Here is a 63646-nt window from a genome sequence, read left to right as displayed (position 1 = left end):
GACCAGGTCCTGATCCTGACAGAGGGAAATCATTAGTTTTCTCACATTTACTGTGATTTTACTGTACATACTATGACATTTACACATTCAATACAAAGAGGGTTGGATTGCACGTTCATATCACCAATATGAGGCTTAAAATGTAAGGAAGGGGCTTGTGAAGCCATCTTCTGCAACATTTCATATAAATCTTTTAACATATACTGTTTTCTTTGGTTCAGACATGGCAGGAGAGGGAATAAACATTAATCAAATTGTGCAGGAGCTCCAATTTGAAGAAACTCTGAATACCTGCGCTGGTGGGGGAAAAAACACATGGCCAAATTATATTATCTTCATAATGTTACTGAGATTTATGCGAATGGATTTTATGACCGTGATTCCTTTAGATCTCAGGGGCAATGAGTAACAAGTTTCATTGCATTATATAACTTTTTGCCATCACAACAACTGGTTTACTTAGAGTTGCAGAGCTGGAGGAAAGTATAGTTACAAATGTAATTCACATAATTTTATTTGACTGAATAAACTATAAAATTACATTTTTTTCACCAGCTCTAATATTCAAAGCCTTTATACCAGAGGGTATATTTTAACAGGCAATGAACCTGCAATTGTTTTTTTCTGCCTATTTTTGAAGGTGAAAAAGAATCTCTCCTCCTTACATGTGTATGCTTGTGTGTTTATACAAAAAAATGTAAAATTCTGTTGTCCAACTACCTAGTAAAATTCACAATTTCACCTTTTCTTGAATTCCAAGAAATCTCTAATACTCTTCCAAAAACAGTTGATATTAGGAGGTGTTCTATTTATTTTTTAATAATTATGTATAAATAACTTTTTAAAAAATTAATACATTATGATTCCAGATAAGTTTGAGAGCTATTTTTTCTTGTATATCATCTTAAAACAAATGTTGGTAGTAAAGCATTCATTATCAAATCAACTGATTTAACTCCTGGGGTGACAAGAATATAGTAAATTAGAAACGAACTGGAAGATGACTTTTTAATTTGTTGACAGTTAGCTGATGTTGCTTTAATGTTGCCATAGCTATTGGTAATATAAATCTAATGTATCTTTAGAACCATTTTTTTTTATCAGCAGTATTGAAAATTATCATTTAATGACTTACTGGGGAATCTAAGTCAAGGGTCATTGACTAGGTTTCCTAGAATGAGAAAAGTAGCATTCATGGTTAATTATAAATTTCTGGCATAACGCCTTTCTAAAATGTTTGGAAAAAAGAATTATCTTACTGACGTGAAAACATAATATAATATAGTAGCCTAGAAAAAAATTAATGCATCCCTTGATTTCTAATGACAAAGTGCTTCAGACTTACTAAAATCAAATCCCATTTTTGCCACTTTTTGCAAGAAACACCATCAATGAAATTTCTAATATGAAATATTTCATTTACTTACTGTTAGTACCCTATCTGGGCTTTGAACTGTCTACTTATAATTAGGAAGCTTTCTAATAGGATTAGACACTGGAAGAGAGACACTGGAAACATGGAGACTGCTTGGAAAGATGGTTTAATGGTGGACAGGACCACATGGTTTGAAATCCTGGGCAAAAGAAAAAGAGAGAGGGAGATAGATTTATACCCCCTCTGGGCCCTGCCTTGGAGCTTCCTGTTTTTGTGTAAGAAAGGTATCCTGATTGATTGCCAGACTCCCGTGGAGCCATGTAGGGGTAACCTTTTGATTTGCTGGGTGACGTAATCTTCCCAGGTGCCATGTGGTGAAATGGGTAGAGGGCTAATCCTATCATGTCCTGAGGGTCATGTCTTAATCCCATCACCCGGGAGCTGAAAGGGGGTGGGTGGGCAGGGAGCTGCTTTGTCTTTAAAAACATGTTTCTCCTTTTCTTATCCAGGGAAGTATAATATTCTGCCTTTTTAATATTTCCTAGGATAGTTCATTCTTCTGGAATGGCAATAGGTGCTAATTTCCTACAGTCCTATAGTTTCTAATTCTGAACAAGTCTTCAAAGTTCCAAATTAATTTTGATAATTAACAAAGAAACATGGAGTACTTACACACGTTAACCAAAATGAAATACTAAATGAAATGCCACAGAAAAGGGTTCATAGGAACCAAACAAAATAATTTCTGGGCTGAATGTTGTACTAACCAGCTCTTTCACTTTCACATATGTAAGGGAAAGATCAGAAAAAGGTAACCTCAACATCCAGAGCAAATGTTTTTTTAGAATTAAATGTATATTAAAATACTCTAAAGAACCTTCAGAAATGCAATTGACTGGTACTTGATGAACAACTAGTAGTTAGTGGTCATCTTAAAATACAAGTGCTGTTAATATTTTACAAACACATAGCTGAAATAAAACTTCCCTGATGAGAATTCTGGTATTTTCAAAATTAGCAAAACTTTTTGAATGGCAAAATATTCAAAATATATTGTTTTCTTGATGGAATTTTAAACCTACTCACATTAATTGTTTTTTATCCTCAGTACCCGTGAGCTAAACATTCATTTCTGAAATAAGAAAAAATGTTTATGAAGTTTTTGAAGTGTCTGCATAACTCTAATTACTTTGTTCTGCTGCGTACCTGATTTCTTTAACAGCCACTTAAATAAAATGGAAAATCCCTCAAGACTCTTTAATCTGCTACTGGGTTTATTTCTTGAAAACTCATAACCAGTCTGCAAAATAATTATTATCAGTAAATCGGGAAATTGCCATTTTGTTAAAACGGGAGAGTTATACTTTCCTTTTGTCTGTTGAATCAGCTTGCAAACAAACATATCTATCGGAAGTTGGAGAGAAAAACAGTTTATTTACACATATACACTCATCAATTTTGCACAGATAAGAAATGCTCTAAAAGCTTGCTTCAGAACTGGTGTTCCCAAGGAATCTAAGCCCTTTTAGTTAAATTCTTCCCTATTTTCTCTTCAGTATTAATACATACAACATGTATTTGTATAGTCTTCCCTAAAGAGAAATATTTGTTAGTTTTATAAATTCTCAAGGTTACTGAATATCACTTTATTAGCTTCCCTTTACAAACTGTAGAATTTCGTCATTCTCCAGTTAGTAATGTTTCCTGTCAGCTAGGTATAAGGGGAAGATGATTGCTTTTATTCACTTTATACTTTTCTGATTTATATCTAGATCATTCAATTGGATTTCTAAGCAGGTGGATATTTGTAAAATATTGTGTGATTACTTCTCTTTTCCTATTCGTGTTAAGAACATTTGATTAAATTCTCATCAGTTCAACTTTTACATTTTATTTTTCTATAATATCTCCAAAATTCCTGAATCTAGCTGCAAAAAAGTAAACACAGATTCTTAATACTCAGTGATATGGATAGATGTAGTCTATCAGTTAATGCATTTCTACTCAAAATCAAAAGGGAACCTCAACATTGATAAGGATGAATGAAGTATGGAAAAGGAAGGAAAACAGCCTGGCAATTATATACAGATTAGTCCATGTTTCCCATAGCTACCTAGGTTGCAAAAGTTGAACCAGAAAAAAATAGGAGGAAAATCAATTTGTTTGAGCTATGATGTTGGAGAAGGTTTTTGCATATTCCTTGGACAGCTAAGGTGACAAACAAGGAAGTACTGATTTGCTTTCAATCTTCATTTGCCTTCAATCTTTCCTTGGAGGATTAAGTGAAGTATGGCGTATTTTTCCGGGTGTCGCATCACATGTCCGTGAGCATAATTTTCGTGAGCATCTTAGATCAAGCCATGTTCCAAAACCACAGAGAATTCCTGGAGACTTGACATTCAGACAAATCAGCCATCCACAGGCACACAGAGATAAACAACGTCTACAGACCATTCAAAAGAGCCAATCAAGGAACCACCAAGAACAGTCCCACCAACACTAAAAGGGCAAGCCATTAGTTAGTATATAAAAATAAGATCCAACCCCTCTCTCTTATGGCAATGATGATATTATCTACTTTGGTAACGAAACATCTGCAAGAAAACCATCAAGCATATTCCTTGGACAGCTAAGGTGACAAACAAGGAAGTACTGGAGCATATAAAACCAGACATATCATAGAGAAGCAAATTCACAAAATTCGGACTTATTTTGGTTATGCCATGTGATCAAACTCACCCGAAAAGGCAGCTGTGCTTGGAATTGTCAGCAGTAAAAGGAAATAAGGCCACCAAAAGCAAGAGTCGCTAGACACCATCGAAGGCAACACCAGCCAGAGCATAAAGCAACTGAAAGAAGCCGTACAAGATCAGAAAATGTAGAGATAGCTGGTTATAGAATACCTTAGAACTGGACTTGATTAAATGGGTAGCATTCTCATCACCCAAAAACAATTTCCTCGAGGTCAAAGGGACTCAGCTTCAGGGATGATGAGAAATCATTTTACTGATTTCACGCCAGAAAAGGACCAATTTCTCCTTCTATGGTGTGAGCATCCCCTTTTCTGCAAGAAATAATATTGGGCTGCAACCCCCAGCTGTGCCCTCCCAAGTTCAATTTTTGGCAGATTTATTGATCAACCTGTAGATGACCAGGCTAAGCTCAAGGGAGGGATCAAGCATATCATTAGTCATGAGTCCCTTCATGCCCACAAGAGATCTGAGTCCAGCCCAGCTTGAATTCCATTGGCTCTTATCTACTGCCAATTTGCTTTGACCATTAATAATTCAGATGAATATCAAGCACCAGGGAAATCAGTAGATTCAGGCAGTTCAAATGTGTATAAGGTTTTGTTGCCAACTTAAGTTCTCTACAAGAATCTGACCTAATAACGGTCAAGGGAAAATAGTAGGAGTTAAGAATACAAAGGAATTCAAGGTGGGATAGACTTATATCTGTTGTGAGGGCAAAGGGATTCATGATTGATGAGACATTTGACCCCTCTCTAAGACTCAGCCTGGTTATCTCCTACACTACCTTCCAGAATCACCAGCAACACAACAGCCTGTAGAAAACACCATGTTGTGGAATATTGATTGGAAAGAACCCAGAAAATTGTAAGTCATTCGGCCAAGGTTAGCTGGGAACTGCCACTTAGCAAGATAGAATAAATTGCAAAATCTGAAGGGCGGGCTAATTCATCAATTTCACTTTCTTATTTGAAAGAGAGAACTGCCTTAACTTAGATTGTGATCAATTTGTACTTCTTTAAGTGCTCAGAACATCCCTAAGCATGTTTATGAACAGACCTCCTGATGCATAGATTTGTATTCAATTTTTAATTCTTAAAAAGACAGTTCAGTGAGTTATGGTTTCTTTGTTCGTTCTCCAGAAGAAAATACTTTCTTTTTTCCTCCCCCAAAGGTAACTCTGCGAGGACCATTTTTTTCAAATGGCAACTTTTCAAATCCTATATTGCAGTTTTTGATGGGATTTTAAATATATCCAATTAAAAGTCCAGTTTTTTCAGCAAGTAAAAACATACGTCAACTTTGAGAAGCATGTTTACATGAATTATTTACTCTACACTTGAACAAAAAAACAAGAACTTTCTCAAGACTCTTTAAGCTCTTGTTCTGCTGAGGTCTGCACTTGTTGAAAAAAGCTTGAGACAAAAATAAACCAGTCTGCAGAACTTTATCTGTAACAAGAGAAGGAACCATTCTGTCCAAGTATGGGAATTCTACTTAACTTTCCCACCCACCCCCGTGATTCATTTTGAAAATAAACATGTCTAATGGAAATGTGTGAGCATGTGCACATCCACTCCCTCACTCACTTACACACACACACACACACACACACACTCACACACTTACTTTACAGGTAGTCTTTGACTTATGACCACAATTGAGCCCAAAATTTCTGTTGCTAACCAAAACATTAAACAAACTTTGGTACTTTGAGGACTACCTGTATTAATTCAAGCTGTATGGCTATCCCCTTGACCTACAACTCTGGGTGGAGACTAATAAATTGATAAAATCAACAAGAAACGAAAACCAATTTCACCTGGAGTAACATCCACATTTTATTTTATTTTTGTTTATTTATTTATTAATCAAATTTATATAGCTTACCAACTCCGCAAAAGTGATTCTGGGCGATGTACAACAGTCAAATAAAATCACAACAAAAACATTCATAAGACACTTGTTATAAAAATATAAAGAATTGTTAGTAAAATTGCATACGTATCCGTGTGTGTGTATGGGTGTGTTGCTTCTAAATAAGAAACCTTAGTGAGTTTATTTCATTCAATTTTGAGGCTAATTAATTACTCTGGATGGCTTGCAATTAATTTCAATTTCAATTTAATAATATTTGTATGCCGCCCACTTCCTTGGGACTTACAATTAAATCCCTCCTGCCTCCAAAACACAGCCCACTATACAGATTTGATCATCCCAAGATTTGGGAGAGCGATTTTTTTTAAAGTTTACAGATAGTCAATAAAGAAGGAGAGATAGAACCTCTGGCAGAGGATGTCATCCCAGAGGGCGGGAGCTGATACTAAACTCTTGGCTACCAGAAGGCAGTGTTTGATTAATGGGACAGAAAGTGTGTCCACTCTGACCTCACTGATGAGTGGCAATCTAGAGACAAGTGGTCCCTCAAAGTCATATCAGATGCTGCAAAGAATTTATGGATGATTAGCAGCACCTTTGATTGCACCCAGACGTTGATATTGAGTACATCTCATAAAGTTGTGTTCTGGGTGCAATCCAACATCTCACTGTTCTCATTACTGTATTCTAGACCACATAACTTCTGAGTGGACTTCAAGGGAAGCCCCATGTAGACCACATCACAGTAATCCAATCACGAGATGACAAAAGCATATGCAATTGCTTGAGGGACAAATTAATTTTAGCTAATTAATCTGCCAATTCACCTTCTGATGAGTGCGCCTATGGAAAACTAAGGAATGCACCAAGGTCCTCCAAGGTGGTCAGATGTATTAAACCTGTCCTTTATTCCCACCTTTCTGCAGGACTGACTAAATATTTGCAGATAGCTTATCAAGAACAGAATGAAGTGCAGTTCCTTTATCTCCAGGTAGCCTTACCAAGATTTGAATTGAATGCTTCTAGGCTATTGGAGAAGAAGTTAGGACATGGAAGACAGCATGTGAATTAGGATTATAAACAAAACGTGATAGTGAAAGAAGTTAGAAAAACTGAAAATGTTCAGTATGGAGCCAGTGGGGGGGGGGGAACTATGTTGTGAAGATACTTAGTATGTGATAGTATTCATATTTACTGAATTCAGGCAGGGTACACAATATCTCTTCCCAGGGAACTTAGCAGCACACAAAAAAGTTAAAATATATTGGTACTGTCCAGATTGGACATTGTAAGAATTAAAGGATTGCTTCCCATCACAGAAATCCTTCACTGTTAAATTCTTTAATTCCATAACACATGGACAGACTCAACCATATTTTCAATTGGGAAACTTCTTCTGCCGTATCTGTCATCGGACGTTGGCGATCATGTTGGAAATCCCACTTTTGTCAACAGCTGCACAAAAAGTGCTGCTGAGTTTTGTCCATACCAGTCCCTTAAATTTTGAAGCCACAATGTTCTCCTTCTGCTTGGACCTCATTTGCCTTCAATCTTTCCTTGGAGGATTAAGTGAAGTATGGCATATTTTTCCGGGTGTCACATCATATTCTAACTTTCGTGACCATCTTAGATCAAGCCACGTTCCAAAACCACAGAGAATTCCTGGAGACTTGACATTCAGACAAATCAGCCATCCCCAGGCACACAGAGATAAACAACGTCTACAGACCATTCAAAAGAGCCAATCAAGGAACCACCAAGAACAGTCCCACCAACACTAAAAGGGCAAGCCATTAGTTAGTATATAAAAATAAGATCCAACCCCTCTCTCTTATGGCAATGATGATATTATCTACTTTGGTAACGAAACATCTGCAAGAAAACCATCAAGCTCAGAGAGCATCAAAGACCCCACATCACAGAAATCTCCGTATTTCAGTAGAAACTCACTTATGGAGAAAAGAAGCAGAGAAGTCATTGTCACCAATACATTTCCTACTCCTTCAGCGCCCATATTATCTCGCAGGCTTCTCTCAAGGGTCCTTTAGGATTCCAGAGCAATTTTTTCAAAGGGCTATGGGGCTACCACAGAAACCACAAAAGTGACCCCTTCCTGTAGCATGAATGGCACTAGTGCTGAGTTGGTCCCACCCTGTTTCTCCAAATTAAAAAAAAATGCAACGACATAATTAAACAAAAAAAATGACTTGCATGAATGACTGGAATGGTCTGGATGAATCAAATGGCTTCTGCTAGGGCTGAAATCAAACCCCATCTGGGGTTCTTTGGAGAGGGCCTTTCATGGCCAGGCTGGGGCAGGGAGAGGAAAGATTCCTCACAGCAATCAATCAACCCCTACTTTGCAGAGAAATTTACAACTGGTCTTCTAACAAAGGTCTCAATGTTCAAGTTGGCAACCATCCAGATAGTTTTTCAAGTAGGTCTGGGAATGAGGAACTGACATCTAGAGAGATGGAATCCTATGTCTGTTAGAGCAAAAGGACATTGAAAGACCCTCTACTATATCATCCACTAATATATTATAAAAGTATGAACACTAGGCCTGAGCATGAGATGGTGCAAAATTACTTTGAATAAAGGTGTCTGATAGTATCAAAATGAGAAGAAAATGTGGTCTCTTATGAACTGGATAAAAAGGTTTACTGGAAGCTCTTGGAATTATGTTGATTTATGTGTTAAATGAGAGGGTTTATTGATTAGGGAACTGGAGACAAAAACATATGAAGAACGGTTGCAGGAACTGGGTATGTCTAGTTTAATAGAAAGAAGGACTAGCGGAGACATGATAGCAGTGTTCCAATATCTCAGGGGCTGCCACAAAGAAGAGGGAGTCAAACTATTCTCCAAGGCACCTGAGGGTAGAACAAGAAGCAATGGATGGAAACTAATCAAGGAGAGAAGCAACTTAGAACTGAGGAGAAATTTCCTGACAGTTAGAACAGTTAATCAGTGGAACAGCTTGCCTCCAGAAATGGTGAATGCCCCAACACTGGAAGACTTTAAGATGATGTTGGATAGTCAACATTGTCTGAAACAGTATAGGGTTTCCTGCCTAGGCAGGGGGTTGAACTAGAAGACCTCCAAGGCCCTTCCAACTCTGCTATTGTATTGTATTGTATTGTATTATATTGTATTTTTTAAAAAAGACTAATGGTTTATAAAAAAGAAAGATGAATGGGTGGGAAGTTTATTTTTCTTAAAATCATTGTTCTTTTACATAGATACTCTGGTGGTGTGTGTCCAGCTTTGTGTCCATCAGATGTGGAGTTGCAGTACCGGAATTCCCATATAGCAATAGCACTTAAGACTTACCGTATATAGTGCTTTACAGCCCTCTCTGAGTGGTTTATAGAATCAGCCTATTGCCCCCAACAATCTGGGTCCTCATTTTACCCACCTCAGAAGGATAGAAGGCTGAGTCAATCTTGATCCTGGTGAGATTTGAACTGCCAAATTGCAGGCAACTGGCAGGCAGCAGAAGTAGCCTGCAGTACTGCACTCTAACCACTGCACCCCCATGGCTCAATTTGATTGACATTTTGGGTGTTCTAATTTCACCACATCAGAAGACAACAAGTAGAAGCGAAAGCTACCCTACCAAGTAAGGGGGGGGAGGGGAAATTGTTTTTAAATTGCCATCCAGATTTGCGTGTGTGTATGTGAAATGTACAAATAGTTAATTATTTCTTTTGTGATACAATCTCAGGGGGGGGGGGCGAGTGATTAAAATTCCATTTAAATACAAAAATCAGGTCCTCAAAGAAAGCTGATGCAATTATTCATTACTTACATTTTGTTCTGTTCTTTTATTTTAGAAGATGAAAAGAGGCAGGGAAAATCCAGATATCTATAAATGTTGGTTGTTGTTTTTTTAAAAAATTCTGCCTTTTCTAAATCCTATCAAATGAATAAAATTTACCATGGGCACTGAATTCCATGCTCTTCCTTTCCATTCTGTCCTACCCAAAAAAACATCATTTTTCCATTTAGATTCTATTTTAGCTTCTGTTGCTGGAAATATTAATCATGTGCTTATTATTCTCCTCTCTCATAAGGTCCTTGATATACTTTGAAACAGAAATTAAAGGATTAAGGAGAAAAATGGCATACCATTTTCTCTATTATCTTAACTTACATTTTGTCCTAAAACTAGCCCTTTAGGTTAATTAAAGAGGTAATATTGAAACAGTAGCATGAATACTTGAATAATTCTAACAGAAAATAAGTTGTGAGACAGTTTTCAGTTTTTGCTGAACTCATCCTGTAGATTAGTGTTTTCATGCCAAATCTATGCCACAAATCCAACAGGCCTGGGATTTTATTCTGAGCACTGGAAGCCTTGAGCAACATTCTTTGGACGATAAAGAAATAAATAAAAAAAATTAACAGAAACAGCCTGAAAGTGCATTTCCATCAGAGGGATGTGGGTACATATGCAGACGATGTCAACAGTGGGGTTGATGGTTAAGGAAACCATCACTATAATCCACCTGTGTTAGTTTCTGATACATGTAGCCCTTAAGTTACAACCGCAATGGAACCCATTTTTTTTGTTGCTAAGTGAAACATTTGTTTAAGTGAATTTTGCAAGCTTCCTTACCATAAAGGTGCTTTTTCAAGAGGCAACTGGACATTCTGGTTTTTCCTTGAAGATGTTTTGCTTCTCATCCAAGAAGCTTCTTCAGCTCTGAGCTTCTCATCCACAAAGAACCTTCTTGGATGAGGAGCGAAATGTCTTCAAAGAAAAACCCAGAAAATCCAGTTGCCTCTTGAAAAAGCACCTCGACCTGGACGACTCCACTTTCTTGCCACATTTGTTAAGTGAATCACTGTAGTCGTTAACGTGAATCGGGCTTCCCCATTGACTTTGCTTGTGGGAAAGTCGCAAAAGGGGATCACAGGACGCCAGGACACTGCAACCGTCATAAATATGAGTCAGTTGCCAAGCATCCAAATTCTGATCATGGGACCATGGGGAATGCTGCAACAGTCATAAGTTGCAAGGTGGTGCAGTGGGTAGAGTGCAGTACTGCAGGCCACTTCAGCTGACTGCTAGATCAGCAGTTCAGCAGTTCAAATCTCACCGGCTCAGGGTTGACTCATCCTTCCATCCTTCCGAGGTGGGTAAAATGAGGACCCAGATTGTGGGGGCAATATGCTGACTCTGTAAACCGCTTAGAGAGGGCTGAAAGCCCTATGAAGCGGTATATAAGTCTAACTGCTAACTGCTAAGTGTGAAAAACGGTCATGAGTCATTTTTTTTTTCATCTTTTTTCATTGGGTCACTAAATGAATTGTTGTAAGTCACTAAATGAATTGTTGTAAGTAGAGGACTCCATGTACAATCCAAAAGAGCCAATGTGATGTAATGGTCAGGATGCTGGAATAGGGGTGGAAAGACCCAGGCTCCAATCTACCCCTCAACTGAGGAAGTCATGGGATGACTTTGCCTCCCCCCTTCAAGATCTCTACACCCAATTACCTCCAATTGGTTGGGAGATAAAATCATTGGCTTGTAAAGTAACTTTGATAGACCTTTTCTTTCCTTTGATTTGCCCCCCTTGCAATCCTGCCTCAAAGTGGCGACTCAACGGCCCAGATGATGACTTAAGAAACGATCGTTGATGCACTTTTTTTCATTGGCTTTAGGAGCTGGTTCCCCTGGGCTCCGTGGTGCGGGAGCAAGAAAAGTCCCCCGGTGACCCCACCTTCCAAAGCTTTGCTCAACCCAGGGGTTGCTGGCGCCCACACAGACCCAAACGGCACCAGGCTCCGCGGGCAGAAGGCGACGGCTTCTCCCCTCCTTGGTTTTGAACCGGGCGAGGTCGATACCACGGAAGCCCCACGCCAGGGGACTTTGGCGGCGCCCGGGCTGCCCATCTGGAAGCGTGACTCGGGCAGGGGAGGGGCCGGGAGGGGCGGCCCCAAGCGGGCAGCTCCCCTTCTCGCCCTGCCCGCGCCGGGGCGGGGAGGCGGCCTTGAATCACCGGCGGGTGCCCGTCGCCTGGCCTCCAGCGGGGCATTTAAATGCCACCCGGGATTCAAGCCGAAGGAGCGCCAGCCGCCGCCGCCAACAACACCGCCCGCGCCCCAAGAGCCGGCCCGATCGCGCCCCTCCCGCACCGTCAGCCAACCCAACACCCGACCGGCCGGCAGCTCTTGCGGCGCCTCTTCCTCCGCCTCTCGCTCAGCAGCCATGCGGGCCATCCCTGCGCCAGGCGTCCGCTTCCTTCGCTCCTTCTCCAGGGACAGCTGGTAAGAACGGCCAACTGGGCGCCGCGCCGCCTGCAGCGGCTTGGGGGTCCTCGGCGGCAACGGCGCCGGCTTTCGCGGGGCGGGGAGGGCAGGTGGGTGGCGGGGCAAGTGGCGACCGGCTGGCCGGCGCGCTTGAAGGTTGGGTGGGGGGAGACCGGGGGAGGCTGCCTCGCTGCCTAGTGCTGTGCTAGGCCTGGCCCGATCGCCCCCGGGCCTCAACCGCTCCTCGGTCCCCGCCTGGCTCGAACAAAGAGCCGCTGGCTGGGACGCAGCCCAAGCTATCCGCGGGGCGAGGCGCGCGCGAGAAGAGCGGCGGACGGGCAATGTGCGAAGCAGCAGCGCGGCACGTGCCGGGGACGCGACTGGCCTTTTCTGCGGCTGAAGGCCGGCAGAGAAGCGGGGCGTGTAAAGGCGGGGGGCCTCCGAACCCGCTTTCCCTTCCCTTCGGGAGGCTCCTGCGATCCAGAACCTCCGCGTTAAGGATCTGCTCGGGCCCTTCAGATGAAAAGATCTGAGGTCCAGCTGGGCGCCTCCGAAACTCGGGCAGCTTACAGTCTCTCTCTAAGGCAGTGTTTCTCAATCTTGGCCACTTGAAGATGTCTGGACTTCAACTCCCAGAATTCCCCAGCCAGCATTCGCTGGCTGGGGAATTCTGGGAGTTGAAGTCCAGACATTGAAGTCCAGACATCTTCAAGTGGCCAAGGTTGAGAAACACTGCTCTAAGGAGAGACTTCCATTCCTTAGTCTTTGCTCTGGGATCTATTCAATGGATGCAGGCGGGAGTGGATTGCCTGGGATGCCTTCTTGTGGTTCTGTGGAAAGAGGCTAAGGCAGTGTTTCTCAACCTTGGCAACTTGAAGATGTCTGGACTTCAACTCCCAGAATTCCCCAGCCGCGCTGGCTGGGGAATTCTGGGAGTTGAAGTCCAGACATCTTCAAGTTGCCAAGGTTGAGAAACACTGCTCTAAGGAGAGACTTCCATTCCTGGGTACCCCCTGCTTTCACTTTTGGGGCACAAGGCAGAGAAAATCAGACATCCTTAGTCTTTGCTCCGGGATCTATTCAATGGATGCAGGCGGGAGTGGATCGCCTGGGATGCGCCTTGTGGTTCTGTGGAAAGAGGCTAAGGCAGTGTTTCTCAACCTTGGCAACTTGAAGATGTCCGGACTTCAACTCCCAGAGTTCCCCAGCCAGCGAATGCTGGCTGGGGAACTCTGGGAGTTGAAGTCCGGACATCTTCAAGTTGCCAAGGTTGAGAGACACTGGGCTAAGGTGATGTGGTGTTATTGCAAATTTGGCTGTTGCATTTTCATCACATTCTATAATGTGACTGAAAGGCAAGCAGATTGGCTGTGTGGCTCCTGCAATGCCTTCAGACACCTGGTTCTCTTGGAGGCAAAAGACAGGGCCATCTTCCCCCTTCAGGTGAATTGCAATGAGTCCTCAAACGTCAAGGCAGCTTCCAGCTGCATCTTCCAGCTGCAAACAGTGGGAGCTCCGATACACAAAATGGGCAACCACAGATCAGTGTTGGGCTCCATGTTGAGTCTTTGCCATGTGCAAGACGAATAGTGAATATAGTGATGTCACTTTCCATGGAAACAATAACAGGCAGCCCTCAACTTAGGACCACAATTGAGACCTCCGTGTCAGCTGAGTGGCAGGAAAACCATGGAGTGGCGGGGATGTGAAAGCAAGGTTTATCCCACATCAGGTTTTGTAGGAAACATCTTCAACCGGATCATAAAATCCATGCTACTTATTGTTTGTGAGGTTTTCCTTCAGAATGTAAGAAGGCAGCCTTTCCAGTATGTCATTTCTCACATGTTTGGAAATTATTCCAAATGATTGGATGGGTGCAGAAATCATTAGGCAAAAAAGGTCCCAAGGAGAGCAGTAATTGAGTCCCTGATGGATAAGGTTTTTGCCCTGTGTTCCTAAAAGATTTTTTAAAATTTCCATTGAGATCTGTTTTAATCCGCTTAACACCCTTTGCTGGTTTGACCCACAAGCAACAAGAAATATCATTCAGTCTTGCTAACATTTTGTCAGTGACAGTAATGCTCGCTGTCATATTCTTCCTTCCCTCACCAATTTTTTTGCCATTTCCAACAGTGTGGCATCTTTACGTAGTGCCTGCAATCTATACAGAAAACAACTTTGCTATCCCAGGGTCAGCTAAGATGTACCTAGCTTTTGCAGGTGTCACAAGGAGAATACAATCTGAGTTTGTGTGCCATGGACTAGAACAGGCGATTGTGGTTTATTTGATTGAGCCTAGGGATGTCACATTAATTGCCCGAAGATATCATATCTCTCCATTTAACTACCCCAAACACGGTGGTGATGATTTGTATTGGTAAGCAATTGCAATGGAAATTATCCTTGTCTTCTGAGACTGGATTGTTCTAGTTTTGCCCGCATGCTGCATTTGTAAGTTGTGTGTGTTTACAAAGATTGACAAGTCCCTCCTCTGTAGCGTTTCTGTACAACAGCGTAGAGCAATCAGGTCATCTCTCCCTGGTCTTGTTTTATAGAATGAACAGATCAAGCATCTAATGAGAAATCCCTGACAAAACAACTCAGAAAGAAAAAGCTCAGGCATTGGTGGTAGGTTTTTCCAAGGCAGCAATTGCTGCTCATGGGAGTATGCACCTTCCACTCTTGAGGACTGACGAGGTAATGACGAAGTTGTTATAGATGGAACACTAGAAAGGCATTCCTTTCATCTCACAATCATTGGTTGCCAACAAATCTAGCACCCACACACCAGAAAGAGAGCAGGTTGTCCTTGCAAGACTTGGGCGTGAAGCCATATATAACCAAACTTGTTTTTATTAGGAATTAGATGCATGCTAAAAAAAACAAACATGTTAGATCTGATTAGCAATAGCGCTTAGACTTATTGTACATACCACTCCATACTACTTTACAGCACTGTTTGGATGGGTTACAATGTCAGCATATTGCCCCCAATAATCCAGGTCTTCATTCTGGGGTGTTTGGGGGGGGGGGGATATATAGTATGTGTTAGATTTTAAAGTAATGCGACTGCACTTGTATACTGTTGCTCTTTAATTTCACTGTAAAAATAGGACAAGCTGAATATATTAATAGATAGTAGAAATACACCGAAGGGAGGAGTAGAGGGATAGAAGAAAGAGGGGTAGAGAAGGTGGGAGAGAGGATGGGAGGGAGGGTGAGAAGGAAGGGAGGGAGTGTACTGGGAGAGAGGAGTGGTAGAGGGGGAGGGGAAGTAGGGTAGAGGGGAATGTTGGAGGGAAGATGGAAAGTTGGAGGGGGGCGAAAAAAAATATCCGGGTCTTCATTTTACCAACCTCGGAAAGATGGAAGGCTGAGTCGCTCAGGATTGACTGGGGACAGATTTAGCCTGCAATACTGCACCACCAGGAATGGTCTTTTTACAAATTTCAGTGACCTGTTTTCTTGTGCTAACAAGGCAAAAGACCCCGAGAATCCCACAGACAGGGGATTGTCATCATTGTTCCCCAGTAACCGCCATCTAGAGTGAAAATGTCTTTCTAATTCTGAAAGTAGCATAACATCCTTAAGGCTAGAAGCCATTGATATGTCAATATCCAAAAGCAAGAATGGGGCAGCTCTTGCAAACTCAAGAATTACCTAGTGCCCAAATATGGTTGGTTATATTAAAACAGAGCCTTCTACATGAAGACGTTATTCCAAAGATCATCCAAGAAAAGGGCCTATCATTTCATTTCAGGGATTGGATTCTTTCCAGGCTGCCTTCGTTCTTTCTTTATGCATTGATATAGTTTCTTTGGTGCAGATTAGATTCCTTTCTCACTGTCAGCTGCAATCATCCTTACTATTTGCAACTTCCACGCTGGAGCCCCCTAAAGAGATTAAGAAGCATATCAGATGCAAAGAACAAATATTGTAATATATCTGCACATCTTTATAATTTTATTGCCATGGTTTAAACAGTTATCTTTCAGAAAATTCCGTAAGCATGCCATTGTTTATTATTCAGATTTTGAGCCTGCAATGTAGGAACTACCGTATTTTTCAGACTATAAGACGCACCGGAGTATAAGACACACCATGATTTTGAAGAGGTAAATTTAAAAAAAAAAGTTTTTGCACTCTGCAGGCCTCCCAAACCCTCTAAACGCCTCATTTTTTGCAACAAAAAAAGGACATGCAGAGCTTTGGAGGTTTGTAGAGTGCTCCTGGGGGCTGAGAGGGGGGGGCAAAAACGAGCAAAAAATGGCCCGTTTTTTGCTCGTTTTTGCCCTTTCCAGCCCCCAGGAGCACTTTGCAAGCCTCCCAAACACTCTGCACGTCCATTTTTGCAAAGGGGGCAGGCGTTCGGTAGGTCAAAAATGCTGTATTCAGTGTATAAGACGCACCCAGTTTTTCACCCTCTTTTTTGGGGGGGGGAAGGTGCATCTTATACACTGAAAAATACAGTATTTTTATATAAATACTAATTTGCGGAGAGAGACAGTTGCTGATCCCAGAAACATGAGGCAGAATGTGCATTCAACAGCCACCAAACCGCACGATCAATGGGGGAATAACAGCTAATAGCACTGAAACTTGATTGGGAATTCCATCGACCAGTCCCACCCATTTGCGTCATTCTAGACCTTCCTGGCTCAAATTGGATTTTCAAGATCATTGCCAATCTTAAGCATTTAAATCCTTTGCTCCTTATCAGTATATTCACATGCAGGGCTCTTAGGCAAGACTAGGTGAATGTGTGGAAGCTGAATTAGACCAAAGGTCTATTTTCCTTCTGATTCTGTTTTGCGCAGTTCCCGAACCAGAAGCTCAAAGCAGGCTGCAAAGGCTGTGATTCTCTGCAGACTAGTCAATCTTCTTCTTCTTTTCTCCATTTGCAAGTGTTGCCAACGCAATGCTGAGATCCAGTTTGACTTCTTTTGCGCTTAAGTTCCTGCAAGCATGAAATGACTCACATAATATTTGAATATTGGCTTTGTTTTAAGCTTGGGGCTCCAGCTTCTGGAAGAAGGGAAGCTAGGAAATTTGGTTGTTGTTATTATCACTTTCCCCAATCTGTCAATTTTTTTTCCCCACAACTGCTGCTATTAATGGAAATTATGTGAAGTTCAACACACTTGAAGAGCTGATACTTGTAGATTTGTTTTCATGCTTTTTGCCATGAATTGTTTGACTCCTACTTTGTTCAGTTCTTCAGAGGATCTCAACTGATAGGTCTGAGGCCCTAAACTGGTGATTCCCAAATGACAAAACTTGTGTGAAGATACCACATGGAAGGGCCTAAGGGTAGGCCTTGTGTTGCAACACATGTTTCATCAGATGTTCCTCCTTCTTCCTCTCTGCAGGGCCTGTTGTCCCACAACAGTAGAGCATCTGAAGAAAAGTCAGCTTTGATTATTTTTCTAGCCAAATTTGATCTCCTCTATCCTCTTGGGACTGACTAAAACCAATCAGGTAGAGTTTTTGTCCCAGCCTAAATCCATTCAATTATCTTGGGCTGTAACACTATCACACCCTCATCTCTTTATTAATCTAATAGGAGTTGGGTTAGTGTGTGATGCAGTTGTTCTGGATTCCAAAAGGCCCACTGACCTACCTTTGCCTTACAGAAAGTGCCATAATTAGGCTGTCAATTGCACAAGAGTCCATACCTGTTAAAGAAAACTCTGGCTACCTGTGCACGCTAAACTAAGGCAACGTGTGGTTCGTTTGGCTTGTCCCAGTGATGTATGAATTCAGCTGTTGTGCTTTGTGTGTTATTGTAATGGAACGATAGTTCTGGCTTATTCAACCAAATGCAGTTAATGTCATCATGTCTTAGAACAACCTGTCCAGCCCGCTTGTTAATCCATTTTCTCAACTCCAAACAACAATAGCTTTAACCTTTCAAATCATATTTTTACCATTTGGCATTATTTGTGTATTATCAATTAAATTAATTTTAGCAATAGCAATAGCAGTTAGACTTATATACCACTTCATAGGGCTTTCAGCCCTCTCTAAGCGGTTTACAGAGTCAGCATATTGCCCCCAACAACAATCCGGGTCCTCATTTCACCCACCTCAGAAGGATGGAAGGCTGAGTCAACCTTGAGCCGGTGAGATTTGAACAGCCAAACTGCAGAACTGCAGTCAGCTGAAGTAGCCTGCAGTGCTGCATTTAACCACTGCGCCACTTCGGCTCGTTCCGTTTTTTCCGTTCAATCTTTTCAACTGGAGATATTAGATCTGAGCATTTAAATCAGTTCCTTTTTTTTTCTGCTCAAGAATCTCTACCTCAAATGTCACGAAGAGCCAGAGAGAATATCAGGAGTATTAAGCAGTTACAAATGACCTGGTTTGCCTAATTGCGAAGGGCACAATTGAACAGAAATATAATAAGAGTTTCAGAGGGATTCCTGTACATCCTTGTAGTAGTGTTTATTCTTTCCTCATTTCCACCCAACTATAACGATATTTCCATTTCATGCTGCCCTCTCGCAACACAGATTTGAGCAAAAAGAGAAAAGTTAAAGGTCAGCGACACAGGATAAATTACCATCTTTTTAAAAAAATATACAGATTTTTAAAGGACATAAACTCAATGAGACATGAAGATAGAAACCGTTCCCAAATATTGGCTAAATGTTATATACAGTTGAATGAAGAACAACACATAACTTTTTTTCCTTCCTCTTGGCTATTAACCCCTGATAAATCTTCCAAGTTGTACATTATAAAGATCTCATGTCACAAACCTCTTGGCAGCTCTGTACCACAAAAAACAGTAAAGTGACATCTGCTAGAGAAGTAACTTTTTCAAGGGTTGAAAGGGTCCCATGTTAGATTAGGTTATAATTTCCTGAAAACTGGTTGGTTAAATAACCACAGTTGTTGCTTCACAAATCTCACTGACCTGTAAATCACGACTTACAAATCACATTGGTTTCACTGACATGTTCACGCCAAACCAAAAAAGCCACATGACGATCTAGCATGCTATATGAATTCAATTATTGCATCTCAGGTTTCCTGTGTTTCCGATGATCTACTCTGATAAAGAAATAAGGAAAAGGTTCTGGCAGCTACTTCCTAAAGTAGCTTGCCAGCAAAAATTGTTTTTAAGGAATCTATTCATTACATTCAGCTAGATGAATCTTTTTTTTTTTAACATGCCTTGTTAACTTCTCCTGCATCCAGTCGGAAGCCCAAAGCCCACTGGGAAATTTACAGAGCACCTAAAAACAAGGGACAAATTTTGCCTGTGTTATGTTTACCGACACAAGTATTTTATGCCTACTGCATATTTCTTATGTCCTTCTTAATGCAGTGCTCCATCATATCTTATAATATAGAGAGATGCATTTTAGGAAAACTGATGATGATAGGTTAACAGAGTTGGAAGGACCTTGTAGGTCATCTAGTCCAACCCCCCCTCCCGTCCAAATAGGAGACTCTACACCAGTGACCTTTTTTGTGTGCCCACCCCCATAACTTAATGCCCATTCCACACCGTGCCCCCTGAGCATGCATGCATGAACCCCCCCCTGTTGCTCCGCACATGCGTGCACGGTTTCTTGGAGCCTACGGAATGTGGGAAAACAGCCTCCCCCCCCCCCCGGGAGGCCCTCCGGAGGCCGAAACGTTTTCCAACTTCTGGTGGGCCCAGTAGGTCCATTTTTCACCCACCCCAGGCTCCGGAGGCTTTCTAGGAGCCTGGGGATGGTGAAAATAGCCTCCCCTGCCCCCCCCCCCCAGAGGCTGGAAATAGCCTGTTTTCCGACTTCCAGTTTGTGTTTGGCCTGTTTTTCACCCTCTGGAGGCTTCAGGGAAGCCTCCTTAAGCCTCCAGAGGGCGAAAAACAGGCCAATGCACAACCCGGAAGTCTGTTTCTGAATATCCGGTTTGCGTGTAGTGCCGTTTTTCGCTCTCCGGAGGAAAGCCTCTGGAGGGCGAAAAACAGCCGAAATGAAGGCTGAAATCAGCTGGCCAGTGTGCGCATGCGTGCCATAAGTTTGCCATTACGGCCCTACACCATTTCTAACAGATGTCTGTCCAGTCTCTTCTTGAACGCTTCCAGTGATGAAACTCCCGCAATTTCTGAAGGCAACTTCTGTTCCATGGGTTGATTGTTCTCACTGTCAGAAAATTTATCCTTATTTCTAGGTTGAATCTCTCCTTGGTCAGTTTCCATCCATTATTCCTTGTCTGGCCTTCAGGTGCCTTAGAAGATAGCTTGACTCCCTCTTCTCTGTGGTAGCCTCTCAAATATTGGAACACTGCTATCATGTCTCCCCTGGTACTTCTCTTCACTAGACTAGATGATGAAGAAGAAGATGATGATGATATCCATTCAATGGTGTCACACTCTTGGCGATTCTATGGGTCAGATGTCCTCACATCTTTTGATCTCACACTACTTTATGTTCTGGCTGGTTTCAGCTTTGATAGTGTCCAGTCACTATGTTCTTTAGCAACCTGGTTTCCTTTTACCACTAATTCTTCCAAACATATTCTTCCACATGACACAGACAAAATAAGGGAGATATAGTTGGAAAACTTTTACCATAATATTATTAGAATGTTGTTTTAATTTATTTCTACCTTTTGGAGATATTCTGTATTCAGCTGTTATTCTATAATCAGCCACTGATTTCCTATGCTAAGCTTTTCTTTAAACCTTTAAAGATATTCTTCTTTGTTTCATGTATTGATATCTGTCTCATGTTCCAAGGACACAAGGAAGGTTATGGAAATTTTACAATTAGTTAAATTAAACTTTTCTTATCAAATTATCAGGCAATTTGAGACGAATGTTTAAATTGATACTCCGTTTCAAACATATCTATTTACTGCAAGAGAGAAGATCTCTTTTCAAAGTGGGAAAGTCCTATCTGTAAATGTTTCTGTAAAATGTAATAATGTATTCGTGACCTCTTGGGACACTAAAGTCGAGAGAAATGTTCACCTAAGACGCTGATTAAAACAGAAAGCAACAGAGATTATTTCTATGTTTTTTAAGAACATTGATACTTTTGACAATTCTTTCAAGGATAAACATGGCAAACGTGAGTTTTCTTGCCTGTTTATACAGGCATGTAACCTTAGCTGCCTTACTACTTTCTACTTTATGCAGATCCCCTTAAAGTTCAAGATAAGCAGAATGAGCTGGCTATATTTTCTTCTCGTCTGAATGAAGACAAGTTGTCTATAAAACCTTAGGAGAGAGACATGGATCAAAACGATCGCTATAAGTAGGGTCATCCCTTTGTCCTGATGAGACCTCCCAAATGTGAAATAAATTGTTTGATTGAGTTTAAATATATATGGCTCTATCGGTTTGTGAAAAAACTGAACTCTGAGTACTGTATAAAGCTGATTTTTAAAGTCCTTCCCGACACATTCAGAGTTTGCATGAGAATGTTTATTTCTTCTAATTGAAGGTTTGCACCGAATTGTTTTGTCTGACTGTGTTGAAGTAGTAGAAACAAGAAGCCCGATCATGAATGCTAACTCTTTATCTTTATTATAAGATTCAATAGTAGAATCTTGCAAGACTGAAAGTACTTCTCCTCTCCTTTCCGTTTACTCTCCAGAAAACTAGGGAGGATCCCTTCTGGAATGCTTTCCATGTCCCCTTCTCCTTCTTTGAGCTGAGATATGTTTTATACAATCAGTTGTCCAATCTGCAACGCTTTCTCCTGCTTCCTAAGGTCATCCACATATACCATTCCCATATGGTGTAAATCCCCAAACAATTGGATTTTTAAAAAAAGCTTCGTGTGAAATCAAGGCACTTCCTTAAAAACCTTTTCTCTTCATTACAATTGCATCCCTTTTCTCTCCAGTTAATGGAATGCAAACAGCAATCCTATATGAGCAAGACTTCTTAATATTCTAAGGCAGTGTTTCTCAACCTTGGCTACTTGAAGATATCTGGACTTCAACTCCCAGAATTCTGGGAGTTGAAGTCCAGACATCTTCAAGTAGCCAAGGTTGAGAAACACTGTTCTAAGGTAAAGAGAGAGGAAAATAGGCCGCAAATCCATCAAATCCCCCCCCCCCCATGTCCAAAGATATGTAGTATATAAGACTGCAAGAAAATACTTGGCACGGAGAAGATGCTGAACCTTTGAAGTTCTAGAGTTTTGGCCGTGCTATGAAATTATGAATGGAGCGTTAGTGTTTGTGTTTCCACCAATCCCTGCCAGAGTCATAAGGGTGCCCCAGTTATAATGACCTAGATTCCTACAAGGCTTATACTGTATGAGTACATAACAGATGAGGAACCAAACCAACCAGGAATAATTTTGAGCCTGGAACTATTGAAAAGATGACCTCAACACACCACTCTTCTCCAGCATACCAGGGAAGTAATAAGAGAAAGGCCATCATCTGTAGGAAACATGGCCATTGCTAGAGATGATGGATTGGAGAACAATTCTTTTGGAGGGCACCAGGTTGAGTCATCACCTAGACATCAACAAGCCACTAGGCTACTTCAGGGCTTTCTGCTGCAGTGGATGTTTTGAGAGTCTGCATTTATTAATTAGACTTTTTATTAATTAGACTTATATACTGCTTCATAGGGCTTTCAGCCCTCTCTAAGCGGTTTACAGAGTCAGCAACTTGCCCCCACAGTCCGGGTCCTCATTTCACCCACCTCGGAAGGATGGAAGGCTGAGTCGACCTTGAGCCGGTGAGATTTGAACCGCTGAACTGCAGATCACAGTCAGCTAAAGTGGCCTGCAGTTCTGCACCCTAACCACTGCGCCACCTCAGCTCCTCCTCCACATTGGCATTTTAGTGTGGTTTAGTAAACTCTGTGGTTTTAATAACATCTTGGCGTGACATTATAATACATACTACAGGTAGTCCTTGACTTATGACCACAATTGAGGCCAAAATTTCTGCCACTAAGGGAGACCGTTAATGCACTCTGCCCCATTTTGCGACCTTTCTTGCCACCGCTATTAAGTGAATCACTGCAGTTGTCAAGTGAGTTGCACAAGTGAATCTGGCTTCCCCTTGACTGCTTTTAAGAAGGTTGCAAAAGGGGATCACAGGACAATAGCAACAGCAATAGCAATAGCAGTTAGACTTCTATACCGCTTCATAGGGATTTCAGCCCTCTCTAAGCGGTTTACAGAGTCAGCATATCTCCCCCAACAATCCGGGTCCTCATTTTACCCACCTCGGAAGGATGGAAGGCTGAGTCAACCTTGAGCCGGTGAGATTTGAACAGCCGAACTGCAGAACTGCAGTCAGCTGAAGTAGCCTGCAGTGCTGCACTCTAACCACTGCGCCGCCTCGGCTCTTGTACCCTGGGACACTGTCACCGTCACAAATATGAGTCAGTTGCCAAGTGTCTGAATTTTGATCATGTGGCCCATGGGGATGCTGCAGTGGTTGCAAGTGTGAAAAACGGTCATAAGTCACTTTTTGCAGTGCCACTGTAACTTTGAGTGTTCGATAAACAAACTCTTGTATGTCGAGGACTACCTGTATGGACAACTTTGTTTGGTGAGAGTCCGGCAGGTGACCTTGAAGTGCCATCCAGGGGCTGTAGCCCCTTAAAATAGATGGGAGACAGCATAAAAATGACATTTGATTGTATTCAATTGTCCTTTCAATGTAAATATATTTGAAGCATTTAAATGCAATTGTACATTTGAACCCTATGCATTTACATTAACAGTGATTAGTTGGTTGCAACTCATCTGGAGGCTCTAAAGCAGTGTTTCTCAACCTTGGCGATTTTAAGTCCTGTGGACTTCAACTCCCAGAATTCCCCAGCCACCTGGCTGGGGAATTCTGGGAGTTAAAGTCCACAGGACTTAAAGTCACCAAGGTTGAGAAACACTGCTCTAAGGCATAATGTGCAGGTAGTTTAGCTTAATTTACTTTATTGTCATTGCACTTCATAAAATGAAATTAAGTGCCATCTTCGGTGTACATTATAACTATAAAAATCAAACAGAAACACACAACCTTCGCATTCCATACAATTGAATTGAAAACCCCTGATGTTGCATCAATATCGCACTATACAGTAGAATTCAATATAGTTACTGCTCTGTTTTTCAGCCTATTTTTTTGTTTTTATTGTCCTGTACCGTCTGCCAGATGTTAATAGTTCAAAAAAAAAGGGTGCCCAGGATGAGATGGATCTTTAAGAATGTTTTGAACTTTCTTAAGGCAGCCGGAGCTATAAAGCTCTTCCAAAGAGGGGAGAGAGAGCAACCCATGATCCTCTGGGCAGTGACGTTAACCCTCCTGGCTGAGTATATGTGGCTGAGGGGTTTCAACCTGTATCGCTGTACAAAAACCACATCCTCCCTGAGTCAGATTTTTCCTGGGTCTTTAAAAACTGTGTTTTCTCCAGAATCTCTTTGAATAACTCAATTTGGCCTTGAGGCAGAAGTGAAAGCAATTGTAACAAGAAGGAAGAGAGCCAAGTTTGCAATTTTCCAAGAAGACCAAATAGGATTAATGGCCCTCATGCAGAAAAAAGAGACACTCTTAAATGTATAGCGAATCCAATGCTGTTTTTAGTCACCCACTGCTTCAACAGTGTTGACTTTGAATAAACTGAACACTATAAAGAGTCAGGATCAACATTAAGATCCGGAAGCTGTTCCTAGACACACAGTGACCAAACAAACACGAGGCAGTTCAAAAAATAAATAAATCTTAAAACCTATTATTCAGAACCAAATAAAAGAAAACAGTAATATGATCCCAAGCAGAGGATCATTTAAATACAGGAAGTTGATTTCTGCTTTCCCATTTGTTCTTCCTCTTGAAAAGATCCTGTTAGCACTGTCTGATGAAGAAATAACTCAGCGCAATTTTTTTTTTACAATTGAGTTGGAAGCGTCTCTGGGTCTACCTTTCAGAGATTGTCTCTTGGTTATCTTGCGTGATAAGATAAAAGAGTTGATAAGCAAGAGCTCTCAAGAGGAGGCTGAAATTTGTTTTCTCCAAGTTAGCCTCCTCTTGCTTCTGCACCCCCCAGAAGACTGAAGTCAACTTTCCTTACATGCTTTAATTTCCACCGGCCACTCCCCATGTGACTCTGAAGGTCTGCTTGACCTGACTTCCTTTGGAGAATGGAAAGTTTCTAATGGAAGAAAATACTGAATAGGTAGTTCAAATTGAATTATGGAGTTTTTGTGCTCTCTGAGCTTGGTTTATGAAACTCAGAGAACACTGAAGACCTCACAAGGAACGACTCTATTGCTCATTCTGTAAAAAAAATGGCTTACCTACTGTGTAATCTTTCCTCTTTACTTGCCAAGCAATTTTTGCATTCGTTTACATGATTCAATCACATGGAAGGATAAGCCGAAGGATCCTCATTCAATCCTGATATCTGAACCCAGCAGAAGAAAGCAATTTAATGCAAACCTCTATCCCATCCAAAAAAGCAACAAATATTCTGGAGCAGTTCTACTTGTAGGGTTAAATTGAGCATTTTAGATCCCTTATCTTAGGAAAGGGAGAATATCTAAGAAGGGACATTTAGTTATTCCTTCCACCCTCCAAAAATAATCTTTTTTTTTTTTTAAATGCCCATTTTTCCATTATGGTAAATTTACCACATTTTTGTCATTGCAAGGAAGTCACTCTAGATAGCAAGATTGCAAATAAGGGAAGTAACAAGGATGCTTAGTAGGGAAAATAATAATTGTAGTGATGGCTTTAAGTGAAGAAATTCAAAATCTGGATGTTGCTTGTTAGTTTTCAACCAGTTGGGATTTCAATAAGTTCTTTTGTGTCAAAAAATGGGTGTAAGGAAAGACTTTTCAGGACATGATATATAAGCAAAAGATGCACCTTGGCTGTTGAATTCTAAAGAAGTGATTTATGGGTTATTTTTTGGGGGGGAGGGGTGAAGGGACAGAATCAAGGATCCATAGTCTGGATGTGCCTGGCAGACCAGATTGACAGCGTGAGCCAGAGATTCGTGACATCACTCTTGTTAGCAGTGGACTTAATTGCGAGGTGGCGCAGTGGTTAGAGTGCAGCACTGCAGGCTACTTCAGCTGACTGCAGTTCTGCAGTTCGGCTGTTCAAATCTCACCGGCTCAGGGTTGACTCAGCCTTCCATCCTTCCGAGGTGGGTAAAATGAGGACCCGGATTGTTGGCGGCAATATGCTGACTCTGTAAACCGCTTAGAGAGGGCTGAAAGCCCTATGAAGCAGTATATAAGTCTAACTGCTACTGCTATTGCTATTTCATACAGCGCTGGCTTAAGCAAAGTCAGACCGTTGGTTCTCCTGTGTTGAAATGCTGAGTTGATTGAATGGTTGGTAAGTTTTATAAAGGTTCCCCAAGAATATTTGGCAGTATAGATGTCTTGAAAATGGCATGTTCCTGCACTCTGACCATTGCTTGTGATGCATAACTGAAGGAGAATTCAGAGCCGAATTCAAGGCAGCAAAGATGCATACAATAGAATACAAACTATTTCCAATTCCCAATAGGAATAAAAAATCACTTGTCCCCTGCTTTTTAGTAACTTTAGTTGTAGAATTTCACTTGCATAGGATGCCTGAGATGCTTTGGAGAGCATCACTGCACCCTAAGCAGCCATGAATCTGGATCCAAGCTGTCCCACTATTGGAGGACTTTAGGAAGCTGGTTAAACCTTAATCCTGCAGGTGCCTTTTGTTAAGGAGTTAAGCCTTAGATACCCTGGGAATTTTGGTCGTGTCCTTTATTGGTATACGACATTCAAGAGACCAGGGGCTGCAATTTTTAATGGAAGACCAGGCTCTGAAAAAGTGGGTGGAGTCAGGACAAAGAACTGGGTAACAAATATTTAGTATTTACTCTCACTTCTGTTCCATTAAGTGTTAAGATTTGGCAGTTAAAGTCCTACAACACTCCTGTGAATTGAGGCAGCCCTGCTATAAAGTAGTCACTGATTTAACCTCCTCCTGTAATGTTCCTCTCATCCTCCTGTTGTATATTTTTCATAGGTACCGGGGATTAATTCTGGTGCTAACCTTCCTGTGCTACACCACTTTTCATCTCTCACGGAAACCCATTAGCATCGTAAAGGTAGGTATAAGTCAAACCCAGGGCGGAAGAGTGAATTTTAGGCATATAAGGACGAGAGACTCATTAGCTATTCAGATCAAGACCTTTACTATATTTGTCAACAATCTCCATGGAATAGACTGCCCGGGTGTCAAACTCATGGTGTCACATTGCTGTCACGTGATGTTTCCCAGCGTTTTCCCTGTTCATGGAGATGGGATGGGCATGGCCTGGGCGTGACGCATCCGGCCTGCGGGGTCGCCAGTTTGATACCCCCTGGATAGAGCATGTTGGCTAGGGAATTCTGGGAGTTGAAGTCCACACAGAGCCAAGGTGGCGCAGTGGTTAAATGCAGCACTGCAGGCTACTTCAGCTGACTGCAGTTCTGCAGTTTGGCGGTTCAAATCTCACCGGCTCAAGGTTGACTCAGCCTTCCATCCTTCCGCGGTGGGTAAAATGAGGACCCGGATTGTTGTTGGGGGCAATATGCTGACTCTGTAAACCGCTTAGAGAGGGCTGAAAGCCCTATGAAGCGGTGTATAAGTCTAATTGCTATTGCTATTGCTATCTTAAAATTGCCGAGAAACCCTGGGCTAGAGGAAGTGCTCCTTCCCAAGAAATAGCAGTTTACAATGCCTATTGCCTCCCCTGTTTCCCTTCAGTTCCCAAAATTATTGTTAACAGGTTTGCCCTTTTTGCACTCCTAAAATTCAATGTCAATGCTGATGATCTGCTCTCTGTCCTTTCTTTGATCAGAGCGAACTACATTTTAACTGTTCTTCACTGGGATCGAGGCCAAACAATGCGTCCAACAGCACCACGTGGTGTGATTGGAAGCCCTTCGGTAAGATCTTCTTGATATCTGTTTCCCACCAAACCCACAATCATTTTGGGTCATCAGATTGTGACAAGACAAGAAGGCTGGATAACTGAGGACTAAAGTACTGTGAAATGGGGAGGATTTGCTACTTAAGGGAGAGCATCGTTTCATCATTCCTGCAGTCCTGGCATTTCCAGCTATGGTGGGAAGGAATGGGAGCGCTGTTCTTCCTTGGTGGGGGTATCTAGCTTTCCAAAGCTCTTCTCCCTGTCTGAAAAATTGGAGGCTTTTTCTCTATAGTTTATAGTTTATTTATTTGTATGCCGCCCTTTTCCCTGAGGGGACTCAGGGTGGCTCACAAGTCAGGGGAAGGGGAGGACAAAACAAGTTATAAACATAAAACAATACATTGTTAAAAGAGAACACAACAATCATACCATTCGGGTGGGGTTAGGGTCTTTAGCCCCAGGCCTGCTGGGACAGCCAGATTTTAAGGGCAGTGCGGAAGGTCTGGAGGGTGGTGAGGGTACGAATCTCCACGGGGAGTTCGTTCCAGAGGGTCAGAGCAGCCACCGAGAAGGCTCTCCTCCGGGTAGTTGCCAGATGACATTGGCTCGTTGATGGAATTCGGAGGAGGCCTAATCGATGCGATCGTATCGGTCTAGTGGAGGTAATTGGCAGTAGGCGGTCTCTCAAGTACCCATACCCAATACCATGAAAGGCTTTGTAGGTGACAAGTAGCACCTTGAAGCGCACCCGGAGAGCAACAGGTAGCCAGTGCAGCTCGCGGAGGATAGGTGTTACTTGGGTGAAACGAGGTGCACCCACGATCACTCGCGCGGCCGCATTCTGGACCAGCTGAAGTCGCCGGATACTCTTCAAGGGCAGCCCCATGTAGAGCACTCTTCTCTACTTTTGGGCTGTAGCAGAAATCCTTTTCAGAAGTCAGACTGCTGGTTTATGGCAGCCTTTATCACCACCTTAAGCACCGATCCACTAGAGTCCATCCTTACAAGTATTCTGATGCAATGACTGATCTGAATCTTGACTTCGTTAAAATATTGTTGAAAGCCATCTAAAGCAGGGGGGTCACCAACCTTTCGGACCTCAGGGACCCCTAAATTCATAATTTTAAATCCCATGGACCCCTAATATGATTTTGTTTTTTTAAAAAAAGATAAGTAGTATTTAGTGCAATATAAAAAATGCAAATAATTTTTCTGCGGACCACCAAAATGTTCTCGTGGACCATCAGTAGTCTGCAAACCACTGGTTGGTGACCACTGATCTGAAGTGTCCTTGACTTTGGAGGGCTGGGAATTAGCAAGTATTTAATTTTGTACTATCCTAACCTCTTTCAGCAATTCGAGCAGCTTCACAGAGTTTTTAGGCCAAAATGGGAGAAATTACTACCTGCAAAGGCCATAACAATTTCAAATAGATATTCTAAACTGAAGCTGCTACTCACTCATCACTTTAGAAGCAATGGCCTTGAGTCAGTCTCATCAGTTTGGACTCTGCTTTAATCTTGTACAGGATTTGAAGGGAGGATTGATTATTAGTTTTCATCCAACCAAGAAATACTGTAATCATACAGAATCAGAAAACAAATCCTATAAAGCCAAAAGCCCTGGCAATGTTAAAAAGGGCTCCTCATCTTCTAATCCTTTTTAACTGAAAAGGTTGGTGATTGACCAAATGTCTTTTGGTAGCAAAGCAGTGGTGGGTTTCAAAAATAGTTCGAACCTACTCTGTGGGTGTGGCCTCCTTTGTGGGAGTGGCTTGCTGCCCATGTGACCGGATGGGAGTGGCTTGCCACCCATGTGACCGGATATGAAGATGCCGACGACACTTGTCAGAACCACCTTAAATTACCTCACGGACAGCACTGGCATGCATAAGAATATGATGTAAACTTGTTTTTTAAAAGGCATCTTTGGTTTGCGTCAAAACAACTTCAACACACGCAATGTTCTGATTGCACCACAAACGCAGTAGTCATCCTCACCTTTCACAGAGGCACTGAGTTTTATAAATATGAGCATGATAGTGTAGAATAATCATATCCAAGGACCAGTGGTGGGTTTCAAAAAACTTTGGAGCCTCTTCTGTAGGTGTGGCCTGCTTTCCGGGTCCACTGGTGGAACCTCTTCTAACCGGTTCGGTAGATTTGACGAACCGGTTCTACCGAATAGGTGCGAACTGGTAGGAACCCACCTCTGTAGCAAAGTGTTTATTGTTGAATCCAGAGTGGGGGAAATCAGGTGCAAATCAATCTATTTAAAACGTTAGAGGACAAAGCTAAGGACCAGATGGGCTTTTTATGGATGCATTTCATCATGAGAAGTCTAGCCCATCTTCTCCCCAATGCTTTGGAAGGCAAGCCTTGTTCCCAGGGTTCTCCCCCCTCAAAAAAAAAATACTACCTATTTAAGTTCTGGAAACTATAACTTGCTTCTTTTGCTGTTTGATAAAAGGCCTTCAAAGCACGTTGTGTTTTTCTTTTCCCAGATCAGGATAACTACAAGGAACTGTTTGGAGCCCTGGACAATGCGTTCTTGGTTGCTTATGCAATTGGGATGTATATCAGGTATGTATTTTAGGGGAGCCAATGCTCTGCAGTGCCGGGAAAAGCAGTAAGGAGTAGGAAGACCAAGGAAGCAAGATCTGAAATAAGGTTTAAGGTTTATTATTTATAGGCCACCCTTTTCCCTGAGGGGCTTACAATTTATAGGGAGGGGAATACAAAACAATAAGACATAAACAATACATAAATTAAAATAGAACACAACATTCATTCATCATTCGGGTGGGGACGGATTACAATCTTTATCCCCAGGCCTGACGGGATAGCCAGATCTTGAGGGCTGTGCGAAAGGTCTGGATGGTGGTGAGGGTACGAATCTCCACGGGGAGATCGTTCCAAAGGGTCGGAGCTACTACTGAAAAGGCTCTCCTCCGCGTAGTTGCCAGTCGACACTGACTGGCGGATGGAACTCGGAGGAGGCCTAATCTGTGTGATCTAATAGGTCGTGAGGAGGTAATTGGCAGGAGGCGGTCTCTCAAGTGGTGAAATAAGAATAAGAAAAATAAAGTTTCCACCGGCCCCATTCACCGTACGTCTCAGGTTTCCACTGCAGACCTCATTGGACATCTGGTTCCCCTCTGCAATTAGAATTAGTGTGGAAAAAACAGAGTCCCTTCTGTTGGCTGGGAATTCTGGGAGTTGAAGCTTAGCCGTCTTAAAGTTGCCGTGGTTGAGAAACGCTGGTCTGGAGCCTCTGCGCTCAGGGTGGTGTTTTCCTTCATAAAGACATTTGTATTGGACTTTGCTTTGGCAAGGTGGTTCGTTACCGATAGTTTCACTGTTTCTTTTGGCGTCATTTGTCATTAAGGTTTGTTCTTGGTTGACTTTTACTGATAGAGCCTTTCCATAATCAATTGCTTCAACAATTTGTCATGGAGAGCGTCAGCAACTTGGCACTTTGACTTGGTGGCTCAAGTTGATGGTTGATGAAAACATCCTGTGATTTAAGGAGGTCCTTTAGGACATATCTATAATATTTGATTACATGACAACTGTTGGCCACGTTCAGAGCAATCAACCCACTTCTCCACCTTGCAGGAAAGTAGAAAATTCAGAAATAGAAAATTCCCTTCACTGGTGGTTACAATGCCAGGCAGATAAGAAATCGGCTAATGGAGAGCCTGAAATGTCAACAGGACTCTTGTTAAGATGATAGATTCTGTTTACTGAGAACTAAACAGACCCTTTGGTCGCCTAAGTGGTTATTAAAGAGCTTCGTAGGGTATTTGGAAGGCTATTGATACGTCAGAATTGTGTAGGCTGATGAAAGAGAAAGTTGTTTGGCTTAGAGATGGAAGGCCTGCATTGTGTACAATAAATCCAGTTTCCTTCTCATCAACTGCAATTCAAATTGTGTTGTGTTTTTTAATCTTCATTTTGTCTTTGAGTCCTTCCTTCCTTCCTTTCCTTCCTCCCTCCCTCCCTCCCTCCCTCCCTCCCTCCCTCCTTTCACTCCATTTTAAAGTGTGTACAAGGCCAATTCCTTAATCCCAAAGGCAAAACAATTTGGCTTTTAGCTTTGACACAGAAAGGACGCACAGGTTAAGTGAGGGCATGTCCTTGAGGGGTTTAAACAAATCTGCTTGTTGATGTGGCGTAACAAGCATCTGCCTGCAGAAACAATATCATTTTGGCTAACAATTGCCTGAGACAAAACATAGGAGCGGAGAGACAACGACAGTCTAACAAGGCCTAGATGACTGGATTCACATTTCTGAAGATGACACAATTGAAAATTGTATATTCCCCCCTAGTTCAAAATCCGAATCTTGAAGTCAAAGAATCTCAGTCCATACGTGACACTTAGCCAAGATCAGATGAATCATGCAATGTCTTATAGTGTAATATGAGAAGCCAACTTTTTTGGATGGTAAGACAATGCTGCTTACAATAACATCAGAACCAAGTCTCTATAGCTTTTCAACAAACCTAGTTAATAAAATAAATCATGGCATTGCATGAAACGTCAACCCAACTCGGGCGTGGCACGACAAAACCACGCTGGTCAAAATCGCGGCGATAAAATCGCGGTGCTAAAGCCGCGACGTCATCACCGTGCGTCATCACCGCCGCGACAACAGCGCGGCAACATAAGGGCGCTTTAAAACGGCGCCGCGGCAGAAAGCCGACTTCATTTAAGGTAAGCGTTAGGATTAGGTTTAGGGGTTTGTTTTAGGGTTAGGTTTAGGTTTAGGGTTAGGGTTAGGGTTAGGGTTAGGGTAGTGAGTGCTTGGGAATGTGCGATTTTGCCCTCCGCGATTATGTCATCGTGGTAGGGTCGCATTTTGCCCTAGCGCTTAAAACGGCGCGATTTAGTCTTCACGCTTATGTCTCCGCGCAGAAGGGCTTCGCGGATTTGTGGTGGAACCAACTCCACATAGCTAAGGTTTGATGACTTTCAAACCTCCTCCAGCTCCAGGATTCTACAATTTTGCACTGATGGGGAACTGTTATAACAAATTGTGATTTAACAACCTGTCTATTCTATTTTCCCACAGCGGGATTTTTGGTGAGCGTCTTCCTCTGCGCTATTACCTTTCCGGAGGCATGTTGCTGAGTGGCTTATTTACTGCCTTATTTGGGTTGGGCTACTACTGGAATATCCATCAGTTATGGTACTTTGTGTTTGTACAGGTAAGGAGTTTGTTCTCATCACGCTAATGAAGTTCTCTCTGCATTTTATATGTGGTGGGCAGGCTCTGGTCAACCCTACACAAGTTGTGCACCAGGATCTTGAGGCATTTTTCATTCAGGGTTTCCCATTCATGCCTTTTTCACCTTCTACCATTAAGAAAGAAAGAAAAACCCTGCAAAAGAGCCTCTGTTTCAATTTCCCATCAGGAACCAAAAGAAGTTTAGCATTCAAGAAGACATGGTCTTCTTTTTTTAAATCTCTCATCAGAGATTGGCCATCAGTGCTGTCATTCATTTGAGGTTCTTTTGTACTTCTGATCCAGGGGTGGGGTCCTGCCAGTTCTAATCTCTTCTATAGAAGAGGTTCCACAAATCTACCGTGCCATTTAGAACCGGTTGCAGCTCCCACCCCCTGCCCGTCCGCACCACGCTTGCTCTGCCCGCCGCTCACTGATTGGCTGGCTCACCAATAGCCCCGCCCGCTTCCAAGAGTCCTATCTAAACCTTAAAGTCTTAAAGCTGTCAAGTTTGAACACCCCTGGGTTTTTTTTTCTAAAGGGTTAGGGGTGCAAAGGTCTTGTAACTTGACAGCTTTAAGACTTGCATGCTTCAAATGCCAGAGTTCCTGAGCCAACATGACTGGAGGAGGAATTCTGGGAGTTGAAGTCCACAAGTCTTAAAGCTGTCAAGTTTGAACACCCCTGGGTTGTTTTTTTCCTAAAGGTTGCAAGGGTCTTGTAACTTGACAGCTTTAAGACTTGCGTGCTTCAAATGCCAGAGTTTCCGAGCCAACATTTTGATTGCTAAGCAAGAGCGTTGTTAAGTGAGTTTCACCACATTTTACAAGTTGGCCACGCCCACCCAGTCACATGGATGGCAAGCCACTCCCACCCAGTCACATGGCTGGCAAGTCACTCCAACCCAGTCACATGGCTGGCAAGCTACTCCCACCCAGTCACATGGCTGGCAAGCCACTCCCACCCAGTCACATGGCCGTCAAGCCACTCCCACAAAGCAGGCCACACCTACAGAAGAGGTTCTAAACATTTTTGAAACTCACCACTGTTCTGATCATCCAAGACAGTGCCAGAGCCAAACTTTAAAGAAATACTATCTTAGGCATGGACATGTTGCACTTCCTCACTGCCCTTCTTGGTTCTATGCCTTGGGCTGTAGCTTTGTTTTGTTCTCGTGGGTTTTCCCTGTTCCTGCGATTTCACAGGAAACTGCAATGCAGAAATGTTGTGGTCTGTGGGTGTAGCAGTCACATGCATTAAAGGCTGGGCAAACAGAAAGCAGATATATTTAGTCCCTGGAAAGAATTAGGGAAGGGATGGAATCTGATTTTCCATCCAAGGCTCATAGATGTACATGAGACACAGGCTCACCCTGAATGACGAGTTTGCAGATGGTGTCTGGTCATTCTAGTCCCTTGTTTATTTATAATTTAAAAAAAATCACGATTCAGGAATATTCCTTCTAGGTACCCTCCTGTCTGTGAGAGCAGTGACCCTTTGGCTTTTCTCTAAGTTTCTCTGCTCGCTTTTAAAAAAACAACCTGAAATTGAATGGAAGGTTGTGATCAAAGGCAATGTGGAATCTTCCCCTATCTCTTCCTTTATGGGGTTTTTTTTTTCAAGCTAGAAGAAAGTTCTCTATTTAGAGAGAGAAAAAGAACTGAAGAAATAATGACTGAGTAGTAGAAAATGGTGATGATATATGTGTGTGTGTTGCATTTGTGCTGATAAATAAATAAAGGGAGACTAGTATAGATCTATTTCAAGCTATTTAGCTCTCATCAGCTAGCCATACCCTTACTGGGAATCGAACCTGGGCTGTATTACATATTGGGCAGTTGTATTAGCCACTAAGCCACAGGCTCTCCTCCTGTATTTATGTGACACAATACATACATACATACATACATACATACATACATACATACATACATACATACATACCAGTGGTAGGTTTCAAAAATTTTTCGAACCTACTCTGTGGGTGTGGCCTCCTTTGTGGGAATGGCTTACCGGCCATGTGACCTGGTGGGAGTAGCTTGCCGGCCATGTGTTTTCTCTCTCTCTCTCTCTCTCTCTCTCTCTCTCTCTCTCTCTCTCTCTCTCTCTCTCTCTCTCTCTCCTTCCTTTTGTCTCTCTGTCTCTTTTTCCTTTTTTCTTTCATCTCTCTCTCACTTCTTTCTTTTTTTCTTTATTTATTTCTTCCTTTCTTTCTCTTTCTCTATGTGAATCTGTGTGTGTGTGTGTGTGTGTTGTTGTTGTTTTTTTTCAGTGGTGGGTTTCAAAAAAATTTGGAACCTCTTCTGTAGGTGTGGCCTGCTTTCTGGGTCCACTGGTGGAACCTCTTCTAACCGGTTCAGTAGATTTGACGATTTGGTGCGAACTGGTAGGAACCCACCTCTGATAGACACACACACACACACACACACACACACCTTGAATCAAATAATTCACTTTGCCTAGTTTAATTCACGATAGTAACTGTAGCAAAACATGTGGTTTGTATGCAGCCCATAATTAAAATACTCCTGGTGCCCCATAACCAGTTTCCCATTGAATTACACCTGAGACTATTGTCCTTGAATAATTCCTACGAATCATTCCATCATTTCACCTCGTCGTTTCACTCTGTGGGCCAGATTTCGACACCTGTCAACACAAACCCTTGTAGCTGAAAACATCAGGAAGTTAGACCAAAACCTGCTGCCCTCCTCCTTAAAGACTCCAGATGCTGCCTATTTGATGTTATGTATTATGTGCCATCCGATTCTACTGTGGGCAGCACCCTCCATTAATTACCAATCTTTTTTTTTTTTAAATTAAAAATATAAACCAAAGGGAAAAAAAACCAGCCTCCAGATGCCACGCGCCCCCCTCCAAACTCTAAAATAACCCTGTGTAACCTACAAGTTGCCCACCACCCACTTTTAACTCCAGGCTTGGCAGAAGATAGAAGTTGTGTCAGCCTTCCTAAGTAGATCACACCGGAAACACAACCAGATGAAACAGAGTCTCTTAGGTCTGAAAGTACAGATCTGGGTGAAATGAGGACCCAGACTGTGAGGGCGATATGCTGACTCTGTAAACCGCTTAGAGAGGGCTGAAAGCCCTATGAAGCGGTACATAAGTCTAACTGCTATTGCTATTGCTATTCGAAGTTTTTAAGAATTTTTGGAAGAAGACCCAGTGAATCTTGTGGGGCTGGGGGATGTTGTTCCAGAGATCAGGCACTGCAACAGAGAAGCCATGCTTCCTAGACCGGTTTCAGTGTTTCTCAACCTTGGCGACTTTGAGCCCTGTGGACTTCAACTCCCAGAATTCTGGGATTCCACAGGACTTAAAGTCACCAAGGTTGAGGAACCCTGTGTTAGGCGATGATGGTCTTCTGCCTCCAAGAGAACTTTGAAACATTTGAAACAGGAAGCGGTGCAAAGTTCTTTTTTTCACGGAGCTCTGAACGAAGGGCTTTTTGCATGGTCCAGAGCCTAGGCCATCCACACTGTACACTTAAAAGGAGCAGCCACGCGCATACTGTAAGGCTGTGTCCATTTATAAATGGCCTCTGTTATATAATGCTGCATAGAAAGAAGAAGCAGGGAGGAACTGAGGATTTGGCAAAGGCAGCAGCTGGAGATTTGGAAGGAGGCAGCGTTAGAAAAAGGCTCATTGGGGAAGGAGTGACGTTTGTCACTGGCTGGGGAAGAGCCTCTGCTGAGTCACTCAACTGCAGCTGTTGGAGAAGGAAGAATGCTGCAGCCACCACAAAGGAGGGACTATGTAGGACTTGAAAGTTGTACCAAGATCTGCCATGGCTGCTTCATCAGGCTGATAACCGCCTAGAAATCCCCGAGGAACCCAGTGCTGTGGCCTTCCGCAAGCTCCCTTTCCAGCTGGGTGAAGTTCTTAAGGTGGGGGAAAGCATTGGGTGATATAAATCAGAACCAAATCAGCTAGCTAACATCCTGATCTAACTTTCCCATCTGGGGCAGGAGAGCAAGAGGACAGTGGCAACATCTTAACAGGCGTTTTGGAGATCTGCCCACCTCCTGCCCGTTTTCTAGAGGTCCTCTGCCTTTTTATTTTATTTTCAGGAGGTCAAAGTGGCATCTTCCCCACTCTTCCGTCCCTCTTTTTCCCTCCAGAACATCGTTCTGTGAGCTCTAGTGGGCTGTGACGCATTGACCCGCTCCCTGCTATTTTTGTAGCCTGTTGAGCAAGAATTCTCAAGTTTTCCCATCCCATTGCCAAAAACTCTCTTAGTGATTTGACATGATTACATTTTTCCAATCACACATTTTCCGTCTGGTTACTTAGTTAGCTACTCAGTGAGGGAATGTCTGTGTCCCATTTAGGGTCATTTGGGAGGTGGGGGATTGGCCTCATCTTTGCTTTCCCCGCCTTCCTTTTTCCTCTCCTCCTATAGCAGCTCTGGTGGCCCACTACGTAACTTCTTACTTGCTTCTCGAAAGCTTATGCTGTTATCATGTGTTCATTTTTAGGATGTCCCAAGACATTTAGAGTATTTTTCCTTGCAAAAGATTAACCCCCCCCCCTCTAGAATCAGCTTTATAGGTAGTCCTCAATTTGCAACAGTTTGTTTAATGGCCGTTCAAACTTACAACAGCACTGAAAAAAGTGATGAGCATTTGTCACACTTATGACCATTACAGTACCCCCATGCTCATGTGATCAAAATTCAGCCGCTTGGCAGATGACTGTTGCAGTGTCCCGGGGTCACCTCTTGCAAATGTCTGATGAGCCAAAAATCAGTGGGGAAGCCAGATTCACTGAATAACCTTGCTTACTAACTTAATAACTGCAGCGAATGATAATAACGTGTGTGTGTGTGTGTGTGTGTGTGTGTGTGTGTGTGTGTTTTGCAATTGTGCTGATAAATAAATAAAGGGAGACTAGTATAGGTCTATTTCAAGCTATTTAGCTCTCATCAGCTAGCCATACCCTTACTGGGATTTGAACCTGTGCTGTATTACATATTAGGCAGTTGTGTTAGCCACTAAGCCACAGGTTCTCCTTTATCAGCTGAGCCAGAGAAATAGGTATGTATTTAGCTTAGTGGCTAACACAACTGCCTAATATGTAATACAGCACAGGTTCAAATCCCAGTAAGGGTATGGCTAGCTGATGAGAGCTAAATAGCTTGAAATAGATCTATACTAGTCTCCCTTTATTTATTTATCAGCACAACAGCAACACAAATGTAACAAAGGCAACAGTAAAAATAATGGCTTTCTGTCTGGATGGTCTCTTGAGATGAGCCTATAGACAGAGAAAGGAAAGCAGTATGCTTCCTCCCATATTTGGGCAGGGGTTGTGACACAATATATATACATACATATACATACATACATACATACATACATACATACATATATACACACATATACATATATATGTATGTGTGTGTATATATATATATATATATATATATATATATATATATATATATACACACACATATACATATACACACACACATATATATATACACATATACATATTTATATATACACACATATACATATACATATACATATATATATATATACATATATACATATACATATATATATATACACATACATACACATATACATATATATATATACACATATACACATATATACATATACATATACATATACATATACATATACATATATATATATATATATATATATATATATATATATATATATATGCATATATACATGTGTGTGTGTGTGTCTACAATATAAGGAAATGAGATGTAAATTGTAAACAATGATTTGGAAAGAGGGATAGAAAACTTTGTTATTAAACATTATGGATGTTTAGCTAGAATAGGATATAAGGATTTAGTGTCATTGGAGGATTTTAGAAATGGTAAATGAAATGCCAGTATGTGGTTATGTATTAAATCTTGGTGTATTTTATGATGAAGGATGTTTAAACAACTATATTCAAAGGAAAATGGAGGTATGATAGCAATAGCAATAGCAGTTAGACTTATATACCGCTTCATAGGGCTTTCAGCCCTCTCTAAGCGGTTTACAGAGTCAGCATATCGCCCCCACAGTCTGGGTCCTCATTTCATCCACCTCGGAAGGATGGAAGGCTGAGTCAACCTTGAGCCGGTGAGATTAGAACCGCTGAACTGCAGATAACAGTCAGCTGAAGTGGCCTTCAGTACTGCACCCTAACCACTGCGCCACCTCGGCTCATGATGACGGTAACATGTATAAATCTCTGAGTTAAAATACTTGAGTTAATATGAATTATGCTTGATGACTGTGGAAGAGATGCACGAAAGCCTTTTGTAACCAACTGATACACTTTCTACAGTATGTAAGAATGGAAGATTTTATGTGTTGTGTTTGTTTTGAAGATTAAAAAAAAAATAACTGTAGCGATTCACTTAACAACCGTGGCAAGAGAAGTTGCAAAAATGTGGACAAATCCACCTATCAACTGCTTCACCTTAGCAACAGAGAAACGTTGGGATGAATTGTAATCGTACATCCAAGACTTACCTGCACATGTCTGCGCATGTGAGAGAGAGAGTGAATGCATACAGGTAAGAAGCAGGCCCTTCCAGCAGTTCACTGTTTTTTTCCCCTCTTGTGCCCTCTATTAGATCCTGAATGGCTTGGCTCAGACAACTGGTTGGCCATCGGTGGTGACGTGTGTCGGCAACTGGTTTGGAAAGGGGAAGTGAGTTTCGTTTCTTTGTGCCTTGCAGATTGTTCTTTGCTTTCCAATCTCGGTTGCTTCACTTTAATCCCTAGAAGGAAGTCTTTGATTTGTTCCCACACTGGACAGGAAATGCAACCCTGCACAGTTAAATGGGACAGTGGTTTGATTGATTGCCTGTATCTTCTTCTGCTTTGCATGCTGGCCCTGTGACTTCTGCCCTAAAGGAGAGCTGTCCTCTTTGAACCCTGCAGTGACTCTTTGAGATGGTTCCGATGACTGATCATTGGAAATCAGCTATGATAAACGTCATTGCTGGGTCGCTCAAATCCAAGTTGAACTGCATGTTATCCCTTATACTCCCCGTGGAGATTCGTACCCTCACCACCCTCCAGATCTTCCGCATAGCCCTTAAAACCTGGCTGTCCCGACAGGCCTGGGGCTAAAGACCTTAACCCCACCCGAATTGTATGAATGTTGTGCTTTTAATAATGTATTGTCTTATGTGTTTAACTTGGTTTGTCCTCCCTCCCTTTGAACTGTGAGCCACCCTGAGTCCCCCCAGGGAAAAGGGCGGCATACAAATAAAATACCTATACCTATACCTATACCTATGACTTTCAAGTGGGGTGCAAGGCTGCCTCAGTTTTTCAGCTCCCAGAGCTGTATTTGGCCTTTCAATGTTATATAAAGGATGTAGGATACAGGATAAAGACAGAGCTGGAGCCAGAACACAAATTAAATGATACTGTCAGATCCCTAAAAGTGATACTGCCATTCAATTGGGAGTAGGGGGGCCTCGGAGTTAAATCACTAGCTGTACTTGTAACAACTGAGCGTTACAACTTTACAACTGGTTTCCTGTCACTGGAAGACTGAAGGTCCCAGCACCTCTGGAGGGATGTTTATTGTGGCAATGTGGGATATCTTACTTTAATGTCTAACTAGAGATAGCCAGTGTTTTATTCGACTCTCAGGGCAGAAGAGTTAAGGAAGCATCTTCACACTTGTGTATTGGTCAGAATCTGCATTCTGACAAAGGGGAGGGGTCATTATCAGTTTAATCCCACTTGCATTGCCTAAAGGGTTTCAGATGCTGCTTTGCCTCTAATGGTTTCCATCCTGCTTGATTAAAGGTTCCTTTTGAAATAATCTATTTAAAGAGTCTTTACTTTCTTAAGTTAGGAGAGGAGCCATTACAGATACTTCATTTAATTCACTTTTTGCTTTAAAAAAAAATAGCACAATTTAATGCAAAGTGAATATGTGCCATCCAGATGTTTGGGGCATCGGTTCTCACCAGCCCCAACCAGCATGGTCAGTGGTACAAGATTGGGGGAGCTGTCAGTCAAAAATTCTGGGATGTTTACCTGTAGGTTGAAGCATTGGTCTGAACTGCCAGAGAGCTGTCATAGAACCGATTCCCACCAAGTGCTGAACCATATGTGGATTCCCATCTGCCTCTGAGAACTAAGTCAAAAAAGACAGAAATTTACAATAGGTCTTTTATTTCTTGTCAGGAGAGGTTTAATCATGGGCATCTGGAATTCACACACATCTGTCGGGAACATCTTGGGGTCCTTGATTGCTGGCATCTGGGTCTCCAAGGCGTGGGGATTGTCTTTCATTGTGCCTGGAATCATCATAGCTTTCATGGGTGTTGTCTGCTTCCTGTTCCTCATCGAATGTAAGTCTTGTATGAAACATAACCACTTACTTTTTAGAATAGAACAGGACAGAATAGAATAGAAGTAAAGGTAAATGTAAAGGTTCCCCTTGCACATATGTGCTAGTCGTTCCCGACACTATGGGGCAGTGCTCATCTCCATTTCAAAGCTGAAGAGCCAGTGCTGTCCGAAAAAGTCTCTGTGGTCATGTGGCTACTTGCATTTTTTATGTGCTTTTGAACTGCTAGGTTGACAGAAGCTGGGACAAGTAACGGGAGCTCACTCCGTTACGCGGTGCTCAGTGTCTTAGCCACTGAGCCACTGCATCCCTCTAGAATAGAATAGAATAGAATAGAATAGAATAGAATAGAATAGAATAGAATAGAATAGAATAGAGAATACAGAATACAGAATACAGAATACAGAATAGAACAGAATATAGAATAGTGGAATGGAGAATAGAATAGAATAGAATAGAGTTGGAGGGGACCACTTGTCCCAGCTTCTGCCAACCTAGCAGTTCGAAAGCACATAAAAATGCAAATAGAAAAATAGGACCACCTTGATGGGAAGATAACAGCATTCCATTCGGCTTCAGCATTTACTCATGTCGGCCACATAACCACAGAGACGTCTTCGGACAGAGCTGGCTCTTCGGCTTTGAAACAGAGATGAGCACCACCCCCTAGAGTCGGGAACGACTAGCACATATGTGCAAGGGGAACCTTTACCTTTAATTCTAGCAGTCAGAATTCCCAAGATGGTGTATTGTACTTCCTCCCCTCCCTAAGTGAAAAATGTGTGAAATGGGGTTAAAACACTTAATTTTCCCCTGCAGCAGAGATCGACCCTGAAAATTATTATTTTTAGTTGAAATGTCTGCAGTGCTAAATATTTTAATATGACCCAGGAGAAAAAAATATATCCAGTTCAATGAATGTCTTCTAACTAAAACTTTATGGTTTTTGCTAGCGAAATGATAGGTAAATAATACTTAATCCAAATATGTGTAAATAACATATTGTGTCAGGCTGAATCAGTTTCTCAAATTGCAAAAAAAAAGATGAACAAAAATGCTGCAGATTTAAATAAAAGTAATTCTCACATTTTGGATCATGCAAGCCATAATTGTCATAACATCAATAATAGCAATAGCAATAACAGTAGACTTATATACCGCTTCATAGGCCTTTCAGGCCTCTCTAAGCGGTTTACAGAGTCAGCATATTGCCCCCAACAACAATCCGGGTCCTCATTTTACCCACCTCGGAAGGATGGAAGGCTGAGTCAACCCTGAGCCGGTGAGATTTGAACCGCTGAACTGCTGATCTAGCAGTCAGCCTGCAGTGCTGCATTTAACCACTGCGCCACATTTAACCACTGCGTCACCTCAACACGGAGAAATATCTTGATGATGTGTTAATGAGATCAGCTCAGTTGAATGGGGGGTGGGGGGTGGGGGGGGCTCTAATGTTTCTTATTTCCTGGGCCACATTTTATTCAAGTGGCTGTCACCACCTAGTGGCAGGTAACAACATTACTACATTCTTTGCCAGAAAATTACTTCGATACATGTATTTTACCAGGAAACATAAGTAAGGCAGGGACAAAAAGTCAGCACTGCTTCTTCCACAGCATACTCATGCACTCCTAATCCATTGGCGATGTCCATTTTGCTGTCATTCATGGACACCTAACCCTAATCCTAAATGGATTTGCCTCCCAGTGGGGTTTTCTCAGGTGTTTTACCAGGAAAGGTAGATAATGGATCTTCGAAAAGTCAATTCCCTCCTGAGCATACCGATGCATCTCTGAATCCATTGGCCATGTCCATTTTGCACTCCGAATTCACTGAGACCTCACCCGAACTGAATTTGTTGTTTATTATTTATAATTCCCATATCTACCATATGTACCTTTACACCTATTGGCAGTCCAGGGGTGGGTTTCTCGCCCCGTTCCAACCGGTTCGGTTGGAACGGGGCCGGCGGCGTCCTCATGGACGCACGCAGTGCACGCATGCGCACTAGCATCTGTGCGATGCTCCAGCTGCTCCTGGAGGATCGCGCAGGCGCTGTATGCGTCCTGCGCATGCATGGAAGTGCAGAACTTGTCAAAACCGGGTAAGAAACGCGGGCGGGTGGGTGGACCCTTCGGCGTTCCCGGAAGTTACTTACTTCCGGGTTCGCCGACCAACCGGTTCGCGGGGACCGCCGCGAACCGCCTGAAACCCACCCCTGTGGCAGTCCCTACCGTCTGTTGGAGAAATCATTAATTTCAAATAAAATATTGTTTCCATCTTTCAGATCCAGAAGATGTTGACTGCAGCCCTCCTCTTCACCACGTAAGTTTTATCTGGGAATAAATACATTTTGTTTGTTACAAAAAGTGGTCACATGACCCTAGGACACTGCAAACGTCTTACGTACAAGCCAGTTGACAAGTGTCCAAATTTTGATCACGTGGCCAAGGGGATGCTACAATGGTCATAAGGGTGGAAAACAGCCATAAGTCAATTTTTAAGTGCCATTGTAACTTCAGTCACTAAACAGTTGTAATTCGAAGACTACCATATATGTTTGTTTTTATACAGGAGGCCAGTTCTGATGAGAAAGGTCTGGAGGCAGGACACTCCATCAGTGACGGGAGCCTGAATGCCTCTACCAACAGCCGAGAAAATATCATTGACATGGTGGATCATGACAAAGGCTCTGGGGAGGACCGAGAAGCCATCAGTTTCATTGATGCCCTCAAGATTCCTGTGAGTGCACTTAATCAGTAAGCTGTCAAACTTTACTGTTGGCCAAAGAGAAGGCTGAAAGAATGGATGTCCATCTTGCAACTTGTGGATGGCAATCTGGACCCACGTAGAATCCACAATGACATCAAAATGAGATCAGTATGTCATGACATCATCATGCCAATCATCCTAGGGATTTCATTTGCTTCCCAACCAACATCTATGGATGACAGTTTGATTTTGGTCTAAAGCAAGTGCAGGGGGGCATGCTTAGCCTTTCTCTCCACACACAGATCTCAGCTCCGAATCATTTTTCTCTTCCTTGGAATTATTCCCAACAGGAAACCAATTTAAAAGGATCATGCCAGCATCTTTAGTACAGTGGATCTAATAGCAACTGCAGTGCTAGTGATGATTTTGAACCAAGTAAGATATTAGCTGCATGGTGGCCTAGAAGTGAAGACCCTCACCTTCCACTTGGAAGGCTGAGAGTTCAATTCTAGGCAGCGACAGATGTTTCTCTACCAGGGTGCAAAGAGAAAACATTTGCTGAGAACTCCACATAGGCATCGGGAAGAGTACCCAGCCAGTAAATGCTAGTTCCATTCTGTTGCCCTGACTCATTTCATTCATTTTATTATATTTATATGCTGCCCTTTTCCCCCGAAGGGGACTCAGGGCGGCTAACAAATCAAATCAGGGAAGGGAGGGTTCAGACAAAAAAATAAAAAATGAAACATAACAATACATAATTTAAAAACACACAACAGTCATACCATTCGAGACGGGGGCAACAGCTCTTTAGCCCCAGGCCTGTCGGAACAGCCAGGTTTTAAGGGCTTTGCGGAAGGCCTGGAGGGTGGTGAGGGTTCGAATCTCCACGGGGAGTTCGTTCCAAAGGGTCGGAGCAGCCACAGAGACGGCTCTCCTCCGGGTAGTCGCCAGTCGACACTGGCCGGCGGATGGAATTCGGAGGAGGCCTAATCTGTGGGATCTAATCAGTCTAGTGGAGGTAATTCAGACTCCAATCTGAAGCAAGGGATTTCAAGGTTGTAAAAAGAGGAAAAAAAAGATATTCACTCTTAGCAAGTTTCCCTTTGGGCTGGTTGTGCAGGTCAGATGTGGGAAGATTAAATGTGATGGAAGGCAAAAGATTGGATCACTTCTCTGCTGTGATTGTCCTGACCTAAATTAGAGCATCTCTTAACAAAAATAAATGAATCAATGAATTGCCTGCAAGACTAGATTGAGTCCCCCCCCCCCGTTTTGTTACTCAAATTAAAGTTAAAAAAAAATCACAAGCTTCATTTAAGAAGGATGAAACAGGAAATCAGGAAAGTTAGATCACTGATCTTCTGTCCAGCATCAGATGTTGCTTTTTCTGCCTCCTAATTGATTTTTGAGCATTTGCTGATGACTAATCCCTCTCTCTCTTTGTCTCTCTCGCCATTGCAGGGAGTGATCGAATTTTCATTCTGCCTTTTGTTTGCCAAACTCGTCAGCTACACCTTTCTCTATTGGCTGCCGCTTTACATCGTGAATGTTGGTGAGTCAGGAGCAAGTTACTTCTGATCCCCAAATGATAATGCCGGTCCAGGAAGTTTTGACCTACTTGAGCAAGTTTGATTTATGGTGTTTCCAAGGACTGTTTTGACACATAACTATCCAGCACATCAAATTTCAGCCGTTGCATGCCAGCTAAATTTAATGGCACAACTGCAGGACCTTGAAAGCTGTTGCGTCAACTCTAAATCAGGATTAAGAAATTCAGGGGGTGGGGGGAAACCCCACAGAGTCTATCTCCTAGCATGGAAAATTCCAGACTCTGCCACAATTATCACATAGTCTTGCTTATTCGGCACCCAGCCCCTCCCTGGATGCAGAATAAGCAAGTTAAATGTGGCCTTTGGTTGGCGAAACATTGGCCAACATATTAATAGAGCATTACTTGAGAAAAGTAACACTCTGGAGCTATGTGAATCCTCATGGCACGACAAAACCGCGGTCCACTAAAGCGCGCCCGATTAAAGCGCGTCGCTGACATCATCAGCAGCGCAACAACAGCGACCGCGGAGAAAAAAGGGCGCTTTAAAAAGCGCTTTGAAAGCAAGCCGATTCACGTTAAGGTAAGGGTTAGGTTTAGGGTTAGGGTTAGGTTAAGGGTTAGGGTTAGGGTTAGGTTAAGGGTTAGGGTTAGGTTTAGGGTTAGGTTTCGGGGGGTTAGGTTTAGGTTTAGGGGTTAATTTTAGGTTTAGCGCTCACAGCGTGCTTTTTCCGTCGCGCTGTGATGACGTCAGGTACGCGGTTTCGTCAAGCGCGCCTTAGTCGAGCGCGCTTTAGTCGAACGCGGTTTTGTGGTGGAACCGTGAATCCTTGGGTGCTAAAGATTTTCAAGTCAATTATTTTGGAACAAAATAGATCAAAGTAAGTTGGAGCTTACTATCCAGCTTACTATTCTCGAGGTTGAATGGCCATGACTCTTCAAATTATGAACAGTAGTTTCCCCAATGCTGCTAATGAAGATCTTGTGTTATTTTTTAAATTGGACCTTTGAAGTATGCATGTAGTGCCTTGCAGCTGTGAGGTGCTGCTGATCCAAATAGAAATAGATCATGTTGGGGTTGCATACGTAGCAATTGTCAGACTTGGATGCTTACTTCAAAACTCCTTTCCCACTTTGAATCCTACCTATTGTTCAGCCCAACAAAGCATGTTCTCTGCCATGGGTCGTTGACCATCGTTCGTTCATTCATGTTGAGAGCCGAGGTGGCGCAGTGGTTAAATGCAGCACTGCAGGCTACTTCAGCTGACTGCAGTTCTGCAGTTCGGCTGTTCAAATCTCACCGGCTCAGGGTTGACTCAGCCTTCCATCCTTCCGAGGTGGGTAAAATGAGGACCCGGATTGTTGTTGGGGGCAATATGCCGACTCTGTAAACCGCTTGGAGAGGGCTGAAAGCCCTATGAAGCGGTATATAAGTCTAACTGCTATTGCTATTGCTATGTTTACTCCTCTTCCTTTCTGTTGTTGCAGCTCGCTTAAGTGCAAAAGAAGCTGGAGATATGTCAACTCTGTTTGATGTTGGTGGCATTATTGGTAAGTTGGATTGATTTCCCTGGAGCCTTCTTTTCATTTCTGCATCAGAGTCTAGGAAAAGGGGTGGCGTTGGGGCGATGAGTTGACGGTCAAGAGCAGGCATGGGTAGGAAGCGTTTGGGTGCAAATTCCACCCAAAGAATTTTCAATATTTGGGTGGCTTCTTCAGTGATTCGCACATCATGAAGTATTTCTTGACTCCAAAACAACAATCATCAAACGCCTTCCCTGCATTTAAATTTAGATTGCTGAAATGAAAGTAGGGCCACCAAATCTTGGCTGGAAGAATCTGGGTGAAGACTGGATGTCAGCCAAGCAATTATGCTTTTATTTGTGTTTTTGCTGCCGTTCCATTTCTTCCGGCAGCTCTAGTGGAAAGTAGCTGGGAGCTCAGTTCTGCTCTGGAAAAGAAAACTCTGGACTTAAGTGTAGGATCGGCACCTGCCTTCCCACCAGCTCTTAGCTTTGGCATCTTCTGCTATGAAACTATACCTTTTTGTCCTGCAGGTGGCATTGTGGCTGGTCTCATATCGGACTACACTGGAGGCAGGGCCACCACTTGCTGTGCAATGCTTATCCTGGCAGCTCCCATGGTGAGTATTCCCATATCACCTTCAGGTTCATAAGTACTGTATCATTTTGGGAGGAGAAACTACAGTGTTTCCCTGAAAATAAGACCCGGTCTTATTATTATTTTTTGCTACCAAAAACAGATCTTATTTTGGGGGGTTGTCTAATTACCGACTCACCTCGCCGTGGTGGCACTGACAGCCCAGCATGAGCCTGCTACCAGCCCACTTCTTCTGCCGCTGCTTGCGTGTGTCGCCTCCGGCTTCCGTTTTGCCATCAGAGACCTTCCGGAAGTCCTCTGCAGCCGATAAAAGAGTTCCGGATCAATCCAGAGCTCTGTTATCGGCTGCAGAGGGTTTTCCAGAAGGGCTCTGGTGGCAAAACGGAAGCTGGGGCGATGTGTGTGAGCGATGGCAAGTGGCCACAGAAGAAGTGGGCCTGCAAGGCAAGGCAGGTATCGGCGTGTGTGAGGCCTGGTAAGTAGGGCAGCTCCCGCATCTCCACACTAGCTTAATTTTCACCCATGTGTCTCACCTCACCTCACCTCGTGCACCCCGGAATGGGCGGGGTCTTAACTAGGGCTTATTTGGGGGTAGGGTGCACATGTAAAAAAAATCAAGCTAGGACTTCGGGGTAGGTCGTATTTTCGGGGGGAAATGGTATGTAAGAAGATTGTTAGCTTTATGCAGTATTCTGGTTGATCATTGATGGAAAAGCTAGCGTTGAATTAAATAAACATTTCACTGGCAGTTTTTATGTACTGCAATCTGATTTGCAAATAGTTCCATCTCATTATATATTTTACCAAATAAGCCATAATTGTCTGAGATTGTACAACAAGCTAAGCAGAATTCAAGCAAACCTTGGCCTATATTTTAGAGGCAAGGTAGCCTCTAAGCCCCTCTTCCAACTTTAGGTTGTCTTGATGTTTTGAAGCAAAGTTCCCACAATTGTTTGCCTTTAGCCACGCTGCTTGCAATTAATGGAAAGTTTGAAGAGTCCCAGATATTTTGTGAAGATGGCATTGTCAAAAATAATCGGCAATATAAAAAGGGTCCGTGGCCACCACCTGTTTGAGACAGGCGCTCTGTTCCAAGTTGCTGGTGCATTTTTCTTTATGGATGAATTCTCACTTGTTGCTTTGCTTTTGGTTCCAGCTCTTTCTGTACAACTATGTTGGCCAAAATGGACTAGGTACATCCGTAGGTAAGAACACATTCCTTTCTGGAGATTTTTTTTGCTACAAATGCATGTTAACTTCCCAAAAGAAAATCTGGACTGATTCTCACATTACATTGACCTGGAGAGCAATATTTACCTTTTAGTTTATAAGCCAAGGACTACCTGTCCTTAGCTGGAAAATAACCTGGTTAGGTTGTAGAGCTGACGATCCTCTTCCTTTTTTCTTTTCTTCAGCAATGCTCATTATCTGTGGTGGCCTTGTCAATGGCCCCTATGCTCTCATTACAACTGCCGTGTCAGCTGATTTGGTAAGGATGAACTTGTTCTTTATTCTTTATCCTACTACTTTTTGGCTTGCCATCTGAGTCAACTCTGGCAACCCACAACTTTTAATTCACTCGGGTGCAGTTTTGCAGCCCTGCATGTGTACGTTTGTGGATTTTTATTTCAGTTTCCCCCCGAGGGGAGGCGATACTTTGCACAACTATAATTTAGTGAATTAAAACAGTGGCCAGACTTCACGTATACGTAATGTGTAGTTCATCCCTCATTTGGCATCAAATGTCAAAACACCCTGATTCTGATATACATAGCTATGGATGAAATACATTGCATCTTCATCTGCTTTAAATTTTCTGAGCTTGAACAGACTCATTGGACTAAGATTTTACATGCATAGCACAGTGGTTCATTTATGTGGGCACAGCTAAGACATTTCTTTCCACCCAGTATAACACGACATCTTGGATCAGTGAATCTCAGGAGAATGGAAATTCTTGGCTTAAAGTAACCCATAGAAGTTGAAACTTGGAAGGAATTTGAAACTTGGAAGAGAGCTGATTCAAAGCAATTCTATTTATCCAGCAGATATTCTGGAAAGCTTTTCTGATTCTCCCATGGGCCAACCCTTCTCCATAGTAACTGTTCACGTAAAAAAAAAAAATCTTCACTCCTCTTTTTGGCTGAAACTGATAAATATCTAGCTGATCTTCATTGCAGCAAAAATTGTAATTGTCACAGGAAGCTGTCAAAGACAAAACACAGAAAAACAGAAATTACACTATGTAGTAAGCAAATTACCAGCCTTAGCAGGGGTGGGTTTCTCGCCCCATTCCAACCGGTTCGGTTGGAACGGGGCCGGCGGCGTCCTCGTGCACGTGCGGGGTACACGCATGCGTACTAGCGTCTGCGTGACACTCCAGCTGCTCCTGGCCGATCGCACAGGCGCTGTATGCATCCTGCGCATGCGTGGAAGCGCAGAACTCGTCAAAACCGGGTAAGGACCGCGGGCGGGCGGGCGGGCCCTTCGCCGTTCCCGGAAGTTACTTACTTCCGGGTTCGGCGACCAACCGGTTCGCAGGGACCGCCGCAAACCGGTTGAAACCCACCCCTGAGCCTTAGCAAACTATTCGCACCCTGAGTCCTTCATATAGGATTCAGAAAGCATTCCTTTGCCAGTCCTGAGAGTCAACTAAAACTGTTTTATACCCATGGACAAATAAAATGTAAGATATTTTTGAGCTCTATGAAATTGCACACTGGTACTTGTGCACTCATCATAAGCTGTTCAAGCACTGTTCAAGTTTTTTCTTTGCAATTGTTTATATTATTATTATGTGGTTAATCTTTGGTGAGATTCACAGCCTTTGGGGCTGGTTGGTAGCTCAACAGCTTGAGTCCTAACCAAGGACCTAGGAACTGTTAAGGTAACGTCGGAGGATATAAGCTGTTCCAAGTAGGGCGGTTTTTTGTAGAATCAGAATGTTCAAGTCTGATAAATTTAAAATTTCCAAATAGCCAGGTAGCCCTTTGGGTATTGCTCCAAGGGTTCTAATTACAATCGGGACAACACACAATTTCTTTTTCCACAGTCGCTCAATTTCAATTTTCAAGTCCCGGTATTTTGTGATTTTTTCTTGCTTTTATCTTCAATTCGTGCATCACCAGGTATTGCAATGTCAATGAACCATACTTTTTTCTTTTCAACTATTGTTATGTCAGGTGTGTTGTGGGCCAAGTGCCTGTCAGTCTGGATTCTGAAGTCCCACAAGATCTTGACTTTCTCGTTCTCTAAAACCTTCTCAACCTGATGGTCCCAGTGGTTTTTGATGTACTCAAATCCAAACATCATCATCATCATTATTATTATTATTATTTCCAGGGTACTCATGAAAGTCTTCAGGGAAACGCAAAAGCTCTCTCCACAGTCACAGCCATCATTGATGGAACAGGTTCTGTAGGTAAGTAGCCACATGGCTGCCAGTTTAATCCTTGATTGCATTTTAAGAAACCTTGGTTGGGCTTAGTAAAGATCTCAGTAAAATTGAGGATTTTTTTCATAACAATGAGAAATGGATAGTCTTTCCTTCACACAGGTAGTCCTTGAATGACGACTCAAATTCACAGAACATCACAACTGAATCATAAATAGCTTTGGGGCTGTCCATAACAGTCATTAATCAATTGGTTGTAAGTGAAGGATTATACTAATACAATGTGATCCATTTTGAGTCTGAATCCACTCTTACGAATGGCTAGGACAAAGTCCGCATTGTCTGGTCCCAGAAACATTCAAACAGCTGCACATGCAGGGATTTATGTTGACCCACAGTCTTACCACCTTTCCTGCAGTTGTGTCTGCATCTGAAAGAACAACATTTTGAACACATTATCTTGTCCAGTTGAAGCTATCAAATAATTCTCCGCGTTAAAAATGGTTCTCATTTTATTGTCCATTGCGCTGAATTTAAGAAATAAAGGGAGTCGGTAAGATATAAATTGTTGGTAAAATATAAATTCAGTACAAACATAGTTTGTCGCGAAAGTGACTGCCTGCGAAGGCTCCTGGATTGGGGCTGAAAGGCAAAAGCAGAAGCTGCATGCTCCCTCCCATATTTGGGTCAACCAGGTTGCCCCGATAGACAGGTTTCACCAGGAAACAATACTTCGTTGTCCATCGTTTCCTTCACAACTCTAGCTAAGGACCTTGTTCCCACCTGGCATGTTATGTCATGGTCTGTAACCACATGCTTGTGGTTACCTCATTTCCCCTTCTTCACCACCTTGAGGACAGTTCCTAACCAAAGACTCCCAACTCTACCATCATGGAAGATGTGCACCATCTACATCAGTGGTCTCCAACCTTGGCAACTTTAAGACTTGTGGACTTCAACTCCCAGAGTTCCTCAGCCAGCAAAGCTGGCTGAGGAACTCTGGGAATTGAAGTCCACAGGTCTTAAAGTTGCCAAGGTTGGAGACCACTGATCTACATGACATGAGCTGGACTTTCGTTGGGCTCCTCGGATGCTGATCTTTGGTGTGGTTTCCATTTTCAGGTGCTGCTCTTGGACCTTTGCTAGCCGGTTTGATCTCCAGCTCTGGCTGGGATAATGTCTTCTACATGTTGATTTCAGCCGATATTTTGGCGTGTCTGGTAAGTACTTTTCAGGAACTTTCTGCTCCCACTTAGCAGTCAATTAAATTTGTTTCACTAAATGTGAATGGCAGAAGGTGAATTCTTTTTCCAGTTGCACTTTAAAAAAAAAACAAATTGGGGACCTGCATCACGAAATTTGGAAAGAAGCAATTAATAGAAGACAGTGCATCGGTTGGAGGAGCATGAATGCCTTACATTTGTATTAAAATAAACCAGATAAATGTAATTTATTTAGAGCCGAGGTGGTGCAGTGGTTAAATGCAGCACTGCAGGCTACTTCAGCTGACTGCAGTTCTGCAGTTCGGCTGTTCAAATCTCACCGGCTCAGGGTTGACTCAGCCTTCCATCCTTCCGAGGTGGATAAAATGAGGACCCGGATTGTTGTTGGGGGCAATATGCTGACTCTGTAAACTGCTTAGAGAGGGTTGAAAGCCCTATGAAGCGGTATATAAGTCTAACTGCTATTGCTAATCCACTATAAACGTTTGCTCAGACTTACAAAATTCATGGAAAAAGTAATTTTGAGCATGTCTTCTGCTTTCAGCTCCTTTCACGAGTGGTATTCAAAGAAATTCGAGATTGGTGTGGCTGCTATACAAGAAAAAGAGGGTAAGTATTTGAAAAAGCCATATTCCAGGTATTGATAACCTGTGTTCCAGTCCTTTGGAAAAGTTCCAGTACAAAATTCCCTAAATTTTCAACATTATGAATCTCATTTTACTTCCCAAATTCATGGAAGCCTAACTCTAACCCTGCAGGCATGAGACAAACCAAAATCTCCAAATCTGTAATGTCCCCTTAACTGATACCATATGTTGTTATAGCTTTTGTTTGAAGCCGAGGTGGCGCAGTGGTTAGAGTGCAGTTCTGCAGGCCACTTCAGCTGACTGCTAACTGCAGTTCGGCGGTTCAAATCTCACCGGCTCAAGGTTGACTCAGCCTTCCATCCTTCCGAGGTGGGTAAAATGAGGACCCAGACTGTGGGGGCAATATGCTGACTCTGTAAACCGCTTAGAGAGGGCTGAAAGCCCTATGAAGCAGTACACTTATAGTCTAACTGCTATTGCTATCAATAATATGGGATACAAAATAACTTGTCTGAATATATTCACTATTTCTCTCTTCCTACTTAATGGAGGGAGAAAAAAATGTGCAAATCTGAAGTATAGTATTCCTTGCCGCATTAATTTTCCTTCTGTCTTGTGGCAACTCTTGAGTTCAATGCAGCTGTGGAAGTTCTGTGAGCGAAATATGCTTCTGGTGGCCTATTTATATTTTAAAAATTAAAAATGACACACTAAAACGGCAGGAATATTTGAGAAGTTCTAGCTTCGGGAGTGCTGAACTAAATGAAGAAAGAATTTGGCCTGTTATAAAGCAGCATTCAGTGAAAGCCATGGCCAACTCTGAAATAACATGCAGGTTTGATAGTAGATTCACAGACACACACACATACACATACACACACACACACACACACACACAGAGTAGTGATGTCAGATGGGCTCCTGTATTTTCAACACAAGCCTAAACATGTTGAATTCATCATAGAACTCACTTGAGTAGGTCACAATTTTCAGGTTGTTTGTTTTGCTAAACCTGTCACTCCAAACTTGTTGCTCAACAGCTTCATTTTCCTTAACTTCTAAACAGTTTGGGGATGAATGTTATAAATCCAATGGTTGGAAGGCAAGAATGTGGGAATGTGTACTCTAAACCATGCCTATTGAGAGAGGGTGGTCTTCTTTTTTACTAGAGCCACTTAAATAGTTCACCCAAAAATCAATTAACGAATTCAATGAATTTCAACTTGAGGAAACTTCACACAAGACATCTTGGGAAATAATTAGACTTGACTTTACTTGTCCCAAGAAAGCCTTCCACATCATACTAGGTGCATCTGAGGCTCTATATCCTAATCTCCTAATCTTGTTAACATTCAGGGTTCAAGACCGACCACCAAGTGTTTTCCATTCTAGTCCTGTTCCCTATTTTTCCTTAATAATCTGTGGTTACCAGGTATACTTGGAGGTCTGGAGGTGGATTGCAAGTCCCTTGTAAAGGGGAAAAAATGGAGAAAGGAGAAATGAGATTTTTCCAAAATCAGGATCATTCTTTCTTGTTCATCAGTGATCTTGCTTTGGCTCATCTTTCTTTCTTTCTTTCTTTCTTTCTTTCTTTCTTTCTTTCTTTCTTTCTTTCTTTCTTTCTTTCTTTCTTTCTTCTTCCTTCATTCTTCCTTCATTCCTTCTTTCTTTCTTTCTTTATTCTTCCTTATATTTTTATACTGCCTGACTCGTTCCCTGAGTCTGTTATTAGAAACAGTGATGGCATATTGTCCTTCCCTCTTTTTTCAACTGACTTTTGTCCTCAGTCTAGGAGCATCTGATTTAAAGCTTCTCCTTAAATCAGGGCATAACTTAACTAAGCAGGGCCCATTTAGTAAGTTATGCCCTAATGTAAAGGGTAGCTTTAGGTTTTGAGAAGGTTTTAAGTTAATCCACAAGCAAGGCACCACCAAAAGAAAGACCCCGTCTTTGAGGGTCTCTTGCTTAAGAAAGCCAACAGGTGCAGCTCAAGATCTTTGGCAAACAGGCAGGTTCCTATAAGATGTTGCTTGGGTGAATGCGCCCAGGAGAGACAGTAATCAATGGGAGTTCCCCCTTGCTGGGAACAGTTAGCCCAACCATTGAGAACCACTACTTTACAAGCAAGGAACCCTGCTGAATGTCTTCTGCATACGCTTTTCCATCTTCCTCCAAGATACCTGGGTCCATTTTATGTTAATTATATTTGCAGGTCAATCACCATTTTTTGAACAGTCATGCTCTGGGGCCATAAATCCCGGTAAGTCTGTTTCAAGCCCCTGGTGTACCTTGATAGGTCTCTTGGCTTTGGTGTCTTTGGTTCCAATCATTAAAGATGCTCTTGACCTCCTACACCTTCCGGGAATCTTTTTTTTTCTTGAGTATCTGGTGGTGGAGAAAAATCAAAGTATCTGAGAAAGAGCCTTGCTCAGTGATTAGAGTTCTTGGGATTTCTGCACTCTTTTCTTGATTAAAGGAAGAACTGAACCTCAAGCTTCTGATGTCTTCTTTCTCCTGCCTTTTGAAGGCTAAGCCTAAAATGCAGTTGGTGACTCTTGAATAGGATGTGCAAGTGGCACCGTTTGGCCTCGGTTGGGATCCTGAGAGGTTCTCCCAAGGTCTTTCTCATATACCATTAAACCGTCTGACCTGATGACATTTCTAATGTTATCCTCTTGTGTGTTGCAGCTTTAAAGAATTCTGATATGGTCTGCCTGGCCATAGGAGTCCATCGAGGCAAGAAGAAACAGCATTGCCAAAAGGGTCGGTTTTTTTGCCCTCCACCTACGCACGTGGGATGAATTAATGACGCTCCAATGTGCTCCAGAGACAAAACTTTTCCTACAAAAAAGCTAGCCAGGTCAATCACTGGCTTCACTTTAGGTTTTTTTAAAATGATTGACGGTGGAAAGCAGGGGGGAAAAAAATACAACAATAGAAAAAGAATGAGCATATTTTGGATCCAGTTGGGAGTCCCCATACTTTCGTTTTTTTCTATCAGTTGCCAGATGCATTCCATTTTGTTTTTTATTATTAAAAACAGAGAACCAGTCCAGGGTTCATTTCTCCACCTGGAGGAAGAAAAAGCTTCAGTCCTCTTGCTGCTTCTTCCACAGTCCCCTTTTTTTTCATTTCTGGAGATGTTTTCATTTTATGCAAAACCACTGCCAAGTGTTTAATTTGAATTACAAGAACAACCCAGGGAAAAGAGGTTTCCTCTTAAGCCAAACACTTTTTTTAAAAAACTAAAAGTTGTATGTTAATGATAGCTATTTCTACTACAAGGACATGAAGCCCGATGTAAAATAATACCACCAGCAGAGGCTGTCACAGGGTGAGCTCAGAATGGTGCTAATAAACCATCCTTAAACTCAGAAAGAAAAAACTTGTGTTGTAGAGGTGAATAACATTTGGGAGGGAAAGGCTAGTGAGCTTCAGAAAAATGAGACATGGCAAACATTTGGTTGTTGTTGAACCCGCAACTTTAAGGGATGTGTCAGAAGAAGGAAACAAGCCACGTCCACAACTCTTGTCAGAAGACCAAATCATCCCGTTGTCTAATTCCTACTTTAAGTCTCCTTGAAATATCTTCAACTATAAAATATCCTTGAAATATCTTCAACTGGAAAGCCAATGGAAGGCTAATTGAATGATTTCTTCTTATTGAAAGGAAGAAACATTTAGAAGAAATGTTAAATGTTTTCACCTCCCCTGCTTGCAATTGGTCAGTTGCAAATGGTCAAGTGTGATCAAGACTTCTGGGATCAACTGGATCTAATTTTGGACACACAGGAATGAAAACAACCCATCTTCATTGAGCCGGATTTGAGACTTTGTGCATCTAATCTCTTTTTTTTTTCATATCTCACACCAACACAAGAGAGCTGTTGCTCTTGATGCAAACATGGCCAACACATTTTGCTGTAAGCTCTTTTACCCCAATTGTCTCAGGGCAAAAAAATTATAGTGGATGTCAAACTATTCAAATTGGATGTTTGGAAGAACAGCCAGATCAGCAGAATGGGGGTTTCGTTCTGATCTGGGATATACCACATTCTTCTGGGGATGTGTTTGAGTTTGTTGAAGATGGCCTCCAGGGTAAAACACCTGTCTTCAGATCATCCGTTGCACAGAGATTCCTTAAGAGTTAGGTGTGAAGGAATGCAAGATTTAGGTCTCTGTGGAGCCCCTATTCTACTTTTGTTAAAGCTAGTCACCTAATGTTATGGAAAAGACTTTTTCTTCCCTGGAGAAGAAAATGTTAGTAAAATTATCCTAGGGGATTAATAAAGGGTGCTTACATTTAACTCAGTTATCACTAGGCCAGGGATGTGTTTTGTCTTTCATTAAGTACAGTCATTGTATTTTCAGTGGACTGCAGTGGACTTCAAATACTTCAAGGAACCACTTAAAAACAGAGATGCAATAGAGTGGTCTTTAAATGGTCCCCTCGAGCTCTCTAATTTATCTCAAATCACAATGGAAGGCCTCATGAAGGGAATTTCATCCTCCCTTCCAAATTAGGATCCCCCCCCCCCAGATTAGTGAACTCAACCAAGGAAGCTGCAGAGGGATTAAAAGAGCCTTGTCTGTGAAATTCAGAAGCGAGTAAGTTCAACAGTGCTAAGTCAAATTGGAAAGTATTTCAGCCAAATTAAGAAATATCAGAAACCCCACTAGCAAAAGTTTATGTCATAACAACTCTTATAGGCTTTTAGTTCAGAGGTATCCAACCTTAGCAACTCTAAGACCTGTGAACTTCAACTCCCAGAATTCCCCAGCCAGCTATGGAAGAATTTTGGGAATTGAAGTCCACAAGCCTTAAGGTTGCCAAGATTGGACACCCCTGCTATAGATTAACATGAAGCTCTGGATAGTTTATGTAATGTTTACCATCTTGTCTGTAGAAGAACTTGCTAGTGATGAAATCTTGTGATGTAATAGTTCCATTCGTGTAACAAGTAAAGACTCGCCATGAATTTTATTTATACTGTAGCGTACTTCATTCGGGTCTGCGGAGGTATGAGACTAATGGCCAGGTCTAAAGTAGGCCAGACTCATACCTTAACTTGCCTTGTGTATTTCAACTTTTAATCAATCTGATTCATAGATCATGCCAAGCCTGTCATTGGTTTGGGCATAGCACTTTAAGTAAATTCTGTAATTGCTTCAGAAGCCATGGTTAAGCCAACAGTGGCTTATTGGGACTAAGACTGTAGCCATCTCAGCTGCTTGATTTCTAGAGTGAACAGTTCCAGCCAGCACTGATAACATTGTAATACTGAATTGTAAACTGTCCCTGGACTTGTCTCTGAGCTATCTAACTACCCTTGTCTCTTTTTGTTCTGAATAGCTATTTATCTCCTTAACAGCCATTCATATCCATCAGATATCCCCTGCGGATACCTTTGTTATGCATTATATATATATTTTATAAGAGAAGGTTTCTTTAAAGGAGAGTTGGAATACTCTAGCTGAGGTGCCATTTATATGATGGCTTCCACTCCCATCAGGGTGAATCTAAGCATAAATAACAGATTAACAGGGTTGGGACTTTGTAGGTCATCTAGTCCAACACCCCCCCCCCCCGCCCAAGCTGTACACCATTTTTGACAGATGGCAGTCCAGTCTCTTCTTGAAAGCTTTGAGTGATGAAGCTCCTACAACTTCTGAAGGCAACTTCTGTTCCATCAGTTGATTGTTCTCACTGTCACAAAATTTCTCCTTATTTCTAGTATTGTCCCCATCAATCTACAGCAGTGGTTCCCAAACTTGGCAACTTTAAGATTTGTGGACTTCAACTCCCAGAATTGCCAAGTTTGGGAACCACTGATCTACAGTGAAGAGTGCAATCCCCAAGGCATTTAAGGCCACCTAGACCAAGTAGCCCCAATTTCTAGAGTGACTGAAAAGGTGGGTCAATTAGAAATTAGCATTTGATGTTTGCTTTTGATACAACCACTGTTAGTAATTATAATGGAACACATGAATAATAACCAAACAAGAACTATGTCCTCGTGTACAATTTTTAAGATATTACATGGACTGGAAATACATCAAACTTTTCAAGGCCTCCTTTATCTAAAAGGACCCAAATGTTTATGAGACGTTTTGTTAGAACTAAGATTGCAATCAAACTCAACAGCTCTCCACTGTTGTTATTAAACATAAGTGCCAAGTATAGTGTTTATGCACAGTGCAAAAGTACAGCATAATTGAGTCCACCTCCTTGGAGTTTAGCACACAGAGAAACATTTGTTCTAGATGTAGTTTTATTAAGCCTGATTCCATCAGTAAAGACCAAGAGGAGGAGATGGAAGAAGAAAGTCACAAAGGCTTATACTGTTAAGATGTGATTTATTTGAAACAAATCTGCTAAATAGAAAATGGACCTTTGGAGTTCACTGGTATCTGAGAAAAAACTGGGGCAGAAAAACATTCATTCAATTGTGTTATATTTCCACCGGCTTTTGGTTCAAAAACGGTGTGTCAAGAAGGACTTTTTGGAGTTGAAGGATCCTTCTAAATTTTGACCCAGGAGATTTAAAAAAAAATGGCAGAGAAAATGGTGAGCATCATCCCATCCTCACTTTTGCCCTTACTTCCATAACTGATAAGTAAAGGTATCAGTGAAGATCCTCATCACTTATAAAGCCCTTCATGGTATTGGACCTGGATACTTGAGAGACCGCCTGCTGCCAATTACCTCCACTAGACCGATTAGATCCCACAGATTAGGCCTCCTCCGAATTCCATCCGCCGACCAGTGTCGACTGGCGACTACCCAGAGGAGAGCCTTCTCTGTGGCTGCTCCGACCCTCTGGAATGAACTCCCCGTGGAGATTTGAACCCTCACCACCCTCCAGGCCTTCCGTACAGCCCTTAAAACCTGGCTGTTCCGACAGGCCTGGGGCTAAAGAGCTGTTGCCCCCCGTCTCAAATGGTATGATTGTTGTGTTTTAAATTATGTATTGTTATGCTTTGTTTTTTAAACTTTTTGTCTGTATCCCCCTTCCCTGGTTCGAGTTGTGAGCCGCCCCGAGTCCCCTTTGGGGGAAAAGGGCGGCATATAAATACAATAAACTGAAACTGAACTAACTGAAACCTTCAATACTTCAGAGCAATACTGAACACCCTGTATGATCAATCAAATCATTCCTATTCAAACTCCAGATCTTACAAATGGCAGGACATCATCACAAAGAAAAGAAATGGAGAAAATGGATATTGGATTGGTGGTTCTAACAAAACTCACTAGGTGGCACTGCCGTTATGAGAACAATCTTAAAAGAGTTTAGGTTGAACTTCCAAGGTTGTCAAGTTAAATGCATTTCCAAGTAACAAACATTTGAAAAACAATAATTGCACAACAATTTATTATACTTTAGGTGACGTGTCCTTTTGTCTTTTTCAAATTTACTGTGAATTAATTTCATTGTGTGACCCCCAAATCCTAGTCTTAAAAAAGACCGCATAACATTTAAATTTCTCCATTTTCCTCACACTAAAAATACTTTTCTTAAATGTTGATCAAATTCCATACGCTTTTCATGTTCATGAGATAATGCCAAAAATAGTCATCTTTCTTGAAAGAAGAATGACCCCAGGATCATTCATGATTGGCCTTGTCTTCACCTCTTCCATCTCTGCAATTTGATGTTTTGTTTCTTCCCTCTCCAGTTATAAATTCATGGTTCCTACAAGCTATGCAGGTCAATGATAATTTTACAGAGATGCTTACAATCAATGAAATTAAGATGCAGAAACAACAGATTAACAAAATGGCTTCATTTTGATGCTCCACACACAAACACTAAGCACACAAATGGAGAATTTATTGTTCTGGAGATAAATCATTCAAAACAGACAGATTCAAAGAAAATTATTATGCCAGCTGGCAAGAATCGAGGATACTAGCAATGAAAATTGTGAAAACTTAAATGGAGGTACCTCATGTAACTGTTGTCCACAAGGATAGTTGTCTTTTTTTTCCCCCATACCCAGACTTTTCATTGCTTTCTTCAGATATGGCCAAATGAAAAAGGTTAATGGATGAAGTGGAAGTGCCCATGGATAAATGGCTTGTTGAATGATCTGCACATAGAATTTGTATGTGTTGTATGTTGATTTTATTTATATGCTGCCCTTTTCCCCCGAAGGGGACTCAGGGCGGCTTACAACTCACTAGGGAAGGGGGGTACAAACAAAAAAATTTAAAAACGACACAAAAAACAATGCATAGTTAAAACACAACAGTCATACCAATTCGAGCCGGGGGGCAACAGTTCTTTAGCCCCAGGCCTGTTGGAACAGCCAGGTTTTAAGGGCTTTGCGGAAGGCCTGGAGGGTGGTGAGGGTTCGAATCTCCACGGGGAGTTCGTTCCAGAGGGTCGGAGCAGCCACAGAGAAGGCTCTCCTCCGGGTAGTCGCCAGTCGACACTGGCCGGCGGATGGAATTCGGAGGAGGCCTAATCTGTGGGATCTAATCGGTCTAGTGGAGGTAATTGGCAGCAGGCGGTCTCTCAAGTACCCAGGTCCAATACCATGAAGAGTTGTTTCCGTCTGGTTTCTTTCAGCATATGAGGAACTTTCCTGGATCTTTTACATCCTTCCTTGCCTTTCACTTTCTGCTAGGTGTTAACGTCTTTGTAGCTTAGTTGTTTAGAGTTTGTAGTTTTAATGCAGTGATCACAGATGCAAATTGATTTTTTTTTTTAAAAAAAGCTCTCCAATTAGAAGTCAAAAAAACTGGAGAATACCACAAGATTTGTAAAAACAGACTGTCAGGGTTCCAAGTAACACCCTCCCCAACAAAAGGAGACTCCAAGGCTTTAAGTTCCTCAAAATTCCATTTTATTAGAGATGTCATATTGGCACATCTGGGGAAACTCGACTCTGAAAGCTTCCAGGTTTTCCCCACTGAAATGAAAGTCCAAGTCCCTGCACAGCACCTAAATGTCCATCCCATGGCCCAATCAGGCACCATCCCGACTAGAGATGCCTCCTAGTCACACCACTCCAAGTATAGGGCAGGAAGTCCTTGAGACTCTGACAAAGGAATGTTATCTGTATATTTCCCATACTCCATGTAATCCCCCCTCCCATTTTTTCACAGCATTAAATGTGGCAGGCTGGAAGGCCCAATGCAAAAGATGGCTTCCAGGCCTGACACAGACTTCAGAAGGCTCTGCAGTAGACCATTGAGGATCCAACGTTGTGATTTATCCCCCACCTCTTAAGAAGAGATTGGACCACTTCCAACTCTAGTCTGTTTTCATCATTCCACCTATTTATTTCAGTTGGACTGCAGAACACAAATGGTGCTGAAACAACCGAAGCTATAAGGCCTGCTTGCAATGCATTCACACCTACTGCCTACTGCAGTGGTGGGTTTCAATTTTTTTTAGAACCTCTTCTGTAGGTGTGGCCTGCTTTATGGGAGTGGCTTGCCAGCCATGTGACCGGGTGGGGGTGGCTTGCCAGCCATGTGACCGGGTGGGGGTGGCTTGCCAGCCATGTGAGTGGGTGGGGGTGGCCATCTTGTAAAATGTGGTGAAACTCACTTAACAACGCTCTTGCTTAGCAACCAAAATGTTGGCTCAGGAACTCTGGCATTGAAGTGTGCAAGTCTTAAAGCTGTAAAGTTACAAGACCCTCGCACCCCTAACCTTTTAGGAAAAAAAAACCCAGAGGTGTTCAAACTTGACAGCTTTAAGACTTGTGGACTTCAACTCCCAGAATTCCTCCTCTCACTTTTCATCTTGATGATGTGCGGGCGGGCGGGGGGGGGGGGGAAGCTGGAACCGGTTCTAAATGGCACTGTAGATTTGTGGAACCTCTTCTATAGAAGAGGTTAGAACTGGCAGGAACCCACCTCTGGCCTACTGCCAAAGATACACTCGGAGAACCAATTCCCGACAAATTCCCTAAGGAGGAGACATGCTGTTATAGCACATGCAACAAAGAGTAATGTGGCCTTTTAAGAGAAAGTACCTGTTGCATTTTTAGGCTAGAGTTCAATTCATCAGGTACAGAGAAGGGAAAATAGATTTAATAGTGATGCCCCAGAACTATAAAACAGCACAATGGGATATTTTTACACAAAACAAAAATGAGGCAGTTTACAGCCATCACTCTCCTATCATTGACTCCTTAAGCTTCGTATGTTCTTTAAACATCCAAAGAGAAGTAGAAAATCCCAGTTCTTAAACTCATCCGAACTATATACAAGGAGTTCTCGACTTGCTACTACAATTGAGCCTAAGATTTCTGTTGTTAAGGGAGACATTTGTGAAGCGAGTTTTGCTCCA

The 63646-nt window shown here is 42.3% G+C and overlaps 1 protein-coding gene across 2 annotated transcripts; it reads left to right on the top strand.

Moving 5' to 3' along the window:
• The first annotated feature begins 12016 nt into the window (after positions 1-12016).
• SLC37A2 (solute carrier family 37 member 2) lies at positions 12017-58320 on the top strand. Of its 2 annotated transcripts, XM_032228710.1 has the most exons (19): positions 12017-12279; positions 27253-27334; positions 28070-28157; positions 30645-30723; positions 33219-33354; positions 40006-40082; positions 41582-41748; positions 44035-44072; positions 44322-44489; positions 45924-46014; positions 47500-47562; positions 48069-48154; positions 49289-49337; positions 49548-49621; positions 51475-51553; positions 52649-52746; positions 53294-53358; positions 55549-55596; positions 56025-58320. In XM_032228710.1, the coding sequence occupies exons 1-18, from the start codon at positions 12221-12223 to the stop codon at positions 55565-55567; spliced, it is 1518 nt and encodes a 505-aa protein (XP_032084601.1). In that variant the 5' UTR covers positions 12017-12220; the 3' UTR covers positions 55568-55596; positions 56025-58320. The 2 variants fall into 2 exon arrangements, with proteins under 2 accessions (XP_032084601.1, XP_032084602.1); XM_032228711.1 differs by lacking the exon at positions 55549-55596.
• The last annotated feature ends 5326 nt before the right edge of the window (positions 58321-63646 follow it).

The sequence above is a fragment of the Thamnophis elegans genome, chromosome 13 (genome assembly GCF_009769535.1).
Source record: "Thamnophis elegans isolate rThaEle1 chromosome 13, rThaEle1.pri, whole genome shotgun sequence".
Taxonomy (NCBI): Eukaryota; Metazoa; Chordata; class Lepidosauria; order Squamata; family Colubridae; genus Thamnophis; species Thamnophis elegans.
The sequence above is the reverse complement of the archived record's forward strand: the minus strand, read 5'-3'. Positions and strand labels throughout refer to the sequence as shown.

Coding starts and splice junctions, on each gene's coding strand:
- SLC37A2 (XM_032228710.1), top strand. CDS start 12,221: ATGCGGGCCATCCCTGCGCCAGGCGTCCGCTTCCTTCGCTCCTTCTCC. Junction 28,158..30,644: donor GTGTGATTGGAAGCCCTTCG/GTAAGATCTTCT, acceptor TTCTTTTCCCAG/ATCAGGATAACTACAAGGAA. Junction 46,015..47,499: donor GCTTTACATCGTGAATGTTG/GTGAGTCAGGAG, acceptor CTGTTGTTGCAG/CTCGCTTAAGTGCAAAAGAA.